We start from the raw sequence: 71,426 nt of genomic DNA on the forward strand, positions 1-71,426 counted from the left end.
GTGGCCAAAACTTCCAAAACTATGTTGAATAGTAATGGTGAAAGTGGGCACCCTTGTCTTGTTCCTGACTTTAGAGGAAATGCTTTCAATTTTTCACCACTGAGGATAATGTTTGCTGTGGGTTTGAAATATATTGTTTTATTATATTGAGGTATGTTCCTTCTATTCCTAATTTCTGGAGAGTTTTTTTTTTAACATAAATGGGTATTGAATTTTGTCAAAGGCTTTCTCTGCATCTATTGAGATAATCATATGGTTTTTATTTTTCAATTTGTTAATGTGGTGTATTACGTTGATTGATTTATGGATATTGAAGAATCCTTGCATCCCTGGGATAAAGCCCACTTGGTCATGGTGTATGATCTTTTTAATGTGTTGTTGGATTCTGATTGCTAAAATTTTGTTAAGGATTTTTGCATCTATGTTCATCAGTGATATTGGCCTGTCGTTTTCTTTTTTTGTGGCATCTTTGTCAGGTTTTGGTATTAGGGTGATGGTGGCCTCATAGAATGAGTTTGGAAGTTTACCTTCCTCTGCAATTTTCTGGAAGAGTTTGAGTAGGATAGGTGTTAGCTCTTCTCTAAATTTTTGGTAGAATTTAGCTGTGAAGCCGTCTGGACCTGGGCTTTTGTTTGCTGGAAGATTTCTGATTACAGTTTCAATTTCCGTGCTTGTGATAGGTTTGTTAAGATTTTCTATTTCTTCCTGGTCCAGTTTTGGAAAGTTGTACTTTTCTAAGAATTTGTCCATTTCTTCCACGTTGTCCATTTTATTGGCATATAATTGCTGATAGTAGTCTGTTATGATCCTTTGTATTTCTGTGTTGTCTGTTGTGATCTCTCCATTTCCATTTCTAATTTTATTGATTTGATTTTTCTCCCTATGTTTCTTGATGAGTCTGGCTAATGATTTGTCAATTTTATTTATCCTTTCAAAGAACCAGCTTTTGGCTTTGTTGATTTTTGCTATGGTCTCTTTTGTTTCTTTTGCATTTATTTCTGCCCTAATTTTTAAGATTTCTTTCTTTCTACTAACCCTGGGGTTCTTCATTTCTTCCTTTTCTAGTTGCTTTAGGTATAGAGTTAGGTTATTTATTTGACTTTTTTCTTGTTTCTTGAGGTATGCCTGTATTGCTATGAACTTTCCCCTTAGGACTGCTTTTACAGTGCCCCACAGGTTTTGGGTTATTGTGTTTTCATTTTCATTCGTTTCAATGAAAATTTTGATTTCTTTTTTGATTTCTTCTGTGATTTGTTGGTTATTCAGCAGCGTGTTTTTCAGCCTCCATAAGTTGGAATTTTTAATCGTTTTCCTCCTGGAATTGAGATCTAATCTTACTGCATTGTGGTCAGAAAAGATGCTTGGAATGATTTCAATTTTTTTGAATTTACCACGGCTAGATTTATGGCCCAGGATGTGATCTATACTGGAGAAGGTTCCGTGTGTGCTTGAGAAAAAGGTGAAATTCATTGTTTTGGGATGAAATGTCCTATAGATATCAATTAAGTCTAACTGGTCTATTGTATCATTTACAGTTTGTGTTCCCTTCTTAATTTTCTGTTTAGTTGATCTATCCATAGGTGTGAGTGGGGTATTAAAGTCTCCCACTATTATTGTGTTATTGTTAATTTCTCTCTTCATACATGTTAGCATTTGTCTAACATATTGCCGTGCTCCTATGTTGGGTGCATATATATTTATAATTGTTATATCTTCTTCTTGGATTGATCCTTTGATCATTATGTAGTGACCTTCTTTGTCTCTTTTCAAAGCCTTTGTTTTAAAGTCTATTTTATCTTATATGAGTATTGCTACTCCTGCTTTCTTTTGGTCTCTATTTGCATGGAAAATCTTTTTCCAGCCCTTCACTTTCAGTCTGTATGTGTCCCCTGTTTTGAGGTGGGTCTCTTGTAGACAGCATATGTAGGGGTCTTGTTTTTGTATCCATTCAGCCAGTCTTTGTCTTTTGGTTGGGGCATTCAACCCATTTGCATTTAAGGTAAATACTTTTAAGTATGATCCCCTTGCAATTTACTTTATTGTTTTGGGTTCAAATTCATACACCGTTTTTGTGTTTCCTGTCTAGAGAATATCCTTTAGTATTTGTTGGAGAGCTGGTTTGGTGGTGCTGAATTCTCTCAGCTTTTGCTTGTCTGCAAAGCTTTTGATTTCTCCTTCATATTTGAATGAGATCCTTGCTGGGTAGAATAATCTGGGCTGTAGGATATTTTGTTTCATCACTTTAAATATGTCTTGCCATCCCCTCCTGGCTTGAAGAGTTTCTATGGAAAGATCAGCTGTTATCCTTATGGGAATTCCCTTGTGTGTTATTTGTTGTTTTTCCCTTGCTGCTTTTAATATTCATTCTTTGTGTTTGATCTTTGTTAATTTGATTAATATGTGTCTTAGGGTGTTTCACCTTGGGTTTATCCTGTTTGGGACTCTCTGGGTTTCTTGGACTTGGGTGATTATTTCCTTCCCCATTTTAGGGAAGTTTTCAACTATTATCTCCTCAAGTATTTTCTCATGGTCTTTCTTTTTGTCTTCTTCTTCTGGGACTCCTATGATTCGAATGTTGGGGTGTTTAACACTGTCCTGGACGTCTCTGAGATTGTCCTCATTTCTTTTAATTCGTTTTTCTTTTTTCCTCTCTGATTCATTTATTTCTCTCATTCTCTCTTCTAATTCACTAATCCTATCTTCTGCCTCTGTTATTCTACTATTTGTTGCCTCCAGAGTGTTTTTTTTAATCTCATTTATTGCATTATTCATTATATATTGACTCTTTTATTTCTTCTAGGTCCTTGTTAAACCTTTCTTGCATCTTCTCAATCCTTTTCTCCAGGCTATTTATCTGTGATTCCATTTTGATTTCAAGATTTTGGATCATTTTCACTATCATTATTCGGAATTCTTTATCAGGTAGACTCCCTATCTCTTCCTCTTTTGTTTGGTTTGGTGGGCATTTATCCTGTTCCTTTACCTGCTGGGTATTCCTCGGTCTCTTCATCTTGTTTATATTGGTGAGTTTGGGGTGTCCTTTCTGTATTCTGGCAGTTTGTGGAGTTCTCTTTATTGTGGAGTTTCCTCACTGTGGGTGGGGTTGTACAGGTGGCTTGTCAAGGTTTCTTAGTTAGGGAAGCTTATGTTGGTGTTCTGGTGGGTGGAGCTGGATTTCTTCTCTCCGGAGTGCAATGAAGGGTCCAGTAATGAGTTATGAGATGTCAATGGTTTTGGAGTAACTTTGGACAGCCTCTGTATTGGAGCTCAGGGCTGTGTTCCTGTGTTGCTTGAGAATTTGCATGATATGTCTTGCTCTGGAACTTGTTGGCCCTTGGGTCATGCTTGGTTTCAGTGTAACTGTGGAGGCATTTGATGAGCTCCTGTCAATTAGTGTTCTCTGGAGTCAGGAGTTCTCTGGTGTTCTCAGGGTTGGACTTAAGCCTCCTGCTTCTGGTTTTCAGTCTTATGTTTACAGTAGTCTCAAGACATCTCCTTCTATACAGCACCGTTGATAAGACACCTAGGTTAAAGATGAAAAGTTTCTCCACAGTGAGGGACACCCAGAGAGGTTCACAGATTTACATGGAGAAGAGAAGAGGGAGGAGGGAGTTAGAGGTGACCCAAATGATATGAGGTGGAATCAGTAGAGGAGACAGCAAGCTAGCCAGTAATCACTTCCTTATGTGCACTCCACAACTGGACCACTCAGAGATGTTCACAGAGTTATACAGAGAAGAGAACAGTGGGGAAAGAGACAGAGGTGGCCAGAAGGATAAAAGGGGGGGAATCAAAAGGAGAGAGACATATCCAGCCAGTAATCTATTCCCTAAGTGTTCTCCACCGTCTGGAACACACAGCAATTCACAGAGTCGGATAGAGAAGAGAGGGGATAGGGAGGAGACACAGGCGACCTGGTGAGGAAAAAGGAGAGTGCAAAGGGGGAGAGAGCAGTTAAGCCAGTAATCTTGCTCCCAAGTAAAAATGGGTACTGAAGATTGGGTTCTTAAAGGTACAAAATTGATAACAAATGCCAAAAAGCAAAGATTAAAAATCTAGAGTAGTGTTTGGAATTTCAAAAATACAATATTAAAGTAAAGAAGAAAAAAAGAGAGGAAAAAAACAAAAAAAGAGCCACAAAAAGTATTATATATATATATATATATATATATATATATATATAAAGTTTGCTTTTAAAAAATAGGGTCTTTTTTTTTTTTTGCAAAGTAATAGTAGGTTATAAAAGTGAAAATTAAAGGAGTAATAGAGGACTAAAAAATTTTTTAAATGATCATAAAAATAGTAAAAATATATCTAGGACTTTGTCTGGTGTTGTGGGTTTTGTAGGGTCAGTTCATTTTTGGATAGTTCCTTGAGCCGGCTTATATTTCTTAAGATCTATAGGCCCCTTCCTATGTAGTCGGTACTAACGACAGGGTTTTAATCTATTGCACCTGTCACTTCCAAGGTGGGTCCCTCTGTTTTATCTTCTTCTGTTTGCTGGTCTCTTCATTGTCTGATTTCCACCCTGACACAAAGGGGGCGGTGGTGGACACTTTTTTAGGCTCACTTATTCAGTCACGCTGTGGGGGAGGGAGGGACACTGGAAACAAATAACACTGGCGTGTGCTCACAGTGCCTCAGCCCTCACTCACGGTGCAGGTACCCTCCCTGCCCACATTGCTCAGGTTCTAGGTTGCTCCACCTGGAACCGTCCGAGGCTGGCCCTGGGGTGCATGCACCTCCCAGGTCTAAGCTGCTCAGGTTCAGGCACTTGGGTAGTCCTCAGAGGCGCAGACTCCGTTGGGCCTACGTTTTGTGCCCTTCCCAGATCTGAGTAGCTCAGGTGATGAGGTGTTTGGAGAGCACGGGCACTGCGACTTATCGCCTCCCCTGTCCCTGCCACTCGGTTTTCTGTGTGATAACCAGTGCACCTTCTCAGGTGGATGTTGACCTTCCAGAACCTCAAGAAATCTTAGTTAGCAAAGAAGCCTGCTTACAGTTTGGTAGATAATGTCTCTCTGGGGCTGCGATTGCCCCATTCCGGCTCTGGCTGCCTGTCACAAGAGGGGGGTGGTCTGCAGCCAGCTATCTCTGTTCAGTCCTTTGTTCTGTGCTCGGGCCTGGTGGTGTCTTAGGTTAGGGCTGGCTTTTCACGTGGTAGTTATCCCACAGTTTGATTTGCTAACCCAAGTTAGTTCGCTTAGATTGCGCTCGGAGCATTCAGGCCAGATCCTTACTCTAAGCAATGCAGCCCATGCCTCCGTGCCCAGCCCCCGCTTGCTAGTGGCAGGTGCAGGCGTCTGCACTGCTTCTCCACTGGGGGACTTACCATTGGGCTCGTAATCTGTGGGTTTTAATTATTTATTTAGATTTTCTCCCTGTTATGTTGCCCTCTATGCTTCCAAGGCTCGCCACAGACTTGGCAGTGACAGTGTTTCCTGGTGTTTGGAAACTTCTCTCTTTTTAAGACTCCCTTCCTGGGATGGAGCTCTGTCCCTACCTCTTTTGTCTATTTTTTTGTCTTTTTAATTTTTTCCTACCTCCTTTTGAAGAGAATGGTCTGCTTTTCTGGGTGCCTGATGTCCTCTGCCAGCATTCAGAAGTTGTTTTGTGGACTTTACTCAACGTTTAAAAGTTCTTTTGATGAATTTGTGGGGGAGAAAGTGGTATCCCCGTCCCATTCCTCTGCTATCTTAGGACCACCCATGAAGATCATCTTAACACTATTTTGAATCAAGATAGATCTTGTAATGGAGGGGAAAGAGGAACATGGGAAGACTGTATGAAAACCACAGAATCAGGGCCTCCCAGATCCCCAGGGCCACTTATGAATGTTAACAATGCCCCCATGTCAGTCCCCTGCTTGGAGAATGTGGTCAGCCTGTGCACTGCCTACATCCACAGGAAGCCCCAGAATCAGCTCAGCCCTCATCCTCAGGTGCCCTGCATACAGCTCTTCCTCCAGAACCCTGGGAGTCCAGACAGCAGGCTTCAGAGTATCTCAGCAGGGGGCTACAGGCAAGTGTCAGGGACTGTTGTTCCTGGACCAACAGGGGCCAGCAGAGCCCACCACGAGTGGTTTGAGAACTGACCATAAAACTGACCAGCACCAAAAATTAGGTTTTTCTTTTACCGTCCTGTGGACCTCTTTTACTGCCACCCTCTGACACCCGCTGCTCTATTCTGTGAATGTGTATTTATTATTGTGTCATTTGCTGTCTCTTAATAATGTTTTGTACTTATTCCCTCTATTTCTTTGTATTTAGTGTTCCATATATGAGTGAATTTATAAGGTATTTCTCTTTTTGGAAAGTGTCTGCAATATGTTGTTAGATCAAAGGTGATACTTAACCTTGATTGGATTAATACAACCTCGTCAAGGTCAGGTGATGTGGGAGCAGACTCAAAGGCAGCAGGAAAGGGAAATGACCCCTCTGACCCTCCTTAGCTATTTTCAAAGGTGCACAGAGTGTCCATCACCGACATTCTGAGCATTTACTGACAGGAAAGGTGTATGCGGCTGGGATTAAGGGTGATTTAAATTTGGTAGTGTGTGTCCATCAGAGCAATGGGACAGTAGACAAAAGAGGTACCGATGTGGTCTAGGCAATGGGGTATGGATACTTTGTTGTTTACAGTTCATGATTTTTATAGGGTGATTTTCTTGAAGAGATGTCTAGTCTTCCCCATTCTGTTGTTTTCCTCTCTTTCTTTGCATTGATTCCTGAGGAAGACTTTCTTATCTCTCCTTGCTATTCTCTGGAACTCTGCATTCAGATGCTTATATCTTTCCTTTTCTCCTTTGCTTTTGGCTTCTCTTCTTTTCACAGCTATTTGGAAGGCCTCCTCTGACAGCCATTTTGCTTTTTTTGCATTTCTTTTCCATGGGGATGGTCTTGATCCCTGTCTCCTGTACAATGTCAGGAACCTCCATCCATAGTTCCCCAGGCATTCTGTCAGATCTAGTCCCTTAAATCTAATTCTCCCTTCCACTGTATAATCATAAGGGATTTGATTGAGGTCATACCTGAATGATCTACTGGTTTTCCCCACTTTCTTCACCTTAAGTCTGAATTTGGCAATAAGAAGTTCATGATCTGAGTCACAGTCAGCTCCCAGTCTTATTTGTGACTGTAAAGAGCGTCTCCATCTTTGGCTGCAAAGAATACAATCAATCTGATTTCGGTGTTGACCATCTGGTGATGTCCATGTGTAGAGTCTTCTCTTGTGTTGTTGGAAGAGGGTGTTTGCTATGACCAGTGCATTTTCTTGGCAGAACTCTATTAGCGTTTGCCCTGCTTCATTCTGTACTCCAAGGTCAAATTTGCCTGTTACTCCAGGTGTTTCTTAACATCTTACTTTTGCATTCCAGTCCCCTATAATGAAAAGGACATGTTTTTGTGGTATTAGTTCTAAAAGGTCTTGTAGGTCTTCATAGAACCTTCAACTGCAGGTACCTCAGCATTACTGGTTGGGGCATAGTCTTGGATTACCATGATATTGAATGGTTTGCCCTGGAAATGAACAGAGATCATTCTGTCGTTTTTGAGATTGCATCCAAGTACTGCGTTTTGGACTCTTTTGTTGACCATGATGGCTACTCCATTTCTTCTAAGGGATTCCTGCCCACAGGAGTAGATATAATGGTCATCTGAGTTAAATTCACCCATTCCAGTGCATTTTAGTTTGCTGATTCCTAGAATGTCGACGTTCACTCTTGCCATTTCCTGTTTGACCACATTCAATTCGCCTTGATTCATGGACCTGACATTCCAGGTCCTATGCAATATTGCTCTTTACATAATCGGACCTTGTTTCTATTCCCAGTCACATCCACAACTGGGTATTATTTTTCCTTTGGCTCCATCCCTTCATTCTTTCTGGAGTAATTTCTCCATGGATCTCCAGTAGCATATTGGGCACCTACCGACTGGGGAGTTCCCCTTTCAGTATCCTATCATTTTGTCTTTTCATACTGTTCATGTGGTTCTCAAGGCAAGAATACTGACGTGGTTTTCCATTCCCTTCTCCTGTGGACAACATTCTGTCAGACCTCTCCACCATGACCCTCTGGTCTTAGGCGGCCCAACATGGCATGGCTTAGTTTCATTGAGGCAGACAAGGCTGTGGTCCATGTGATCAGATTGGCTAGTTTTTTGTGATTATGGTTTCTGTCTGCCCTCTGACACCGTCTTGCAACACCTACCATCTGCCTTGGATTTCTCTTACCTTAGACGAGGGATATATCTCCATGGCAGCTCCAGAAAGTGCAGCCACTGCTCCTTACCTTGGACGAGGGCTATCTCCTCATGGCTTCCCCTCCTGACCTTGAAGGTGGAGTAGCTCCTCTCGGCCCTCCTGTGCCCATGCAGCCACTGCTCCTTCTACGTGGGGCTGCTCCTCTCGGCCGCCTCCCCTGACTTTGGGCATGTGGTAGCTCCTCTCAGCCACAGATGGTGTGATCACTCACCTAGAGCCAGACATCCTGGAATGTGAAGTCAAGTGGGCCTTAGAAAGCATCACAACAAAAAAAAAGCTAGGGGAAGTGATGGAATTCCACTTGAGCTATTTGAAATCCTGAAAGATGATGCTGTGAAAGTGCTGCACTCAATATGCCAACAAATGTGGAAAACTCAGCAGTGACCATGGGACTGGAAAAGGTCAGTTTTCATTCCAATCCCAAAGAAAGGCAATGCCCTGTGGTCTTAGAAGACAGTCAAAATCCAACAACTGAAGAAAATATGAGAAGTTAAAGTAAATATAAGGACCTCAAAAGGAGGAGTTTATTAGGCAATTGGTTATAGCAGTGGTAGGAGAGCTGAGAAATCAAATAAATGTATGGTGAGTCACCTCATAATTTGCAACAGCAGGGAAATCTCTGGTGGTCCAGGGCTTCGGACTCTGAGCTCTCACTTCCCCAGGCTTGGGTTCAATACCTGATTCAGGATCTAATATCCCACAAGCCACATGGTTCGGCCAGAAAAGCTTTTTGCAATAGCATAAAGACACTGCTATCCCTGGGACCAGAGGGACAGAGGGAGGAAGGAGGTAACCTTCTCAGAGCCTGGGACAGGGAGCACGCCACAGAAGCTGGGGTCATGGCGAACCTGCCTGAGGAAAGCCAGGCCGTTGGATGAAGCAGCATTCTGGCCAAAACTGGAAGTGCAGAGGAGATGCCTTCAGAAGCTCAGGAAGACGATTACCTTGGCTTCTTACCAGTTCCTGCCTTCTCATTTTCTACCAGTGTCTCCTTTTGGCAAATCTACATGGTGCCTGGAGGCAGGAGTGTGTGGGAAATGCATGTCGTTCCCTACAACACTGCCATTAACTAGCTGGGTGGCCCAGGGAAAGTCACTCAACCTCTCTGAACCTCAGTTTCTTCATCTGCAAAACTGGGCTAATGCTTATCTTTGCTGATAAACCTTAAATAGCAGTGGTCATGACAAATTTTAAACAGCTGCAGAGGAGAGTGGCTGAGTCCCACTTACACTGTATTAAGATAAAGAAGGGAAGTCCTAGCTCCCATATGAGGAGCCCATGCCACAGTCTTTAAGCTGTCTTGCTATTGCTCACCAGCCCTCACTTGTCATTCCTCCCCAGGGCCTCATGGGTGATAAATGGGCCATGTGGTAATTTGCAGTTTACAGGTCAACTTCATATCATTAACTCATAGGGCTTTCCTTGTGGACTAAATAGGACATTTATTAGTCTCTGTATTTTATTGTTGAGGTACAGATGGTCAAAGAGTTTATGAAACTTATTCAAGTAAATCCAGATAATAAACGATAGCATTGAGAATTACATGGTATGGCCTTTGGGCCCCAATTTTTTTTAAATTAAACTGTTTAATTTTGTATTGGAATACAGTCGATTAACCATGTTGTCATAATTTCAGGTGGACAGCACTCAGCCATACGTACAAAGGTATCCATTCTCCTCCAAACTCCCCTCCCATCCATATGTTATGTTATGCTATGTAACATACAGCAGAGTTCCTGTGATATACAGTAGAACCTTCTTGGTTATCCATTTTATATAGAGTAGTGTGTACATGTCCATCCCAACTCCCCCACCATCCCTCCCCCATCCTCCCCCTGGCAACCATATCTTTGTTCTCTAAGTCTGTGAGTCTGTTTCTGTTGAGCCAAAAACTTTGATCAACCAAAACTCTGCTCCAGATTTTAAAAACAGAGTTCAAAACAAAACAGGATTAGAGGAGATTAGAAGTCTGACCTGAGAGAAAATAAGTCTATCCTCTCTCAACCTAATCAACGTCAAATTAAAAAAAAAAAAAAATGCTGGCTCAGAGTTACCAGGGAAACACCCAGCTGGTCCTGCAGGAGGGTTGGGAGGGTCTGTATCTCTGAGCCCAGTGACTCAAGCCCCTGGGCCTGGGGCATGGCCTCAGTTCTTGTCAATGTCAGACTCATAGGTATGTATTAATTATTCAACAGTAAATGTGCACCTATTAATTGAGAGGCCAGAAGTATTTGTGACACGTAAAATGGTACAATAAGACAAAAAGGAGGCAAACCAGAGTTAGCAGTGGTTCCCCAGGCTAGAGAAGTGAAGAACAGTCTCACTCTTCTGCTGTGTGAATTTTCACCACAGAAAGTTTCACCCAACTTTTATAAACATCTTAATATACTGAAATGTTCCCCACAATTCATTCTGTGAGTGGGGCAGGTACCACAGCCATAGCCCACTCCCCAGCACCCAGCTTCCAAATTAGCTGACAAGAACAGGTGCCTTCCACTCTCAGAGAACCTCTGATTAAACAGTCGTGTTGCTGTAGAAAGGCCTCCTGTCTGAAGGGACAGGTTAGACTCAGGGTTCACGTGGAGGTCTGGTCTCCAAGAAAAGTACGTCATTGCAGGTAAGCAGAGCTCCAGTGATGCCAGCCCTGAGCCTGGGCCGAGCGCTGGTTCTAACTCTCTACAGCACCCCAGCCACCTTCTCTTTTATCTCATGTGAGACCAGGTATGAGAGCCCGCCGGCCCCACACTTACCTCCTTCCGTATTTAAACGTGTCTGCACTTGGGACTGCAAACTGGTGCAGCCACCATGGAAAATGGGATGGAGGTTTCTCAAAAAACTAGAAACAGAAATGCCATATGACCCATCCGGTGTATATTCAAAAATCTAAAAACACTATTTGAGAAGATACATGCACCCAGTGTCTGTTATAGCATTATTTACAATAGCCAAGACGTGGAAGCAACCTAAGCATCCATGAACAGACAAGGGAGATGTGGCATTTGTATATAGTGGAATGCTACTCAGTTATAAATAATAATGGAGCTTTGCCTTTTGCAACAATATGAATGGGCTGGAAGATATTATGCTCAGTGAAATAAGCCCGACAGAGAAAGACAAATGATGTATGAAATTGGGTAAACATGGAATCTAAAAACTGTAACAAACTAGTAAACATAACCAAAAAAAAAAAAAAAAAGAAGACTCACAGATATAAGGAACAAACTTGTGGCTACCATTGTAGTGAGGAAGGAGCAGAGGCCAACATAGGGCTAGGGGAGTAAGAGCTGCGAACTATTATGTATAAAATAAGCTACAAAGAAATATTGTACAACATGGGGATTATAGCCAATATGTTATTGTTTAAAAGCATGAATCTCAATATTGTACACCTGTAATATATAATATTGTACATCAACTATAGTTCAATTAATTAATTAAAATAAAAATGTCTACTTTGTCTCATATTCTGAACTGAGGAGGAAAGTTAGGTTTTAAAGATATGAAGTGTCTATAACTCCAAATTCTTCTTAAACCTTTGATTCAAACTTGCCTTTCTGTATGAATTACATTTCTTCTGCATTTCCATAGCCCTGTGCTTGAACCCTTATTATGGCCCTTTGTCAAAATCCACTCTCTATGGTTGACTTGGCTCTGTGTCAGTCTACATGGGAGTTCCCTGAGAGAAAGAGGCAGAACTGGCCCCTCTGTATTTCACCTTTCTATCCCCTCACCTACCCCAAGCCCATGGTACTTTATCTGTGGTAGGAGTTCAGAGTTTGCTTACAGAATCCAATAGGTACAACAGGAGTCTGAACCTACAGTCCTAGACCCTGGGGTTCACCCCAGAACTCTGGTGGATCAGTTACAATTGCTTTCACACAAAGTAATAGCCAACCACCTCCATGGGGACTTCAGCTTCCAAGAAAATGACCTCTTGAGTATAACCCCCTTGTTAGATTCCATAACATTTAATTAAGCCTAATAATTTTTTGTAAAGGCAGTTGGCTTCCTAAACATTGAATCTGTATCTAGTGGAAATCCCGAATCCTCGACTTCCTTGTATGTCACAAGCCAGCTGTAACTGGGTGTCGTAAATATATCTTCCGAAGCCCCTCTTTTGTAGAGAGAGTGACACTATCAGTGAGGAAACACCTGCCTATAAATTACATCATGCATCTGTCTCTGATGAGGGAAAATGAGACACCTTCCTGACTCACGAATTTGGTGGTTTTTCAGAACGCAGCAAAGTGTAAGCTGTGTTTGACCTGAGATGTCACACTCCATCACAGCCCAAGGACACAGGGCAGGGTCTCTGGAATGCAGCCAATTTTCCCTCCCTTCCCAAACTACTTAAAAGCTGATCCCATTTTGGGCATATCCGTGCAGGCTCAGGGCATGACCCAGCCCCAGTTTACACCTAGATTCTGAATACACCAGCCTTGGACTGGACTGATGGGGTTCAGGCTCTCTCAGGACTTTAGAAAGAAGGCAAAAGCTTAGAAGGACCACAGTGGGCACAGGTGAGCTCCCAGCTACACGCTCGAGGACTGCATCCAGGAGTGGGCAGGTCTTTCCCATCTCAGACAGCCAGACATGAGCCAGCCCTACAGGAGCACCCAGAGCTCAGAGGCATCAGAATAGCCCTGTGTTCGCATCAAGCTCTGAATCTCCCTTAGGTTTTTAATTAAGTCCTGGGGGGGATGGGCGTGGTCTGCTTTGTAAGGAACCTTGGCATGAAGCATCAGGAAATACGTCATATTGTCATCACTATAATATTATAGGAATTGCAGCTGCTGAATGTTTCTCCCTATGGTTGCAGACCTGGAGCCTTTATAAAGTGAGCGACCACACCGTCCTGTCCAGTCTCAGCTGGGAAGCCAGAGAGCCATAAGGCTCTACTACCTTCTCTTTGCATTGCTCTTCTTGTTCTTGCTGCCTGTTCCAGGTAAAATGTGCTGGGAAATGAGAGGGCTGAATGGATTGAGAATTTGTCATGCAGAGTCAGCCCTCTCCATTCGTTTGGGAATTTTAGATAAAGTAAATTTATTGTCTGGGAACTAGACATTACCAGTTTTTGTTTTTCTTGACAAAGATCATCAAGAACCTCAAAGCAGGGTCTCCATCCCTTCTGATTCACTCTTAAGAGACTAATCAGCTCACAAACCATCCCTCCATGGGAGAATTGTTATACCTGTTCATGAGACAGGAAGAAAGTGATGTAAATCTTTCATACCAACAGGAAAAATGAACTTAATCTGAGGACAGAAGCACAGATTCCCTTTTCTTAGCTTAGTGGTTGGAGGTACAGTCTTTTGGCCTCTTAAGGGCCCAGGGGACCATCACAGCCCCTGCCTCCCAGGGGTCAGTTCACAAGGGGGCTGCTATGGTCACGCCACTTTCTCAGCTGAGCCAAACCCACAGACACATTGTTAGTAGCTAGCCCCACCTTCTTCTTTACTCCAGATGGTAAAGAAAAAGGAAAAAGACATTAAAGAATAAAAAATGGCACCAGATAACTTATTAGAGGGATTCCAAAAGCCTTGGACTTGTACCACGGCCTTCCTAAAACCTTCCCGTGTGCTTCGTTTCTTTCCTGCACGCAATGGCAGCATCATAAGCGGGTTACAAAAGTATTATTGTAAAATAAGAAGCAGCCAGTGTGCTCTGATTGGCTGCCATCCAAAGGAGGAACAGATAGGCCGCTGTTCCCTGAGGGGCCGAAAATGCTGCCAGAAGAAGAAATGAAAAATCCAGAAATACAAGGAGAATGTCACAAAGCGTGAAAATGCTTCCTCCAGAAGCCAATCAAATTAAAGACTTTTTGCAAAAAATTAGAAGCTTGATTATTATCATTATTATTTTTTAACATTCTGTTTATTGTGCTAGTTGTTACCAAACAGGCAACTTAGAAAGTGTTAATGACTCACCTTTAATTCAAATAAAGTATAATCCATAGTGAGAGGGTCCAAACTGATGTTCCAAAGATTGTCAGATTTTATTCCTCTTTCACAGTTTTCACCACCCCTTCCCTCACCAGTGACACTGGACCACTTGTTCTTTCTAAAACACTTCCTTTGCCTTCTGTCACCCATCTGAGCTTTTCAGTCTGTCTATCTGTCATAGCATTTCCCCATCAAATCCATCTCTGAAACTTCAGGGCACCCCTGAGGGTCTTCCCAGTTCCTTCTGTGCACTTTACAGCTCAGTGACACGGGGAACCTGGCTCCTCCTCGACCCTGCCCTCAGCTTTCCTCTCACTCTTGCCTCTGTTCTGACTGACCTCAGGCCTGGATGAAACCTCTTCTCCAGCTATGTCTCCAAACCCATCTCTCAGGGGCACCTCCAATTCTACCTCCTTTTTAAAAATACAGCTGCTTTCCCCAACAAATATGATCTTTCCTTTTAAAAGGGTTCTGATATGAGTGCTCCATCTACGAGTCCCGCTAGATTTTTACATTCACTACATTTGCATATTTCCAATCTCCATATTTGGTTGCAGGATTTTGAAGGGCACTTCATTGCTTAATCACCCCTGGCCCAAGTGTTTTGACACAAAAGCTGCTCAACAAGTGTTTATCGTGACCCAATGGACTGGGGCCCACCAGGCTCCTCTGTCCATAGGATTCTTCAGGCAAGAAGACATGGAGTGGGTTGCCATGCCCTTTTAGTGAGTTGAAGTACATTCCAAGGCCTTGGAGGCGTCGTGTTGTAACTCTTTAGTGGTCTCTGGAGGTTGATACAGAACGATTCCAGCAAATGTGGTGGCAGGCCCATCACCCCCACCCTGAGCCCCCAGTCAAGGAACTGAGTTTTCAGGAAGAAAAGGCATACCCTCAAAGACAAGAGCTTGGACCCCACAATTCAGCATTTAAAAAAAAAAAAAAAAAAAGGACTGTGATGGGACTGTATGCTGCCTTCCTACACTACACAACTACGGAACCAGGCAAAACCTGTGAAACTACTGATTCAGACTCTGGCACAAGCAGTACAGGACCATAATTGAGGAGAGAAGAAAACAAGTGAGGTGAGGGACTTCCCTTGCAGTCTGGTGGCTGGGATTCTGTGCTCCCAATGCAGGGGGCCTGGGTGCACCCCTGGTCAGGGAACTAGATCCCACATGCCGCAACTAAGATCCTGCCTGCCATGATTAAGGTCCAAGGCAGCCAAATTAATGAATTCGCTAATTAAATGTTATGTGCTTAACCATTTTTTAAAAAAGAAAAGAAACAGATGAAGTGAGACTTATGACATCTCCAGCCTCTACAGATTTCCAGGCCTAAAGCTCAGGCAACAAGAACCCAAACAGACCGTCAATTCTTCTGAGTGGAAGAGAATGGGGTCAAAGTTCAGAGAGTGCAGGTATCTTCACTTCTGGACAGAAAACCAGCAGTGGGAGTCAGGATCAGGGGTGTGTGCCTGTGTGCTAAGGCACTGCAGTTGTGTCCGACTCGGTTACTCTGTGGACTGTGGAGGTGCTGACACTTTGTGGACTGTAGCCTGCCTGTGTAGCCTGCCTAAAAACTCTGTGCTTTTCATTCAATTCTAAAACTGCTCTGAAAAACGAAGTCTATGATACTAGATGGAATTTTGGTTCAGCTTGATGTGATAAAGTGTGATGCTAAGATTCTAGACCCTATCTTAAGGAGAGAGATGGTCCTTTCAGTAAAAAAAAAAAAAAAAAAAATCAGATATAAATTAACTATAAAAAACCCACTTGAGATATCAAATATAAAGGCAAATGGATTTAAAATGAAAGGATGGAAACAGATCTGCTGTTGTCATTGTTTAGACCCTCAGTCGTGTCCAACACTCTTGAGACCCCCATGGAATCATCCAGTCAAGATTACTGAAGTGTGTTGCCATGCCCTCCTCCAGGGAATCTCCCTGACCCAGGGATCAAAACCATGTCCCTGCATCTCCTGCACCTCAGGCAGATTCTTTACTGTTGAGCCGACAGATTTGCTATGGAAACATTAAAGAAAACATGGTAGGCTATATTGGTTAATTGACAGGCTTCCTGGTAGCTCAGATGGTAAAGAATCTACCTCCAATGTGGGAGACCTTATTTGATCCCTGGTTTGGGAAGATGCCCTGGAGGAGGGCATGGCAACCCACTCCAGTATTCTTGCCTGGAGAATCCCCATGGACAGAGGAGCCTGTCAGGCTACAGTCTATGGAGTCACAAAGGGTCAGACACAACTGAGTGACTAAGCACAGCACAGTCAACTAACTTTTAGGACAAGGACCAGATATGGAGAGGAGTATTTATCCTAATGACAAAATGTTTAATTCGTCAAGAATACATATGAATACTGAATCAGAATGTACTTAGCAAAGGAATTTTAAAATTCTTAAAGAAAACTTACAGGAATAATCGGAGAGACAGACAAATTAGCAGTTACAATTGGAATTTCCCTGACCATCCATTGGTTAAGACTCCAAGTTTTCAATGCAGGGGGCACAGGTTCCATTCCTGGTTGAGCAAGTAAGATCTCTTATACCATACACAAAATTCAACGCAAGATAGATTAAAGGTTTACAAAAACCACAAAACTTCTGAAACCACAAAACTCCTAAAAGAAAGCATAGGAGAAAATTTCTTTGACATGGGTCTTCACAAGGATGGTTTTGAGCTTGACACTCAAGCCACAAAAACAAAGCTAAACAGTAGGATCCATCAAACTGAAAAGCTTCTGCACAACAAAGGAAACAATGGACAAACTAAAAAGACAGTGAACTTTTAACGCTCCAGTGATCTCTGAGGCTGGAGGAGATGGTAGCAGTGTTGCAGGAAAGAGAGTGGGGTGAGAAAAGATGGTCGCATCTCAGGTCACGTCCGAGTCCCTGGGATGGCTGCCGAATGCGGGTACTTGGCTTGGCACAGGCAGGGACTCAAGAGCGAGTCATGGTGAAGGAAGGTCAATCCAGGGAGGAAACACGCTACACGGAGAGTGTGGGCCATCTTGGAAAGCAAGCCCAGCACCAGGGTATGGGGCTGTCGGTGTTTATAGGGGTGGGTTATATCATAGGCTAATGAGTGGGAGGAGTATTCCAGCTATTTTGCGGAAAGTGTGGGGATTTCCAGGAACTGGGTCAGCACCTACATTTTGAACTTTATGGTCAGCCTTGGAATTGTCACGGCGCCTCTGGGTGTGTCACCTAGCTGCCGTGTTACAAAGGGATTTAAAAAAAATATTTACTTCAGGTCTTAGTTGCGGTATGCAGGATATTCATCTCAGCACACTGGCTTAGTCCCCTTACGGCATGTGGAGAAGGAAATAGCAACCCACTGCAGTATTCTTGCCTGGATAATTCCATGGACAGAGGAGCATGGTGGGCCAAATCCATGGGGTCGCAAAGATTCGGACAGGACTGAGCGACTTCACTTTCTTTCCTTCATGTGGAATCCTAGTGCCCAGGCCAGGGACTGAATCCACATCCCCTGCGCTGCAAGGCAGATTCTTAACCACTGGACCACCAGGGATGTCCCCGTCATTCTTTTAAAGGTTGTGCTCCAATTACAAAGCCACAGTTATCAAGACAGTATGGTCCTGGCACAAAGACAGAAATATTGATCAATGGAATAAAATAGAAAGCCCAGAGATAAATCCACGCACATATAGACACCTTATCTTTGACAAAGGAGGCAAGAATATACAATGGATTAAAGACAATCTCTTCAACAAGTGGTGCTGGGAAAACTGGTCAACCACTTGCAAAAGAATGAAACTAGACCACTTTCTAACACCTTACACAAAAATAAACTCAAAATGGATTAAAGATCTAAACCTAAGACCAGAAACTATAAAACTCCTAGAGGAGAACATAGGCAAAACACTCTCCGACATACATCACAGCAGGATCCTCTATGACCCACCTCCCAGAATATTGGAAATAAAAACAAAAATAAACAAATGGGACCTAATTAAACTTAAAAGCTTCTGCACAACAAAGGAAACTATAAGCAAGGTGAAAAGACAGCCTTCAGAATGGGAGAAAATAATAGCAAATGAAGCAACCGACAAACAACTAATCTCAAAAATATACAAGCAACTCCTACAGCTCAACTCCAGAAAAATAAATGACCCAATCAAAAAATGGGCCAAAGAACTAAATAGACATTTCTCCAAAGAAGACATACAGGTGGCTAACAAACACATGAAAAGATGCTCAACATCACTCATTATCAGAGAAATGCAAATCAAAACCACTATGAGGTACCATTTCATACCAGTCAGAATGGCTGCGATCCAAAAGTCTACAAGCAATAAATGCTGGAGAGGGTGTGGAGAAAAGGGAACCCTCTTACACTGTTGGTGGGAATGCAAACTAATACAGCCACTATGGAGAACAGTGTGGAGGTTCCTTAAAAAACTGGAAATAGAACTGCCTTATGATCCAGCAATCCCACTGCTGGGCATACACACTGAGGAAACCAGAAGGAAAAGAGACATGTGTACCCCAATGTTCATCGCAGCACTGTTTATAATAGCCAGGACATGGAAGCAACCTAGATGCCCATCAGCAGATGAATGGATAAGAAAGCTGTGGTACATGTACACAATGGAGTATTACTCAGCCATTAAAAAGAATACATTTGAATTAGTTCTAATGAGATGGATGAAATTGGAACCTATTATACAGAGTGAAGTAAGCCAGAAAGAAAAACACCAATACAGTATACTAACACATATATATGGAATTTAGAAAGATGGTAACAATAACCCTGTGAATGAGACAGCAAAAGAGACACTGATGTATAGATCAGTCTTATGGACTCTGGGGAGGAGGGAGAGGTGGGATGATTTAGGAGAATAGCATTGAAACATGTATAATAGTATGTATGAAACGAGTCACCAGTCCAGGTTCGATGCACGGTACTGGATGCTTGGGACTGGTGCACTGGGATGACCCAGAAGGAGGGTAGGGGAGGGAGGAGGGAGGAGGGAGGACGGTTCACGATGGGGAACGTGGGTATACCTGTGGCGGATTCATTTCGATATTTGGCAAAACTAATACAATATTGTAAAGTTTAAAAATAAAATAAAATTAAAAAAAATAATAAAAAAAGGCTGTGCTCCGCCCAATTCTGGTCTCATTAGCACCATTTAGCTGGCATTTGACAAAGCTATTCAAGCTTTCAAGTTATAGGAGAATGTCCTGATAAAGCTCTCAGGACACTGTGGTGACTGCAGGAGGCAGGCAGGAACATTGGAAGAGAGGTCGATTTGCTCCAAGTTACCTCACTGCCACTTAGTAGACTGCGGCCTTGGATACATCTTTTTGTTGGATTTGTAGCCAATTTTAATCGACTTTTAAGTCAGTTTTGCCTGTGGCCTCAGACATGGCTTTCTAGTCCTCGAGACCATTTTGTATAAACCTTGGGTCTTACCCACCTGGCAGGTTTGTTTAGGGGAATTCAAAGAGATAATGTGAATAAAAGTGGCCAGCTACTGAGCAAGGCTCATTGCAAAATATAACTGTGGGACAAGTTCAAAGAAGAAAGTAGTAAAAGTGTCAGTGGGAGAGCACAGCATTAGACCCAGCCTTGGTCCCCTTTTGAGGGCAGGTCCCCACGTGACTGTCAGAAGCCATGGCACCCGCCCTGTCCATAGGACAAGGGAACTGGGGACAATGGCCTCTGCCCATTAACACCCAGGGCTCCGTGCTGAGATCACCTGTTTGTGGACTCATAGATGTGAAGGGCTTTGCTCTTCAAAACCTTATCTGTAGGACTCAGACACCCCTTCTTGCCTGAAGAACTGAGGCGCTTTCCTGGAAAGAGCCTGCCTCAATTTCCTACTCACAGGTTAAGAGTTTGGGGACACAGCATTTATCTTCCCTTTCAAGAATGAAACCATGAGTTACCTCTCAGCCCAGGCATGAAGCAACCACAATCCACATGGCCTTGTTTCGCTTTGAACCTGGGAAAACTGACAATTCATGTAGACTTGACCTAAAATTAACCCTTCCCTCTATCCTATATGAACTCATCTCTGGTTTCTGGTGAGCCACCCCATGGTATCTTGGGTGTGTGACCTCCTTGCTGAGGCAACAGGACCCTTCCCTGATGGACAGAGATGCCCCTGGGCATTATCTGCAGGATTAACATAGCTGCAAAGGAGTCATCTTTAGACCTTGCCAAGGAAAAATAAGCCACGGCAATTGTGCAATTCCTGACAAGGGCTGTGTCCCACTGGTGAGGACCCTGGCAAGAAACTCCATTGAAACTCACCATGGCACCCTGACCCCTTTTGGAAACACCCTTCTATGAAAAGTCATGCCTGGTTTTGCACATAAAACTGCATCATCAGCTTCCTTAAAAGAAAAAAAATCTGCTGTGCTGAAAACCATAGATGACTAAAACACACCAATTTTTGTTTTGTTTATTTATTTAGGCTATATTAGATTGTAGAAAATTCTGAAAGAGATGGGAATACCAGACCACATGACCCGCCTCTTGAGAAACCTATATGCAGATCAAGAAGCAACAGTTAGAACTGGACATGGAACAACAGACTGGTTCCAAATAGGAAAAGGAGTATGTCAAGGCTGTATATTGTCACCCTGCTTATTTAACTTATATGCAGAGTATATCATGAGAAATGCTGGGCTGGAAGAAGCACAAGCTGGAATCAAGATTGCCAGGAAAAATATCAATAACCTCAGATATGCAGATGACACCACCCTTATGGCAGAAAGTGAAGAGGAACTAAAAAGCCTCTTGATGAAGGTGAAAGAAGAAAGTGAAAAAATTGGCTTAAAGCTCAACATTCAGAAAACTAAGATCATGGTATCTGGTCCCATCACTTCATGGGAAATAGATGGGGAAATAGTGGAAACAGTGTCAGACTTTATTTTTGGGAGCTCCAAAATCATGGAAGATGGTGATTCCAGCCATGAAATTAAAAGACGCTTATGAAATGCACTACTTGGATGCAATCTCAAAAACCACAGAATGATCTCTGTTTCCAAGGGAAACCATTGAATATCACAGTAATCCAAGTCTATGCCCCAACCAGTAACGCTGAAAAAGCTGAAGTTGAACCGTTCTATGAAGACCTACAAGACCTTTTGGAATGAACACACAAAAAAGATGTCCTTTTCATTATATGGGACTGGAATGCAAAAGTAGGAAGTCAAGAAACACCTGGAGTAACAGGCAAATTTGGCCTTGGAATATGGAATGGAGCAGGGCAAAGACTAATAGAGTTTTGCCAAGAAAATGCACTGGTCATAACAAACACCCTCTTCCAACAACACAAGTGAACACTCTATAGATGGACATCACCAGATGGTCAACACCGAAATCAGATTGATTACATTCTTTTCAGCCAAAGATGGAGAAGCTCTATACAGTCAGCAAAAACAAGACCAGGAGCTGACTGTGGCTCAGACCATGAACTCCTTATTGCCAAATTCAGACTTAAATTGAAGAAAGTAGGGAAAACACTAGACCATTCAGGTATGACCTAAATCAAATCCCTTATAATTATACAGTGGAAGTGAGAAATAGATTTAAGGACCTAGATCTGATAGATAGAGTGCCTGATGAACTATGGAATGAGGTTTGTGACATTGTACAGGAGACAGGGATCAAGATGATCCCCATGGAAAAGAAATGCAAAAAAGCAAAATGGCTGTCTGGGGAGGCCTTACAAATAGCTGTGAAAAGAAGAGAAGTGAAAAGCAAAGGAGAAAAGGAAAGATATAAACATCTGAATGCAGAGTTTGCAAGAAGAGATAAGAAAGCCTTCTTCAGCAATCAATGCAGAGAAAGAGAGGGAAACAGCAGAATGGGAAAGACTAGAGATCTCTTCAAGAAAATCAGAGATACCAAAGGAACATTTCATGCAAAGATGGGCTCGATAAAGGACAGAAATGGTATGGACCTAACAGAAGCAGAAGATATTAAGAAGAGATGGCAAGAATACACAGAAGAACTGTACAAAAAAAATCTTCACGACTCAGATAATCACCATGGTGTGATCACTGACCTAGAGCCAGACATCCTGGAATGTGCAGTCAAGTGGGCCTTAGAAAGCCTCACTATGAACAAAGCTAGTGGAGGTGATGGAATTCCAGTTGAACTATTCCAAATCCTGAAAGATGATGCTGTGAAAGTGCTGCACTCAATATGCCAGCAAATTTGGAAAACTCAGCAGTGGCCACAGGACTGGAAAAGGTCAGTTTTCATTCCATTCCCAAAGAAAGGCAATGCCAAAGAATGCTCAGACTACCACACAATTGCACTCATCTCACACGCTAGTAAAGTAATGCTGAAAATTCTCCAAGCCAGGCTTCAGCAATATGTGAACCGTGAACTTCCTGATGTTCAAGCCGGTTTTAGAAAAGGCAGAGGAACCAGAGATCAAATTGCCAACATCCGCTGGATCATGGAAAAAGCAAGAGAGTTCCAGAAAAACATCTATTTCTGCTTTCTTGACTATGCCAAAGCCTTTGACTGTGTGGATCACAATAAACTGTGGGAAATTCTGAAAGAGATGGGAATACCAGACCACCTGATCGGCCTCTTGAGAAATTTGTATGCAGGTCAGGAAGCAACAGTTAGAACTAGACATGGAACAACAGACTGGTTCCAAATAGGAAAAGGAGTACGTCAAGGCTGTATATTGTCACCCTGTTTATTTAACTTCTATGCAGAGTACATCATGAGAAACGCTGGACTGGAAGAAGCACAAGCTGGAATCAAGATTGCCGGGAGAAATATTAATGACCTCAGATATGCAGAGGACACCACCCTTATGGCAGGAAGTGAAGAGGAACTCAAAAGCCTCTTGATGACAGTGAAAGTGCAGAGTGAAAAAGTTGGCTTAAAGCTAAACATTCAGAAAATGAAGATCATGGCATAAGGTCCTACCACTTCATGGGAAATAGATGGGGAAACAGTGGAAACAGTGTTAGACTTTATTTTTCTGGGCTCCAAATTCACTGCAGATGGTGACCGCAGCCATGAAATTAAAAGACACTTACTCCTTGGAAGGAAAGTTATGACCAACCTAGATAGCATATTAAAGAGCAGAGATATTACTTTGCCAACAAAGGTCCATCTAGTCAAGTTTATGGTTTTTCCAGTGGTCATGTATGGATGTGAGAGTTGGACTGTGAAGAAAGCTGAGCCCCAAAGAATTGATGCTTTTGAACTATGGTGTTGGAGAAGACTCTTGAGAGTCCCTTGGACTGCAAGGAGATCCAACCAGTCCATTCTAAAGGAGATCAGTCCTGTGTGTTCTTTGGAAGGAATGATGCTAAAGCTGAAACTCCAGTACTTTGGCCACCTCATGTGAAGAGTTGACTCATTGGAAAAGACTCTGATGCTGGGAGGGATTGGGGGCAGGAGGAGAAGGGGACAACAGAGGATGAGATGACTGGATGGCATCACGGACTCATTGGATGTGAGTCTCAGTGAACTCCGGGTGTTGGTGATGGACAGAGAGGCCTGGTGTGCTGCAGTTCATGGGGTTGCAAAGAGTCGGACATGACTGAGCAACTGAACTGAACTGAACTGAGGTCGTAGTTGTGGCATGTGGGATCTAGTTCCCTGACCTGCTATGCTTGGGAGTATAGAGTCTTACCCACTGGAACATCAAGGAAGTCCTGTAAATCAGCATTTTTAAAAATTACTTTTTTAAAAAAAAATTTGAATTGGAGTATCAGATCAGATCAGATCAGTCGCTGGTTTAGGATTCACTTCTCTTCAGATGCTGAGAGGTGTCTGAGATCTATTGTAGCATGTCACTTGGCTCAGTTTGTACAGAAGACGGTCCCCCTGCATCTGACAATGGGCTTTATCTGTGCTCTAGGAATGACCCTGCTGATTCAGGGCCCTGTCCAGGCCATGGTGATATCTAGTGACTGATAAAGCCTCATGATCTTGACTCTTGCGCTATAAAACACAGCATAGTTCCAGGGTAAGTGAAAGTCGAAGGGCTTTGCTCCTTAGCCAAAGCCTGAATCAAAACAAGTTTGGGACAGGGGCTTAGTGTCCCTGATGAAGGACAGAAGGAATGAAAACAGCTCACCAGACTGAGATGGCATCTTGAGACCAAAAAATGAGGAGGCCGCTGGGTATAATCAATAAGTCCGTTTTTTTTTTTTTTTTTTTTTGAGTTGTGAACACACTTTATTTTTTTTTAATTTTATTTTATTTTTAAACTTTACATAATTGTATTAGTTTTGCCAAATATAAAAATGAATCCGCCACAGGTATTCATGTGTTCCCCATTCCCATCCCCCTCCTCCCTCCCCATACCATTCCTCTGTGTCGTCCCAGTGCACTAGCCCCAAGCATCCAGTATCGTGCATCGAACCTGGACTGGCAACTCGTTTCTTACATGATATTTTACATGTTTCAATGTCATTCTCCCAAATCTTCCCACCCTCTCTCTCTCCCACAGAATCCATAAGACTGTTCTATACATCAGTGTCTCTTTTGCTGTCTCGTTCACCGGGTTATTGTTACCATCTTTCTAAGTTCCATATATATGCGTTAGTATACTGTATTGATGTTTTTCCTTCTGGCTTACTTCACTCTGTATAATAGGCTCCAGTTTCATCCACCTCATTAGAACTGATTCAAATGTATTCTTTTTAATGGCTGAGTAATACTCCATTGTGTATATGTACCATAGCTTTCTTATCCATTCATCTGCTGATGGACATCTAGGTTGCTTCCGTGTCCTGGCTATTATAAACAGTGCTGTGATGAACATTGGGGTACACGTGTCTCTTTCCCTTCTGGTTTCCTCAGTGTGTATGCCTAGCAGTGGGATTGCTGGATCATAAGGCAGTTCTATTTTCAGTTTTTTAAGGAATCTCCACACTGTTCTCCATAGTGGCTGTACTAGTTTGCATTTTTTTACCAAGGTGGGGGGAACACCTTACTTACTCACAGAGCATGACTCCAAGGCTCCCTCTTAGGAGCCCCTGGGGCTATTTTGTTGCTAACATGGTGTATGCAGGTGGGGGCTTGGAAATAGGAATCTGTTTTCCTAAGATTTGTGAAAGGGTAACTAGTCACATGGGAATACATCAGGGAAAGTTTTCCTCATTGATTGGGGACTAACAGAGCATAGAGACTGCCTGGTCCTAATGGTTATTAAGCAATATCTATTAACTACAAGACCCTGACGACAGAGACGTGATTCACCACACAAGCCAGTTCCAGGCAGGGTCAGCAGAAGGACGGCGGGAGCTGCACGAGCCCAAGATGGCATCAGTGATGCTAACAGATATCCAGCACCCTCCTCCTGGTTTTCCTTAACCTGCTTTTTCTCTCCTTTGTCTCTGGGCTTTGGCTGAGCCGTCCCTAACTTAAGTCTCAGCCATCCCTAACTTAAGTCTCAGCAGCTGGGGGTGATATTTCAGGTTGTTCTCACCCAGAAAATCTTGGGCTTCTCATAAGAAATGATCCCCCTTATTCTGAATGAAGCATTTTTCTCTAACAAATGTCTTCAGAGTGACTGACTCAATAATTCTTGTATTTTTCTCTTATCTCAAGATAATGGCTGATTACTCATCCTATATTTATGCAATTAATCAGAACCCACCAAGTGAAGCATATTGAAGGTGATTATGATGGCCTTCCTACAACCAGAAGTAAACTAGTCTTACATTATACCAATACTAATATCATCCCTAATGGTATCCATGGGGAAAAAATAATACTAGAGATATTCAGTGTGGCGTTCGAGTTTGTATGTGGTGAAATTAAAGTGGGAATCAGGAAGCTGACTCTAGGTACTGAATTCTTTATTACTGCAGGATGTTTTACTGGTCTCCTTCCTCAAGGATTAAGTATTAGAATCAAGTGAAAATTATTATACATTTTATTATTTTTTCTTTTTTTCTTTTTAATTTAATTTTATTTTTAAACTTTACAATATTGTATTAGTTTTGCCAAATATCGAAATGAATCCGCCACAGGTATACCCGCGTTCCCCATCCTGAACCCTCCTCCCTCCTCCCTCCTCTACCCTCCCTCTGGGTCATCCCAGTGCACCAGCCCCAAGTATCCAGTACCGTGCATCGAACCTGGACTGGCGACTCGTTTCATACATGATATTATACATTTTAAAAGAATGATAAATTGGCTCACGACTTTCCATACACTAGTGATAATCTAGAAATTAAGATTTAAAAATATTTTTATATTGACCAAGTTGATTTTAAAATACCCTTTAAAGGGAAAACTTGCAAGAATAAGCAGGATAATTTTTATAAAGAACAAAGCAGTGGCTTTCATTACCAGTTATTATAATTTACGATGGTGCTGAGGCTTGATATATGTGACTTTGGCTGAGGAATTAAAAAAAATAAAACCTGAGGCAAAACAAAGAAGCCAGAAACAGTACACTGGTTGTTCATCTGCTAACCTGTTCTGAATTTTCTTTAATTATTCATGATTGAAAGTCAAGTGTAAGTGTTAGTTGCTCAGTGGTGTCTTACTCTTCCCAACCCCATGAACTGTATCCCACCAGGCTCCTCTGTCCATGGGATTTCCTAGGCAAGAATACCAGAGTGGATTACTGTCTACTCCTCCAGGGGTTTTGTCCAACCCAGAAATCTGCATAGCAGGCCGATTCTTTACCATCTGAGCCACCAAGGAACCCCACTCATCACTGATTGGGACCCAGTTATAGAACAGGTCCTCGTCACATCACTGCAATGCCAGTCACACTCTCTTTCCTGTGAGAGTGTTCAGGTTTTGAAAGAATGCTCATGTCTCTTGTCCTTCCTCTTTGTCCCCCGCTTCCTGGGCACCTTGCATCCTGTCTCCATCCTCCCACCCTAAACCTGCTCTGTAAACTGAAGAAAGCTGTGGTCCTGTCAAGGCCTGTTCCCTCCCCAGAGGGAGGAGAGTGACACCTGTATGGAGAGGCGGCCTACTCAGCAAACTACAGATGGGGCCACGCCTTGGACAAGACACGTGAACAAGGAAGACACCGCATGATCGCACCTCTCTCAGGACTCCAGCCTCTGGCCGAAGTGGCTTAAGAGTCACATTTGCTCTGTGAATGAAAACACTGTTGCAACATTTGTGTTCAGTCACTCAGTCTTGCTGAAGTCTTTGCAACCCCATGGACTGTAGCCTGTCAGGTTCCTCTGTCCATGGAATTTTCCAGGCAAGATTTTAAAGCATAATAACTGTCTCCCTCCCACTACCTACCCTGCCATGGAAAACAACATCGGTCCTAATGATAAAACATTCAATTGTGTAGATGTGAGAACTGTCTGCTTTTATTTGCACAAGAGGAGACTTGCTCTGGGTCTCTCGCCGGGTTCCTCAGCTAGGCTGCCTCCATCAGCTCGGCTTTATTTTGCAGCAAACAGTGAATGCCCAGCAGGGTCCTCTGAAGGGCTCATAGCTCGGCGTCCATTGCTTCAGGCAGATTCCACCCGGAAGACGGGAGGGTCTTTCAAAATTTAGCACCCTAGTGCTGTCTGGGAATGGAAAAGACATTTTGTTTTTCTTTCTAATTTTATTATATTTTTAAACTTTACATAATTGTATTAGTTTTGCCAAATATAAAAATGAATCCGCCACAGGTATACATGTGTTCTCCATCCCGAACCCTCCTCCCTCCTCCCTCCCCATACCATCCCTCTGGGCCATCCCAGTGCACCAGCCCCAAGCATCCAGCATCGTGCATCGAACCTGGACTGGCAACTCGTTTCCTACATGATATTTTACATGTTTCATTGCCATTCTCCCAAATCTTCCCGCCCTCTCTCTCTCCCACAGAATCCATAAGACTGTTCTATACATCAGTGTCTCTTTTGCTGTCTCGTACACCGGGTTATTGTTACCATCTTTCTAAATTCCATATATATGTGTTAGTATACTGTATTTATGTTTTTCCTTCTGGCTTACTTCACTCTGTATAATAGGCTCCAGTTTCATCCACCTCATTAGAACTGATTCAAATGTATTCTTTTTAATGGCTGAGTAATACTCCATTGTGTATATGTACCATAGCTTTCTTATCCATTCATCTGCTGATGGACATCTAGGTTGCTTCCATGTCTTGGCTATTATAAACAGTGCTGCAATGAACATTGGGGTACACGTGTCTCTTTCCCTTCTGGTTTCCTCAGTGTGTATGCCCAGCAGTGGGATTGCTGGATCATAAGGCAGTTCTATTTCCAGTTTTTTAAGGAATCGCCACACTGTTCTCCATAGTGGCTGTACTAGTTTGCATTTCCACCAACAGTGTAAGAGGGTTCCCTTTTCTCCACACCCTCTCCAGCATTTATTATTTGTAGACTTTTGGATCGCAGCCATTCTGACTGGTATGAAATGGTACCTCATAGTGGTTTTGATTTGCATTTCTCTGATAATGAGTGATGTTGAGCATCTTTTCATGTGTTTGTTAGCCATCTGTATGTCTTCTTTGGAGAAATGTCTTTTTAGTTTTTTGGCCCATTTTTTGATTGGGTCATTTATTTTTCTGGAGTTGAGCTGTAGGAGTTGCTTGTATATTTTTGAGATTAGTTGTTTGTCAGTTGCTTCATTTGCTATTATTTTCTCCCATTCTGAAGGCTGTCTTTTCACCTTGCTTATAGTTTCCTTTGATGTGCAGAAGCTTTTAAGGTTAATTAGGTCCCATTTGTTTATTTTTGCTTTTATTTCCAATATTCTGGGAGGTGGGTCATAGAGGATCCTGCTGTGATGTATGTAGGAGTGTGTTTTGCCTATGTTCTCCTCTAGGAGTTTTATAGTTTCTGGTCTTACGTTTAGATCTTTAATCCATTTTGAGTTTATTTTTGTGTATGGTGTTAGAAAGTGGTCTAGTTTCATTCTTTTACAAGTGGTTGACCAGATTTCCCAGCACCACTTGTTAGAGAGATTGTCTTTAATCCATTGTATATTCTTGCCTCCTTTGTCAAAGATAAGGTGTCCATATGTGCGTGGATTTATCTCTGGGCTTTCTATTTTATTCCATTGATCGATATTTCTGTCTTTGTGCCAGTACCATACTGTCTTGATAACTGTGGCTTTGTAGTAGAGCCTGAAGTCAGGTAGGTTTATTCCTCCAGTTCCATTCTTCTTTCTCAAGATCGCTTTGGCTATTCGAGGTTTTTTGTATTTCCATACAAATTGTGAAATTATTTGTTCTAGCCCTGTGAAGAATACTGTTGGTAGCTTGATAGGGATTGCGTTGAATCTATAAATTGCTTTGGGTAGTATACTCATTTTCACTATATTGATTCTTCCAATCCATGAACATGGTATATTTCTCCATCTATTAGTGTCCTCTTTGATTTCTTTCACCAGTGTTTTATAGTTTTCTATATATAGGTCTTTAGTTTCTTTAGGTAGATATATTCCTAAGTAATTTATTCTTTCCGTTGCAATGGTGAATGGAATTGTTTCCTTAATTTCTCTTTCTGTTTTCTCATTATTAGTGTATAGGAATGCAAGGGATTTCTGTGTGTTGATTTTATATCCTGCAACTTTACTATAGTCATTAATTAGTTCTAGTAATTTTCTGGTGGAGTCTTCAGGGTTTTCTATGTAGAGGATCATGTCATCTGCAAACAGTGAGAGTTTTACTTCTTTTCCAATTTGGATTCCTTTTACTTCTTTTTCTGCTCTGATTGCTGTGGCCAAAACTTCCAAAACTATGTTGAATAGTAATGGTGAAAGTGGGCACCCTTGTCTTGTTCCTGACTTTAAAGGAAATGCTTTCAATTTTTCACCATTGAGGATAATGTTTGCTGTGGGTTTGTCATATATAGCTTTTATTATGTTGAGGTATGTTCCTTCTATTCCTGCTTTCTGGAGAGTTTTTATCATAAATGGATGTTGAAATTTGTCAAAGGCTTTCTCTGCATCTATTGAGATAATCATATGGTTTTTATTTTTCAATTTGTTAATGTGGTGTATTACATTGATTGATTTGTGGATATTGAAGAATCCTTGCATCCCTGGGATAAAGCCCACTTGATCATGGTGTATGATCTTTTTAATGTGTTGTTGGATTCTGATTGCTAGAATTTTGTTAAGGACTTTTGCATCTATGTTCATCAGTGATATTGGCCTGTAGTTTTCTTTTTTTGTGGGATCTTTGTGAGGTTTTGGTATTAGGGTGATGGTGGCCTCATAGAATGAGTTTGAAAGTTTACCTTCCTATGCAATTTTCTGGAAGAGTTTGAGCAGGATAGGTGTTAGTTCTTCTCTAAATTTTTGGTAGAATTCAGCTGTGAAGCCGTCTGGACCTGGGCTTTTGTTTGCTGGAAGATTTTTGATTACAGTTTCAATTTCCGTGCTTGTGATGGGTCTGTTAAGATTTTCTATTTCTTCCTGGTCCAGTTTTGGAAAGTTGTACTTTTCTAAGAATTTGTCCATTTCTTCCACGTTGCCCATTTTATTGGCATATAGTTGTTGATAGTAGTCTCTTATGATCCTTTGTATTTCTGTGTTGCCTGTTGTGATCTCTCCATTTTCTTTTCTAATTTTGTTGATTTGATTTTTCTCCCTTTGTTTCTTGATGAGTCTGGCTAATGGTTTGTCAATTTTATTTATCCTTTCAAAGAACCAGCTTTTGGTTTTGTTGATTTTTGCTATGGTCTCTTTTTTTTCTTTTGCATTTATTTCTGCCCTAATTTTTAAGATTTCTTTCCTTCTACTAACCCTGGGGTTCTTCATTTCTTCCTTTTCTAGTTGCTTTAGGTGTAGAGTTAGGTTATTTATTTGACTTTTTTCTTGTTTCTTGAGGTGTGCCTGTATTGCTATGAACTTTCCCCTTAGGACTGCTTTTACCGTGTCCCACAGGTTTTGGGTTGTTGTGTTTTCATTTTCATTCGTTTCTATGCAAATTTTGATTTCTTTTTTGATTTCTTCTGTGATTAGTTGGTTATTCAGCAGCGTGTTGTTCAGCCTCCATATGTTGGAATTTTTAATAGTTTTTCTCCTGGAATTGAGATCTAATCTTACTGCATTGTGGTCAGAAAAAATGCTTGGAATGATTGCTATTTTTTTGAATTTACCAAGGCTAGCTTTATGGCCCAGGATGTGATCTATCCTGGAGAAGGTTCCATGTGCGCTTGAGAAAAAGGTGAAATTCATTGTTTGGGGATGAAATGTCCTATAGATATCAATTAGGTCTAACTGGTCTATTGTATCATTTAAAGTTTGTGTTTCCTTGTTAATTTTCTGTTTAGTTGATCTATCCATAGGTGTGAGTGGGGTATTAAAGTCTCCCACTATTATTGTGTTATTGTTAATTTCTCCTTTCATACTTGTTAGCATTTGTCTTACGTACTGTGGTGCTCCTGTGTTGGGTGCATATATATTTATAATCGTTATATCTTCTTCTTGGATTGATCCTTTGATCATTATGTAGTGACCTTCTTTGTCTCTTTTCACAGCCTTTGTTTTAAAGTCTATTTTATCTGATATGAGTATTGCTACTCCTGCTTTCTTTTGGTCCCTATTTGCATGGAAAATCTTTTTCCAGCCCTTCACTTTCAGTCTGTATGTGTCCCCTGTTTTGAGGTGGGTCTCTTGTAGACAACATATGTAGGGGTCTTGTTTTTGTATCCATTCAGCCAGTCTTTGTCTTTTGGTTGGGGCATTCAACCCTTTTACGTTTAAGGTAATTACTGATAAGTATGATCCCGTTGCCATTTACTTTATTGTTTTGGTTTCGAGTTTATACACCATTTTTGTGTTTCCTGTCTAGAGAATATCCTTTAGTATTTGTTGGAGAGCTGGTTTGGTGGTTCCGAATTCTCTCAGCTTTTGCTTGTCTGAAAAGCTTTTGATTTCTCCTTCATACTTGAATGAGATCCTTGCTGGGTACAATAATCTGGGCTGTAGGATATTTTCTTTCATCATTTTAAGTATGTCTTGCCATTCCCTCCTGGCTTGAAGAGTTTCTATTGAAAGATCAGCTGTTATACTTATGGGAATTCCCTTGTGTGTTATTTGTTGTTTTTCCCTTGCTGCTTTTAATATTTGTTCTTTGTGTTTGATCTTTGTTAATTTGATTAATATGTGTCTTGGGGTGTTTCTCCTTGGGTTTATCCTGTTTGGGACTCTCTGGGTTTCTTGGACTTGGGTGATTATTTCCTTCCCCATTTTAGGGAAGTTTTCCACTATTATCTCCTCAAGTATTTTCTCATGGTCTTTCTTTTTGTCTTCTTCTTCTGGAACCCCTATGATTCGAATGTTGTAGCGTTTAATATTGTCCTGGAGGTCTCTGAGATTGTCCTCATTTCTTTTAATTCGTTTTTCTTTTATCCTCTCTGATTCATTTATTTCTACCATTCTATCTTCTAATTCACTAATCCTGTCTTCTGCCTCTGTTTTTCTACTATTTGTTGCCTCCAGAGTGTTTTTAATTTCATTTATTGCATTATTCATTATATATTGACTCTTTTTTATTTCTTCTAGGTCCTTGTTAAACCTTTCTTGCATCTTCTCAATCCTTGTCTCCAGGCTATTTATCTGTGATTCCATTTTAGTTTCAAGATTTTGGATCAATTTCACTATCATTATTCGGAATTCTTTATCAGGTAGATTCCCTATCTCTTCCTCTTTTGTTTGGTTTGGTGGGCATTTATCCTGTTCCTTTATCTGCTGAGTATTCCTCTGTCTCTTCATCTTGTTTAAATTGCTGAGTTTGGGGTGTCCTTTCTGTATTCTGGCAGTTTGTGGAGTTCTCTTTATTGTGGCATTTCCTCACTGTGTGTGGGTTTGTACAGGTGGCTTGTCAAGTTTCTTAGTTGGGGAAGCTTGTGTCGGTGTTCTGGTGGGTGGAGCTGTATTTCTTCTCTCTGGAGTGCAATGAAATGTCCAGTAATGAGTTATGAGATGTCTATAGTTTTGGGGTGACTTTGGGCAGCCTGTATCTTGAAGCTGAGGGCTGTGTTCCTTTGTTGCTGGAGAATTTGCTTGGTATGTCTTGCCCTGGAACTTATTGGCCCTTGTGTGGTGCTTGGTTTCAGTGTCGGTATGGAGGCATTTGATGAGCTCCTGTCAATTAATGTTCCTTGGAGTCAGGAGTTCCCTGGAGTCAGGGTTTGGACTTAAGTCTCCTGCTTCCGGTTATCGGTCTTATTTTTACAGTAGTTTCAAAACTTCTCCTTCTATACAGCACCATTGATAAAACATCTACATTAAAATTGAAAAGTTTCTCTACGATGAGGGTCACTCAGAGAGGTTCACAGGGTTACATGGAGAAGAGAAGAGGGAGGAGGGAGTTAGAGGTGACCCAAATGAGATGAGTTGAATCAATAGTGGAGAGAGTGGGCTAGCCAGTAGTCACTTCCTTATGTGCACTCCACAACTGGACCACTCAGAGATGTTCACGGGGTTATACAGAGAAGAGAAGAAGGAGGAAGGTAACAGATGTGGCCAGAAGGATAAAAGGGGGGAATGAAAAGGAGGGAGACAGATCCAGCCAGTAATCAGTTCCCTAAGTGTTCTCCACCGTCTGGAACACACCGAAATTCACAGAGTTGGGTAGAGTAGAGAGGGGTTAGGGAGGAGACACAGGCGACCTGGTGGAGAAAAAGGAGAGTCCAAAGGGAGAGAGAGCAGTCAAGCCAGTAATCTCGCTCCCTAGTGAAAAATGGGTCCTGAAGATTGGGTTCTTAAAGGTACAAAATTGGTAACAAATACATAAAAGCAAAAATTAAAAATCTAGAGTAGAGTTTGGGATTTCAAAAATACGATGTTAAAGAAAAGAAGAAGGAAAAGAAAGAGAGAAAAAACGAACAAACAAAAACAAACAAGGTCGTGAAAATTATAAAGAAAGTACAGGTACAAAATTGATAACTAATATCAGAAAGCAAAAATTTTAAATCTAGAGTAGAGTTTGGAATTTCAAAAATACGATGTTGAAGAAAAGAAGAAGGAAAAGAAAGAGAGAAAAAACGAACAAACAAAAACAAACAAGGTCGTGAAAATTATAAAGAAAGTACAGGTACAAAATTGATAACTAATACCAGAAAGCAAAAATTAAAAATCTAGAGTAGAGTTTGGAATTTCAAAAATACAATGTTAAAAAAAAAAGAAGAAGAAGAAGAAAAATAAAGAGAGAAAAAAAACAAACAAATACAAACAATGTCACAAAAATTATAAAGAAAATACAGGTACAAAATTGATATCAAATACCAAAAAGCCTAAATTAAAAATCTAGAGTAAAGTTTGGAATTTCAGATATACAATGTTATATAAAAGAAGAAGAGAAAGAAACAGAGAAGAAGAAGAAAAAAAAAAGTCACAGAAACTATATAAAAAAAAACTATAGGTACAAAATTGATAACATATACCAAAAAGTGAAAATTAAAAATCTAGAGTAGAGTTTGGAATTTCAAGAATACAATGTTAAAGAAAAGAAGAAAAAAACAAAAACAAAACAAAAAAAACAAACAAAAAAAACAAGGTCAAAAAATTATAAAATATATATATATGAAGTTTGCTGAAGAAGAAAAAATGGGGTCTTTTTTTTTTTTTTTTTTTGCAAAGTAATAGGTTATAAAAGTGAAAATTAAAGGAACAATAGAGGACTTAAATTTTTTTTTAATTAAAAAAAAAAGAAAGAATGATCGTAAAAATAATAAAAATATATCTAGGACTTTTTTTTTTTTTTTTTGTGGGTGTTGTGGGTTCAGTTCATTTTTGGCTAGTTCCTTGATCAGATTTATATTTCTCAAGATCTATAGGCCCCTTCCTATGTAGTACGTAGTAACCACAGGGTTTTGATCTATTGCCTGTAGCTTCCAAGGCGTTTCCCTCTGTTATATCTTCTTCTGTTTGCTAGTCTCTTCAGTATCTGGTTTCCGCCCTGATACAAAGGGCACGGTGGAGGACACTTTTTTTTTTTTTTTTTTAGGCTTACTTGTTCAGTCGCACTGTGGGGAGGGAGGGAGGGATGCTGCAAACAAATAACACTGGCGTGGGCTCGCAGTGCCTCAGCCACCCTGGGTCTGCCCCCGCTCACGGCGCGTGTAGCCTCCCTGTCCACACTGCTCGGACTCTAGGTTGTTCCACTGGGGACAATCCGAGGCTGGCCCTGGGCTGCATGCACCTCCCAGGTCCAAGCCGCTCAGGTTCAGGCACTCGAGTAGTCCTCAGAGGCGCAGACTCAGTTGGGCCTGCGTTTTGTGCTCTTCCCAGGTCCGAGCAGCTCAGGTGATGAGGTGTTTGGCGAGCACCAATGCTGCGACTTATCGCCTCCCCGCCACTCGGTTATCTGGGTGTAAAACCGGTGCACCTTCTCAGGCAGATGTTGACCGTCCAGACCCCCAAGAAGTTTTAGTTAGCAAAGAAGCCTGCTTACAGTTTGGTATATAATGTCTCTCTGGGGCTGCGATTGCCCCCTTCCGGCTCTGGCTGCCTGTCACCGGAGGGGGAAGATCGGCAGCTGGCTATCTCTGTTCAGTCCTTTGTTCTGTGCGCAGGCCTGGCGGTCTTAGGTTAGGGCTGGCTTTTCGCGTGGTAGATATCCCACAGTCTGGTTTGCTAGCCCAAATTATTTCGCTCAGATAACGCTCAGGGTATTCAGGCCAGATTCTTACTCTCAGCGATGCAGCCCACGCCGTGCCTCCCTGCCCAGCCCCCGCTTGCTAATGGCGGATGCAGTCGTCTGCGCTGCTTCTCCACTGGGGGAGTTACCGTAGGGCTCGCAATCTGCGAGTTTTAATTGTTTATTTATTCTTTCTCCCTGTTATGTTGCCCTCTGTGCTTCCAAAGCTCGGCACAGATTTGGCAGTGAGAAGGTTTCCTGGTGTTTGGAAACTTCTCTCTTTTTAAGATTCCCTTCCCGGGACGGAACTCCGTCCCTCCCTCTTTTGTCTCTTTTTTTTTTGTCTTTAATATTTTTTCCTACCTCCTTTCGAAGAGTTGGGTTGCTTTTCTGGGTGCCTGATGTCCTCTGCCAGCATTCAGAAGTTGTTCTGTGGAATTTACTCGACTTTTAAATGCTCTTTTGATGAATTTGTGGGGGAGAAAGTGTTCTCCCCGTCCTACTCCTCCGCCATCTTGGCTCCTCCCCCTCTGGAAAAGACATTTATATGAAGCCTCGTGGAAGTCCCATGAGGAAATCTGGGGGGGGGGTCTCACCATCTGACTGGGATCCCCTTCTTTCCCAGCTAAACACCAATAGCAAACGTACCCCTCGTATCCCTCATTCTCTGTTCTGATGTAAGATGTCACTGTTGCTGATGAATCTGGTTCGAGAAGATCCCACGTGTGGGATCAACTAAGCCCCTGAGACACCACCATAAGCCTGTGCCCCGGAGCCTGGGATCCACAGTGAGAAGCCCCTGCAATGAGAAACATGTGCCCTGCAACTGGAGATCAGCCTGTGCTCTCCAGAACTAGAGAAAGGCCTGTGCAGCCATGAAGAGATCCTCAAAGCCAACTTCCTTATTTCACAGAAGAGGAAATTGTGGCCAAATAAGGTCCAAATCATGTCTAGGGGTTATCCTCTGGTAAATGTCTTTTATGCTGCAAACTATTTCTCAGTTATGACAATGCAAAAATTAACTTGTTTTTATCCATTTCCCCTATTTTCCTGTTTCTTTTATCCCTTCTTTCTCCTGTCAAAGATCAACTTCCTCAATCTCCAAAAATGAAACAAGGTTTTTCAAAAACAGTTTTTAAAGACAGTTGCTGTGTTTTAAATAGATGCTTCCACCTTTTTTTCTTTAAGTGTAATTTCTTCTGTAAAAACCTTTGATTTTTCTTCCAGGGCTTGATGAAGAATTTCAACTCATGCATGAAGCACAAGTTGTAGTTTCAGCCAAGATGTCCTTGGGTGGTCAGAAATGACTGTGTCTAGTGAAGAAATGGAGGGAATTCTAAAGACAACACCAACACCCAGTGCTTCTGCCACCCTGGGATTAAGTCTACCACTCTTGCAGGGTCAAAATGGAGATGACTGAGTTCATGTCAAGATTTCTGTTTGAAAAGTTAGAGTGAGATAAAAATCCACATTGGGTCTAGTAATGTGGGCCAATTCTGATTATGGGCTCTGAGTGAAATCTCTGGAGGATGTATGGGCTGTGAGAAAATTGTTCAAGGCAAGCTGGTTGCTACTTCAAAGGAGAGAAAATAGAAATGGAGGGAAGAAGGGAGGGAGAGAGAGCAGTCACAGAATATCATAAAGTTCTTCTTCAGTTTTGGAGCCATAAAAGGCCCCAGTCTGCTCCCCACGTGCTCCTCCAGCAGAGCAGGCCAGGGAGCATGTGGCCCTGGGTTAGCACATCTCTTCTCTGTCAGGTCCTGGCAGCTCTGTTCCCACCCGGCTCTGCTCTGAGGAGCTTACTGACTCCACTCTGACAGGACAGGCCTCACTCTGAGCCCTCATTATCTCCCTAGAGAAACAGAATGAGGTCCTTGAGTCATGAACGAGTTGGGAGTCCTGTTACCCGTCGACCTTGTTTCACCTACAAGACTCCGAGGTCTTGAAAACCCAAGACTGAGACTCCTCAGCATTGAGCCCTTAGGTGTGAACCAGACGGAGAATAACTCGAGCCAGGAAACAGGAAGCACCTTTTACAGAACCATAGGAACGTGGGGTTTTTCTCCTTCGTCTGTGCCCAGACTTCTCACATTCGAGCCTGGGGTCCCACGCCTTCCACGCTGGACCCTGAGTGGGCTCACTCATGGCTCCTGAATCAGGGGTTCAGGAACCCGGACTCCCGGCCTGCCCGCCTCTGCACACACTCCAGTCTCGGGGTCATGCTTCCAGTGAGAACAAGAAGGGGGCCTTCAAGCCCCTGACACTCTGCCTCCGGTCGGTTTGGGGGAGGCACCACCCCACGTGTGCACAGGGCGGCTTTGGGTCTTGGGCCGCGGTCAGCTGCCATGAGCATCCGTTGCCCCCGGAAGTGTATCGGGCGTCGGGTGGCACCACCCCGGCTTTTAGCAGAGTGCCCCAGGACCTCTCAGTGCAGAGCGCCCCAGGACCCTCCTGGGATCCTCCCTGCAGCCTCCGGAGGGCGACTTCGAGCACCTGTTCCCTCCGCGGGGAGCAGGACCACACGGAGGTCAGGTGGACTGAGCCCCAGGTGGATGCAGAGCCGGGCCCCGCCACCACGCGTGTCCCGTCCCGCAGCCCCCTCGTTCCCTCAGAAGCAGCCTCAGACACCTCTGGGATGTTGTGTGGAAAGATGACGCTGGACTGAGTCTTTGGACCCGGACTCTGGTCTCGGCTCCGCCTTTGACTACAGGTCATGTCCCAACGGTGCCTGCGCACCCTCGTCGGCGAGATGCCAGAGCTGGGTGAGCTGACCCCCAGGGCCCCTTGGTTCTGAGGCACGTGGCTCCAGGCACTCTGGAGAGGCGCGTGGGCCAGACGCAGAGTGGGCACAGCGGAAGGACGGCCGCTCGCCTGTTCCTTGGGCTCCTGCCTGAGGTCCCCCAAGCCAAGACCCGTCTGCCTGGGCCCTCGGCTTCCCTCACTCACCTCCTCTCCCTCCTGTGGGCAGCAGGGCCTGAGGAGACTCTCCTTCATCCTCCAGGGCCTGTTCCTGGAGGTGCCCTGACGCCCGCTGTGTTCCCATCACCGGGCCCTAGTGAACCAGAGAAATCACTGAGTGGGCACCTGCAGACCCACGGCGCCTCTTGGCAGGGACCCAAGGGCCAGCGCCGGGCACCGGGGCCTCTGTTCCCAGGCCTGGCTCATCGGCAGAGACTAGAGGGGACGCGAGGCTGCAAAATGCGGGGGGCTCGTCACTGCCCATCCCACTCAGCAAGCTCAAGGAGCCAGTCATCGCAGACCCCCGAGAGCTGAGCTGCTGGGCGAGTGGAGGGTGTGGGAGGGTCCGAGCACTGCTGCAGCGCCAGGAACACTAAGGAAGGGAGGAGATAGAAGGAGGAGAACAGCTCTTTGTGACACCGTGGCATGGCCTTAGGGCTCAGATGGTCAGATACCCCTGCAGAAAGGAGGAAATCAAGAGGAAATAGGGCGGCATGTCAGCAAGAAAAAGAGAGAAAACCTGTCTGGGGAGACAATGTAGTAAATCATACCTAGACGTGCGCTTGAACCATCGCATCAGCTGGAAAGTAGGGGGCAGGGGCGGGGAAGCAACGAACTCAGCTCAGAAAAAGTGAAGAGTCTTGAGGTGCTTCATCAGGTGCATTTGAAATAGGGAGACAAAAAAATGGTTTAGGTTGAAAATGACAAAAATACTTTGGCAATAAAAAGTGTCCATAAAAGGAAATAGCACAACATTGCTTAATGTCACATTTTTAATCTTCTTTTATTTTCTGATTTCTCTTCTGATTATTATTCAGAACTCTAGACATTTCCTCCATGAAAGAGTGTCATTACTGAGTCTTAGGATTAACTGAGAAAACACCAATTTTAGAGTCAGGAAACCAGGGCTGTGGCTCCAGAGATGCCACTTGCCTCTGGACCCCTGGGAAATAAGTAGCCTCTCTTTTCTGGACCTTAGTTTTCTCATCTGGAAAATGCAATGATCACTTAGGTCCCTCCAACTCTGAGATGCTACAGCATCTGAGCCCATGGCTCCCACCTGCTGACACTAGGCTCTGAAGAATGGTTTCTTAGCAAAAAGATACTTCCTGCACTAAGTAAAAGCCAAATTATCTGCCTCTGGGGAAAATATGTTTGTCCCTCGTGCTTAATAAAAGGAAGTAAGTTACTCAGAATGTAGGCTTATCTTCCTGCTTCATGTTACACGAGTATAGTAATCTAACATCCTTGAAGTTTCTGGGCAAAGCACTCAAGTGAGAGAAATTACACCAAGATAGGAAACAGTCAGATGGGTCCCTTTGGGCATCACCTGGTTCTAAGTTTCTAGTACTCTCCTGGCCCCCTTTCCAGGCACAGGGCAGCTTGGCTCAGCACCATTCTTCCTGAGACCCATTTCCTCTGCTCCCACGATTTCCAGTTCCTAGGCAGAATCAGGTACAAAATGAACAAAATGTGGACCCAGAATGCCAGGGGCTTTCAGCTGGATCAAACAGATCCACACTGTAACAGTTCATCACTATTTACTGCAATGAGGAGGAGGGGTCTTAAAGGAAGGAAGGGCTGTTCCTGTTCCTATGGTGTGGGGGTGGGAGCAGGGGGAGAGGTTGGTAAAACTTTGCTGTGAGGTCAGTTTTTGATTTATGGTCTAAGGGATGAGTCAGTATTTATGAGGCAGACACACACACAGTGGTGAAGCCAGTCCTGGAAAAAGGAAGATCACAGGCAAAGATAGAAAGGTGTAGATTGCAATGTGAATTTGGGAAGTCATGTGTCCTTTGGCTAAAGAAAAAGGAAACACTGTAGGATATGTAGACTCAGGTTTGGATATTTGAATTTGTCTTGTAAGCAAAGAGAAGAAACTGAAGGACTTTAAATGAGAAAATAACACTGTCAAGTTTGTAATCTGGAAAAAACTCGGTAGCTATATATAGACTGGATTCAGGAAGTGAAGGTAAAAGACTGTTATAAACCCATAATATATAAAACAGCTAGCTATTGGGAAGCTGCTGTATAGCACAGGAAGCTCAGCTTCAGGAAGGAGAAGAGATGTGCTGACTTGACCATCACATGAGGGAACCACACTGGTAGGAAGCAGTCTGCTTAGGAGGCAGCAGTTGTGAATCTGGTTCTGAGAATGGGGATGGTCCATTTGTGTTATTCTCATTGGTTACCCATTGAAAGAAGGTATTCATAGTAACAATCATTCATCATAGGAAGAAATCCCTGTAGCCTGGAACCCAATTCTGTCTATCCCCCTACAAAACCTCTTTAAAGTAGATTGTACAGGGACAGCCCTGGTGGTCCAGTGGTTAAGACTCTGAGCTCCCAATGCTGGGGCACAGGTACAATCCCTGGTCAGGGAATTAGATCCCACATGCCACAACTAAGAGTTCACGTGTCGCAACTAAAGATTGTGCATGCAACAGCTAAGAGCCGGCACAAATTAAAAAACAAACAAACAAAAAAATAGAATCAGTATAAAGCAAGCAGTTAAATACAATAAATTAAAAAAATAGCACAGGAATATTTCACCTGGACAAAGAGGAGTCATCATCAAACAGAAACCATTCAGAATCTCTCCAAAGATGGTAAAATAAAAAGGAGATGGTGGGGACCTTGGAAGAGGGGCAGGGAGAAGAGACAGGAAAGTGTGCAGGGAGCTTGGAGAGAATCACATGCCACTCGTGGGCTCAGACGTAGACACACCTGGAGGCCACAATTGCGCAAATTCACTTCTGGTTACTTTGATTTCTTTGAAAACCTGGCATAACCTCTCTCAGCTGAGAGTGGGCATGGGGAGATGACAGGAGCTTTGGAGGAGAAGGTGCCACGTGAAGCAGTCGTGGGGAGTGAAGGCAAGCAGAGGGGAAGGAGACGTCCAAGCAGGACCAGTGGGAGACAGGACCCGCTGTGCATGAGGCGTCCTGAAAACAAGCTGAAACCTGGGGCATTTGAACGGGCTTAGCAGCATCAGGTCAAGGATTCTAGGTTCTTCAATTACAAAGGATTGAGCCAGAAAGACAGGAGGTGGAAGTCGAGAGTGGTTGCTTAAAACTGAGATTACAGAGGGTTCGCAGGTCCTGGCTGAGAGGGTTTTGTTTGTGTGTTTTCCCTTCTTGACACTAACTGTGTGTCCAGGGCTTCAGCTCAGTTTTGACACTAACCACCCCAGAAGGAGGGGCAGCCTCACAGGTATGATCCCAGTTCTACAAGACTGTCCCCAACCCTTGGGTCCCCATCCTCCACACACTTCTGCCCAACTTGGCTACAAACTAAGGAATCCCAGTACCTCCCCCTTCAAGTTGTATGATTTGCTAGACTGACTCACAGAACTCCAGAAAACGCCAGAGGAAGGGCCAGGCCACGGCCCCCTCCCCAGGCTCCTTTGTTTTAGAAACCTTGGTTGATTTCTGTAACTGACCATTTGGGTCACTTGTTTGTTGGTTTCTCTTCCTACACTTTAAATTCTCCATCATATGTTTAAAATTCACCAATAGAGCATCCTTGAATGGAGAAGGCACTGGCAACTCACTGTAGTATTCTTGCCTGGAAAGTCCCAGGGATGGGGGAGCCTTCTCTGGGGGTCGCACAGAGTCAGACATGATTGATGCGACTTAGCAGCAGCAGCAGCAGCATCCTTGAAAACTCAGACCTCCAACCCTATACCTGAACAAAAGCAAAAGCCTAGGCCCCCCATGCATTCTCTCCCTACCTGACACCATGGTAGGGAGAGTGTGCTGTGTAAGTTTTAGGTCTCCTAAGCAAAAAGCCTCTATTTTTTTTCTTTTCTTCAAAGCTTCCTGAGTGCATCAGACCCACAGGGGGCAGTCTGACCACAACACTGGTGATTCACAGGCTGAGAATAGCAGAAAATAATGCAGGACACCCTGGGCTCCCTTTGCCACCCCAGTGGTGCCTCCAGCTCCCTGTTGCAGAGGCCACATGCATAATCTGAGCCCAGTAAATGACCAAGCCCTCCTTGGTTCTCAGTGTTCGCTCCACAGTCACTGAGGCAACAGACTTTATGGAGTACCTGTCAGGAGCCAAACACAGACAACTTTGTGGTCCCTTCCCCCTCCCAGAGGTCACTGTTGTTGTTCTTGTTATTGTTCAGTTGCTTTCCCAGTCATGTCTAACTGTGTGACCCCACGGATTGCAGCACTCCAGGTTGCTCTGTCCTTCACTATCTCCTGGGGTTTGCTCAAATTCGTGTCCATGAGACTGTGATGCCATCCAACCATCTCATCCTCTGCCACCTCCTTCTCGTGCCCTCAATCTATCCAAGAATCACGGTGTTTTCCAATGAGTTGGCTCTTTGCATCAGGTGGCCAAAGCATCGAGGCTTCAGTATTAGGCTTCCAATGAATATTCTAGGTTGATTTCCCTTAGGAATGACTGGTTTGATCTCCTTGTAGTCCAAGGGACTAACACCCACCATTCAGTGAAGATGAGGGTAAATGTTTTTTAAAGGTAAACTACAATGAAAAGCCATGTGAGTTGAGAACTACTGGCATTAAACTATGTGAGCTTATCAGAACTACTGGAATAAAAAGCCGGAGGTCCTTGCACTGCTTAGAACGTGTCCTGACCCCACCAGCCAGATTCCACAGATTTCTGCAGGCAGGATGAGCAGGATAGGGTCGGAGAGGAGGAGGGGAGGGGGTCAAGGTCACTTGGGGCTGGATGGGGCCATCCCATAGTTTGACAGGGATGCGGGTTCCAGCTGGACACTCAGGATCTGTGTTGCTCAATCTATGCAAGCTCTGCTTCAGTTGAAGATTGGCAAAGACAAAATGCAGGGTTTGTAATAAAAAGAGCCCTTTAGGTCTCATTTTAGAATGGATAAATGGGCCGGACAGGAGGGACGGAGGACCACTCCCATGTGTCCTCTCATCTCTAAGGGACCACAAATGCTGTCCATCTCAAAGCTTCTAATGTCTGGAAACCCACACTGTAATGAAAAGGGGTGACAAGACAGAGAAGAGCGAACCTGAGAACCTCCCTGTGGTGCCTCATCTCACGTACGGATGCGGCTGGGCCTTGCTGCCCGGATATTTGGCCAAACATCATTCTGGGTGTTCCTGTGAGGATGTTTGGAAATGAGACCTACATTTGAATCAGTGGACTTTGGTAAAGCAGGTTATTATTACCCCTGAGTGACATGGGTGGGCCTCATCCAATCAGTTGAAGGCCTTAACAAAGACTGATTTCCCCCAAAGGGAAGGAATTCTGCCAGCAGCCAGCCTTCAGATTTTAACTCCAGCATCAGCTCCTCCCTGAGTCCTGCTGGTCTACCACACTGGCACTGGATCTGTTTGTTTGTTTGGGGACTTACTTTCATAATGGTGTGAGATGATTCCTTAAAGAAATGGGTTATTTCTGTGGAGAACCCTGACTGGCTCACAACCAGATCTGGACAAGTGAAGAGGAAAAAGATGGGAGGCACCCCCTGAAAGCCCCACAGGGATGGGCTGTGAGTGTCTACACTCTGAAGTAACTTTTCCTGGGTTGCAGAACCTTTTGAGAACACCCCGCCGCCCCCCCCCTCTTCCCCCCCCCCCCCCACACACACAGACACAAGAGAGTCTTGAAAATTTCAAAGTTTCTTCACCAAAACTTGGCCACAGACTGCAGCTGAGGTTGCATTAGCATGATGTGGACCACTTGTTTTTGCAACCCTGCAATAACTGACACACAGAGACACAGCTGGTGAGAGAAATGAACAGAAGCTAAGAAACACAGAGCAAGAAGGGCGGCCCCAAATGCCAGGGCCAGGAAGCTGGGAGTGGGGGTTGAGGGTGGGCAGAGACCGGGGAGTCCGGGGAAGCTCAGGAGGCAGCCACTCCTGGGGAGCGCAGGGCTCAGGGAAGAGCTTCCGCAGAGACCCTGGGTGATGATGGCGGGTTTCTGGGAAGCCCTGCTGACCAGCAGCCACGTGGTTTCCATTGCTTCCTTCGTCCCATGGTCCATCAGAAGAGACCTCCACCCCCAAGCCCCTCTGAGCAGAGTGGACAGGGCTCCTGTTTCTAAGGTCTTACCTCCCGCCTGAAGATACTGGGTAAAGTAAATGAGGTGGTACAGGTAGCTCACTGGAACCACTGTCTACACAAGCTTGGATCTGGGTTACCTCTCCCTTAGCAGTCTCCCCTCCACAAGATGAGACAGGCTGAAGATATAGAAAGAGGGTGAGAAAGAGGAGGGGAGGGAAAGGGAGGGAAGCAAAAGGAGCCAGAGCAACAGAAACCTGCTCATAGAACCTGCATCACTGCCCCTGAAAAGTGCAGGAAAATAACAGGAAAGCTCAAAGGGACTGGGATCTTCAGCAGGAACTAAAGCAATGGGTATCATTCCGGAACATGCAGCTTCAGGAGAGAACAGGAATCTTGACAAGGTGAGGGGAGTTGTTTACCTGAGTATATTCAGGGTTACAATATTATCTCAGGAAGAAAGGGCACACCCTCAAAGACAGGAGCTTGGACCCCACAATTCAGCATTTAAAAAAATTAAATGGAGTGTGATGGGACTGTATACTGCACTCCTACAGTACACAACTAAGGAACCAGGCAAAACCCGTGAAACTACTGATTCAGACTCTGGCACAAGCAGTCCAGGACCCTAATTGAGTAGAGAAGAAAACAAGTGAGGTGAGGGACATCCCTGGTGGTCTGGTGGTTGGGATTCTGTGCTCCCAATGCAGGAGGCCTGGGTGCACCCCTGGTCAGGGAACTAGATCCCACATGCCGCAACTAAGATCCTGCCTGCCATGATTAAGGTCCAAGGCAGCCAAATTAATGAATTAGCTAATAAAATGTTATGTGCTTAACCATTTGTAAAAAAAGAAAAAAAGTGAAATGAGACTTATGACATCTCCAGCCTCTACAGATTTCCAGGCCTAAAGCTCTGGCAACAAGAACCCAAACAGACCAACAATTCTTCTGAGTTGAAGCGAGTGGGGTCAAAGTTTAGAGGGTGCAGGCATCTTCACTTCTGGACAGAAAACCAGCAATGGGTGTCAGGATCAGGGGTGTGTGCCTGTGTGCTAAGTCACTGCATTGTGCCCGACTCTGCTACCGTGTGGACTGTGGAGGCGCTGACCCTTTTTGGACTGTAGCTTGCCTGTGTAGCCCGCCTAAAAACTCTGTGCTTTTCATTCAATTCTAAAACTGCTCTGAAAAATGAAGTCTATGATACTAGATGGAATTTTGGTTCAGCTTGATGGGATTAAGTGTGATGATAAGATTCTAGACACTATCTTAAGGAGACAGATGGTCATTTGAGTAAAAAAACAAAACAACAAAACAAAACAAAAAAAAAAAACAAGAATCAGATATAAACTAACTATAAAAAACCCACTTGAGACATCAAATATAAAGGCAAGTGGATTTAAAATGAAAGGATGGAAACAGATCTGCTGTGGTCATTGTTTAGACCCTCAGTCATGTCCAACACTCTTGAGACCCCCATGGAATCATCCAGTCAAGATTACTACAGTTTGTTGCCATGCCCTCCTCCAGGGAATCTCCCTGACCCAAGGATCAAAACCATGTCTCTGCATCTCCTGCATCTCAAGCAGATTCTTTGCTGTTGAGCTGACAGATATGTTATGGAAACATTAATTTAAAGAAAACATGGTAGGCTGTATTGGTTAATTGACAGGCTTCCTGGTGGCTCAGATGGTAAAGAATCTACCTCCAGTGCGGGAGACCTGGTTTGATCCTTGGTTTGGGAAGATGCCCTGGAGGAGGCATCAATACAACCCACTCCAGTATTCTTGCCTGGAGAATCCCCATGGACAGAGGAGCCAGGAAGGCAACAGTCTATGGAGTCACAAAGGGTCAGACATGCCTGAGTGACTAAGCACAGCACAATCAAGTAACTTTTAGGACAAGGACCAGATATAGAGAGGGGTATTTATCCTAATGAAAAAATGTTTAATTCATCAAGAATACATATGAATACTGAATTGGAATGTACTTAGCAAAGGAATTTTAAAATTCTTAGAGAAAACTTACAGGAATCATCGGAGAGACAGACAAATTAGCAGTTACAATTGGAATTTCCCTGACAACCCAGTGGTTAAGATTCCAAGTTTTCAATGCATGGGGCACAGGTTCCATCAATGGTTGAGCAAGTAAGATCTCTTATACCCTACACAAAACTCAACGCAAGATAGATTAAAGATTTACAAAACCCACAAAACTAAAAGAAAGCACAGGAGAACAGTTCTTTGGCATGGATCTCCACAAGGATGGTTTTGAGCTTGACACCAAAAGCACAAGCCACAAAAACAAAGCCAAATGGTAGGATCCATCAAACTGAAAAGCTTCTGCACAGCAAAGAAAACAATGAACAAACTGAAAAGATGATGCTCTTTTAACGCTCCAGTGATCTCTGAGGCTGGAGGAGATGGCAGCAGTGTTGTGGGAAAGAGAGTGGGTTGAGAGAGGATGGTCGCATCCCAGGTCACGTCCGAGTCCCTGGGATGGCCGCCGAATGTGGGGACTTGGCTTCGCACAGGCAGGGACTCAAGAGCGAGTAACGGTGAAGGAAGGTCAATCCAGGGAGGAAACATGCTACACGGAGAGTGTGGGCCATCTTGGAAGGCAAGCCCAGCATCAGGATATGGGGCTGTAGGTGTTTATAGGGGTGGGTCATTTCATAGGCTGATGAGTGGGAGGAGTATTCCAGCTATTTTGTGGAAAGGGTGGGGATTTCCAGGAATTGGGTCAGCACCTCCATTTTGATGTTTATGGTCAGCTTTGGAATTGTCACAGCGCCTCTGGGTGTGTCACCAGCTGCTGTGTTACAAAGGGATTTAAAAAAGTATATTTACTTCAGGTCTTAGTTGTGGTATGCAGGATATTCATCTCAGCACACTGGCTTAGTTGCCTCACGGCATTTGGAGAAGGAAATGGCAACCTACTACAGTATTCTTGCCTGGAAAATTCCATGGACAGAGGAGCATGGTGGTTCAAGGTCCATGGGGTCGCCAAGAGTCAGACACAACTCAGTGACTTCACATTCTTTCTTTCATGTGGAATCCTAGTGCTCAAGCGAAAGACTGAATCCACATCCCCTGTGCTGCAAGGCAGATTCTTAACCACTGGACCACCAGGGAAGTCCCTGTCATTCTTTTAAAGGTTGTGCCCCGCCCAATCCCAGTCTCATTAGCACCAGATAGCTGGCATTTGACAGCACTATTCGAGCTTTCGAGTTATAGGAGACTGTTCTGGTAAAGCTCTCAGGACACTGTGATGACTGCAGGAGGCAGGCAGGAACATTGGAAGAGAGGTCGATTTTGCTCCAAGTTACATCACTGCCACTTAGTAGACTCTGGCCTTGGACACAACTTTTTGTTAGATTTGCAGCCAATTTTAATCGACTGTTTAAGTCAGTTTTGCCTGTGGCCTCAGACATGGCTTTCTAGTCCTCAGGACCATCTTGTATAAACCTTGGGGCATACCTACCTGGCAGGTTTGTTTAGGGGAATTCAAAGAGATAATTTGAATAAAAGTGGCCAGCTACTGAGTAAGGCTCATTGCAAAATATAATTGTGGGACAAGTTCAAAGAAGAAACTAGTAAAAGTGTCAGCGGTGGAGCACAGCATTAGACCCAGCCCTGGTCCCCTTCTGAGGGCAGGTCCCCATGTGACTGTCAGAATCCATGGCACCCACCCTTTCCATAGGATAAGGGAACTTGGGACAACGGCCTCTGCCCATTAACACCCAGGGCTCCGTGCTGAGAACACCTGTTTGTAGAGTAGTAGATGTAAAGGGCTTTGCTCTTGAAAACGTTATCTGTAGGACTGGGCCACCCCTTCTTACCTGAGGAACTGAGGCGCTTTGCTGGAAAGAGCCTGCCTTAATTTCCTACTCACAGGTTAAGGTTTTGGGACAGAGCATTTATCTTCCCTTTAAAGAACGAAACCATGAGTTACCTCTCAGCCCAGGCATGAAGCAACCACGATCAACATGGCCTTGTTTGGCTTTGAACCTGGGAAAATTAACAATTCATGTAGACTTGACCTAAAATTAACCCTTCCCTCTATCCTATATGAACTCATCTCTGGTTTCTGGTGAGCCACCCCATGCTTTCTTGGGTGTGTGACCTCCTTGCTGAGGCAACAGGACCCTTCCCTGATGGACAGAGATGTCCCTGGGTGCTATCTCCAGGATTAACATAGCTGCAATGGAGTCATCTTTAGACCTTGCCAAGGAAAAATAAGCCATTGCAACTGTGCAATTCCTGACAAGGGCCGTTTTCCAACTGGTGAGGAACCATGGCAAGAAACTCCCTTGAAACTCACCATGGCACCCTGACCCCTTTTGGAAACACTCTTCTATGAAAAGTTATGCCTGGTCTTGCAAATAAAACTGCATCATCAGCTTCCTTAAAAGCAAAAAAAAAAAAAAAAAAATCTGCTGTGCTGCAAACCATAGATCACTAAAACACACCAATTTTTGTTTTGTTTATTTATTTAGGCTGTACTAGTTTGTAGAAAATCCTGAAAGAGATGGGAAAACCCAACTACATGACCTGCCTCTTGAGAAACCTATATGTAGATCAGGAAGCAACAGTTAGAACTGGACATGGAACAACAGACTGGTTCCAAATAGGAAAAGGAGTACGTCAAGGCTGTATATTGTCACCCTGCTCATTTAACTTATATGCAGAGTACGTCATGAGAAATGCTGGGCTGGAAGAAGCACAAGCTGGAATCAAGATTGCCAGGAGAAATATCAATAACCTCAGATATGCAGATGACACCACCCTTATGGCAGAAAGTGAAGAGGAACTAAAAAGCCTCTTGATGAAGGTGAAAGAGGAGAGTGAAAAAGTTGGCTTAAAGCTCAACATTCAGAAAACTAAGATCATGGCATCTGGTTCCATCACTTCGTGGAAAATAAATGGGGAAACACTGGAAACAGTATCAGACTTTATTTTTTTTTGGCTCCCAAATCACTGCAGATGGTGGCTGCAGCCATGAAATTAAAAGACGCTTACTCCTTGGAAGGAAAGTTATGACCAACCTAGATAGCATATTCAAAACAGAGACATTACTTTGCCAACAAAGGTCCGTCTAGTCAAGGCTATGGTTTTCCAGTGGTCATGTATGGATGTGAGAGTTGGACTGTGAAGAAGGCTGAGTGCCGAAGAATTGGTGCTTTTGGACTGTGGTGTTGGAGAAGACTCTTGAGAGTCCCTTGGACTGTAAGGAGATCCACCAGTCCATCCCAAAGGAGATCAGTCCTGTGTTTTCATTGGAAGGACTGGTGCTGAAGCTGAAGCTCAAATACTTTGGCCACCTCATGCAAAGAGCTGACTCATTGGAATAGACCTTGATGATGGGAGGGATTGGGGGCAGGAGGAGAAGGGGATGACAAAGGATGAGATGGTGAATGGCATCACCGACTCGATGGACATGACTTTGAGTGAACTCTGGGAGTTAGTGATGGACAAGGAGGGCTGGCATGCTGAGATTCATGGGCTCACAAAAAGTCAGACAGGACTGAGTGCTTGAACTGAAGTGAACTGAACTTCCTCTTTAACTAAAACAATGAAACTTTTAATGCCTTATCCCAAATATATTCCTCATAGCAATATTTATGGGGTAGGCCATTTTACAAGATGGGATGAAGAAATGAAGTAATTTGTTCAAAGGAGTGCAGATTGAATGTAGGGAGCACTTTAACTCAAGCCCAAGTGGGTTTGACTCCAAAGACCTTGTTTTATTAAATACTCAACAATCCATGAAAACTAATGTACTTGCTGAATTACATAAAATCAACCAATCCTTTAGCTCAAGTGTGATCTGTGCATCACTCGGGACATACTTCTCCTACAAGGTTACGTCTTGCTCACCTGCAATCCAAGCTAAACTGTGTGTCCTGCATTTTCCCTGTAGCCCTCCTCAGTTTACAGCATGCTCCAGGCTGTGCTGTGGTGACAGCACCTCCAGATTAGCATCTTCGAAGAGCCAAAGGTAATTCTTGCTCAAATGATGCCAACCCAGGAAGTCCCGCATGCTCTGATCAGACCCCCTACCCCTGAGGAGCAGCCACCACCGTGGGTGCTGCTGGTCCTGTGTCTGAGCAAAGTGCTCTCAGGACTCTCGTGCTGGCAATTAAGGGCCCCCACCCTGAAGGGATATGTCAGTTCCTCTCAGAATTCATTAACCAAGCAGGTCCAGTTGTTTAGTCACTGGGTTGTGGTCGACTCTTTGTGACCCCATGGACTGTCTCCCACCAGGCTCCTCTGTCCATGGGATACTCCAGGCAAGGATACCGGAGTGTGTTGCCATTCCCTTCTCCAAGGACTCTTTCTGATCCAGGGACCAAATCTGCATCTCCTTGTCTCCTCAATTGGTGGGCCGATTCTTTACCAGCTTAGCCATCAGGGAAGCCTGAGGGAAGCCCCATGCTGCTTCTGCTGCTAAGTCGCTTCAGTCGTGTCCTACTCTGTGCGACCCCATAGACGGAAGCCCACCAGGACCCCCTGTCCCTGGGATTCTCCAGGCAAGAGCACTGGAGTGGGTTGCCATTTCTTCTCCAATGCATGAAAGTGAAAAGTGAAAGTGAATTCGCTCAGTCATGTCCGACTCTTAGCGACCCCATGGACTACAGCCTACCAGGCTCCTCCATCCATGGGATTTTCCAGGCAAGAGTACTGGAGTGGGGTGCCATTGCCTTCTCTGGAGAGAAGCCCCATAGACGCTGTTTAAATCAATGACCATGATCACCTTCCTAGAGAACAATCCAGAGGTCAGGAAGCAACAGTTAGAACTGGACATGGAACAACAGACTGGTTCCAAATAGGAAAAGGAGTTCAAGGCTGTATATTGTCACCCTGTTTATTTAACTTATATGCAGAGTACATCATGAGAAACGCTGGACTGGAAGAAACACAAGCTGGAATCAAGATTGCCGGGAGAAATATCAATAACCTCACATATGTAGATGACACCACCCTTATGGCAGAAAGTGAAGAGGAACTAAAAAGCTTCTTGATGAAAGTGAAAGTGGAGAGTGAAAAAGTTGGCTTAAAGCTCAACATTCAGAAAATGAAGATCATGGCATCTGGTTCCACCACTTCATGGGAAATAGATGGGGAAACAGTGGAAACAGTGTCAGACTTTATTATTCTGGGCTCCAAAATCACTACAAATGGTGACTGTAGCCATGAAATTAAAAGACTCTTACTCCTTGGAAGGAAAGTTATGACCAACCTATATAACCTATTCAAAAGCAGACACATTACTTTGCGAACAAAGGTCCGGCTAGTCCAAGTTATGGTTTTTCCTGTGGTCATGCATGGATGTGAGAGTTGGACTGTGAAGAAGGCTGAGTGCCGAAGAATTGGTGATTTAGAACTGTGGTGTTGGAGAAGATGCTTGGGAGTCCCTTGGACTGCAAGGAGATCCAACCAGTCCATCCTGAAGGAGACCAGTCCTGGGTGTTCTTTGGAAGGAATGATGATAAAGCTGAAAATCCAGTACTTTGGCCACCTCATGTGAAGAGTTGACTTACTGGAAAAGACTCTGATGCTGGGAGGGATTGGGGGCAGGAGGAGAAGGGGATGACAGAGGATGAGATGGCTGGATGGCATCACTGACTCGATGGGCGTGAGTCTGGGTGAACTCTGGGAGTTGGTGATGGATAGGGAGGCCTGGCGTGTTGTGATTCATGGGGTCGCAAAAAGTCAGACATGACTGAGCGACTGATCTAATCTGATCTCAGTTCTTACTATAATTTTAAAAAAATGTGGGAAAACATTCTAAGCTTGGAAGTCACACCAAACCAAGGAGAGTGCCAGTTGTGTCCCTGTGGACTGTAATTTGGAGTTCATTGCGTATAATATGAATTCTGGTAGCTTTAGTTATACATGTCTTATTTATTTGTTTCTTTTTCACCTCCCCTTTCTTTATAGGAGAAAGAAAAATGAAAAACCTTGAACGTGAGAAAATGGGTGGTGCCTGCAAGTATCAGAACACCCACGATTGCATCATCCTGCCTGGAGAATGCAAGAGTTGGAAGAAACACTGCTGCAGAGTGTAATTTCAGCATCGGAGCACCCTCAGCAACACAAGACACTCCCCACAGCTGAGTCCTGTTTACAAAGAGACACTGCTCATTCGGGTCCTGTGGGGTCTTTCTAACTGCATGAGGTCATGAACTGGATGGGAAGATTTCAGTTGGAAGTCTGGTCACACTACTCGTTAGCTGATTAACTCTGGACAGGCCTTGCCTTTCCTAGGTCCCAGCCTCTGCTTCTGTGACTGTTGAAATGGATGTTCTCCACAACCTCATTTGTTGGTGGTGGGGTTTACTTGCTAAATCATGTCTGATTCTTCTGTGACCCCATGGACTCAGTCTGTGCTATTTTCCAGGCAAGGATACTGGAGTGGGCTGTCCTTTCCTTTTCAGATCTTTCTGACCCAGGGATCAAGCCCACATCTCCTGTGTCTCCTGCGTTGGCAGGCAGAGTATTTAGCACTGAGCCTCAGGAAAGACAACCGTTTCATATATGTCTACAAATGTATGGACTGGGAGAAAGAGCTTTGAGTGTGTGTGTGTGTGTGTGTGTGTGTGTGTGGTATAGTATGAAAAGTCACTGAGGTTTTGTGTCCCTTTGTGGAAGGATGTCTGTGTTTCCATTGGCATATGGGTTTCCACATGGTCAACATGTGCTTAACTTCACAAGAGACAGCAAACTGCTTTCTGAAGCAGCTGTGGTTGCTGCTGATAATCTCAGTGACCTCTGAATTCCCAGTCTCTCCATGTTCCCATCCCTCATCAGACCTCCATGTAAAATTTTCAGTGTTTCTCTGTTAAAAGGATGAAGGACAAATTCTCTAGTGTCTCAGGTCCTTCACCTGTTCACCATAGTTTCTCGAGTTTCATCAGCCTGGTTCTCAAACTAGCCCCTGACACAGTGTCAGTCGTCACACTGAAACACACTTAAGCTACTTGTCCTCTGAGTTTCCCTGCCTGATTTGTACTCGCTGTTTATAGTCTCAGCTCACACATGGCCTTCACTGGGAAGACATCCTTCATTCACCCAACTTGAGTAAGAGAAGAGACTTTGGTTCCATGGCCTCAGCTACCAGTACAGTTTCTAGCACACAGTAGGTGTTCAACAGATGTTGACAGAATAGTCGATGAATAAAGAAAACGATAGAATGAGGCTTCAGCTTTCCAATGTAATTCAGGGATGATCCATTAAATGTGAATTCCTCAGTTTACTTAATTTAGAAAGTTCCATCAAACATGAGTCCATCATACAGCGGAAGTGTTTACCATGTGACGAAGACAATTTATTTTCTTCCCAGGCACACACTTGTGTGAGAGTCACACAAATTAAGCATTCTACAACCTAAAGAAAGAACAACAAATGTCTGGTTTTGGAAGAAAGTCTTGAGATCACGACCCGGGGGAAGAAAAAATTCAGTTCAACCAGGAATCCCCAAAATACACTGCCAGGAAAGTATTCTGTCTTATGCACCTCTTTTCCCTCACTTTGTCCCTTCTATTATACTTTCTTGTTCAGTAGGAGAAAGGCTGAATTTCAAATTTGTTGTGAATAGAAATTTTATGCTGTAATTTGGAAACTAGGATCAGAGACTATAAACATCTCTCTTGGGATGACATTTACAGCCTGTTATTGTGCCCTCTGAAATGCACCATTGTGGGGTTACCAGATGTCTTTTGGAAACAGCACATTAAAATTTTGTTAGTTTGTGTTTTCATCTTCTTGGCAAGGCATCCCACTGAAGATAAGATGGTACCACAGACCTCAGATTCTTACTAAAATCTGTGAACATACTCACACATATGCCCCACGTAGTTGAAGAGTGTCAGCAATACTCTGAAGGTCACTCACCATTCCCAGGCTAAGAACATACGCCTGCTTTCAGGGTTTCTCAGATAAGTCTTACAATTAAGATTAAAGATCTAAACATTAAGACCCTGAAGCCAAGGACCTAGAATGATCAAGGCACCAGCTGAGGGGAGAGAGGTTTCTAAAAGAGAAAAGGAATAGCCCGCCTGGCTCCAAACCAGGACTAAGGTTGTTTTGGGACTTCTCTGGTGGTCCAGTGGCTGGGAGTCCACCTGCAAGTGCAGGGGACACAGGTTTCATCCCTGGTCCTGGAAGATCCCACATGCCTCGGGGCACCTAATCACATGTGCCAAATGGCTGAGCCTGTGATGTAGAATCCAGGACCCGCAACAAGGAAAGCCACCACAATGAGAAGCCTGAGGACCACAACCAGAGAGGAGCCCCCAGTCACTGCAACTAGAGAAAGCTCGGGCTCAGGAGCAAAGACACAGTGCAACCAAAAAGTAAAAAAAAAGGAAAAAATTTGCTTTTCCTGCCTCTTAGGAGGTGGGGGAGATAAGCAAGGGCCCCCCCCCCAAGGACCGTCTAAGTCCAGCCTGTCCACTCTGGGGCATTAGTAGAGGTCACCAGCTTTGGAGCCCAGGTTGAGTGGTCAGAGGGCTGGCTCTCATTGGCTTTGGCCTGGGGGGTCAACGCCCTTTGGGGTCAATGCCAGGGCTGGCAGCAGGGTCACACTCTCCGCTCTGCCCACTCAGGGACGTCAACCTTGTTTCCACTTTCTTGAACTGCTCATTCTACCCACAGGATGGTGGAATGTGCTAGAACTTAGCTTCCAGCAGAGAGCTTGCTCATCATGGTTCCTTGCACCTGCAGCTACGTGCCACATCGTGGAGGCTGTCCTTATGCCTACCCATGCCATGCTGGGCTTCATCATGGCAGCTGTGACCCAGGAGCTCTGACCTCTGGACTGCCCATCGCTGGGACCCACAGATGCCCTAGCGCTGTGCCGAGAATCTCACATGAGGAGTTCGGCGGCTCTGTCTTCATTCTTACCCAGGACATCCCCTTAGAGCCCAGTGGAGGAAGGGAATCTACACCCCCTTCTCTCTGATTGAAAGTTAGCCCACTGAGGAAACTGACTTGGAGTCACTCATCTGAGTGAGGCCACAGAATCGATGACTGTACCCAGTGTGCCCACAGCAGAGATCGGCTTGTTGACCAGAAGCAGACAGAGGTCGGGTTCTGGGGGTGGGCATCGGGGGAGCTACTGCATCCAGCCAGCCCGTGCTCACTTAGCTCATTATCTGTCAGGTTTTGTGAGCTAACACCCTGGGAAGCACAAGGAGCCCTGGGCAGTGAGACTTAGGAAAGGAATGATTGGTCAGATGAGTGTATTTACATTAGGTGGCTCAGGTGGTCCAGAATCTGCCTGCAATGTGGGAGATCTGGGATAGATCCCTGCATCACGAAGATCCCATGGAGGAGGGCATAGCTACCCACTCCATTATTCTTGCCTGGAGAACCCCATGGACAGAGGAGCCTGACCAGACCATGGGGTCACAAAGACTTGGACACGACTGATCGACCACATGGTGTGATGTGATTATGGGAGGAAGTGAGTGAGGGGAGACAGAGGACGAAGGGTGCTGGGCACCAAGCTCAACATGGCGGCAAAAGACAAGACTCCCTGCAGGAGGCGAGGCGCCGGCTCTCAGGGACCCTCCAGCCCCTCTCAGCCACACCAGCCACTCTCCTCCCACACATCCAAGTGATCTTACTGCCCTCTGAGCTGCCTCGTGACAGTCAGCACTTCTGTGATGCGAGGAGCAATCACACAGGGGCTAAGACCCCCGCCTCTTCTTCTTTTCTCATCCCTGCCACCACTTGCTCAATATATAGGGCAGAATATACATCTGTGTTTTTTCCCAAAATGCCGTGGTTCTACCTATATGAATTATCTCCTAAAGAATACCTCTAAGCTTCCTCTTTTTTCATGCTCTGCAGCCAGGAACAAAATGCCTCTGGAATGAGGAAAATGGTAAACTTTAGATACTGCTATCAGTCAGACATACGTCAGTGGGTGGAAGGTTTAAAAAAGGAGACTATGTATTTTATGACTATGTCATCATATTAGACTTTAAAGAAAGCAGATAATGGTTTGTTTTCATTCTTTCCCATTGAATCAGGGTTTCTTCTCTATGCCTCCAGGCCAGATGGCCTTTGGAAAACCCAGCGGGGAAACTTCCCTTTCCTTCTCTTCCCAGATTTGCATCCCTGAGCTGCTTTGGGGACACCAGGGTATCTCTCTGAAAGTGGAGCAGGTTGGAGAAATGAAATTGAACTCAGACATGACAGGGAAATGCCAGAGACCATTTACCTGGTATCACTTGAGAGAAGAAGACAACAAAGATGAGGAGGCAAGACAGCTTCAAGGCTGGTTCAGAAGAGACTCCTTGCAAGTTCCTGGAAAGGAGAAAACAAACAGCACTTCAGTGGGTTGAATAAAAAGCGACCCAAAGCTTCTTTTATAGGTCCAATCAGGGCGACTGCATGTGGAAGACAGTGTTGAGTTCTGATCTGAGTACTAACTAAAATATTTGCTGGACTTCGAAAAGCCCATGACATAAACAGGAGCAATGATTAACAATGTTCCTGGCAAAGCTGGAGGGGTTTCTTTTGTTAGCTCTTAATGGGTGCAGAACCTGAAGAGAACAACAATGATGATGACAGTAAAAATAAGAATGAATAGATGGGAAAAAAAGAAAAGAATGAATAGATGGGATGTCCCTGGCAGTCCAGTGGTTAAGATTTGGCCTTCCAGTGCAGGTGATGTGGGTTCCAACCTTGACTGGGGAACCAAGATCCCACATGCCTTGTGGTCAGAAAGACAAAACATAAGGCAGAAGTAATAGGGTAACAAATTCAATAAAGATTTGAAAACGGTCCACATCAAAAAAATAAAAATCTAAAAGAATGATTAAAACTGATGGAGCACTTACTCTATGGGAACCTGTGAATAGTGTAGATGATGTTTTTTCCATTTGCTTTCATGGAGTTAGGACCATCCACTACTTCAACTCAGGCACAAGTACAGTCAAGATACAATCTTTCATTTTTCTGATAGTCACTCTTGCACTTAACCAAATGGGACTTCGAGAAGGAAAACTATCACAGGGTTTAGGATTCACTTCTCTTCAGATGCTGAGAGGTGTCTGCGATCTATTGTAGCATGTCACTTGGCTCAGTTTGTACAGAAGACGGTCCCCCTGCATCTGACAATGGGCTTTATCTGTGCTCTAGGAATGACCCTGCTGATTCAGGGCCCTGTCCAGGCCATGGTGATGTCTAATGACTGATAAAGCCTCATGATCTTGACTCTTATGCTATAAAACACAGCATAGTTCCAGGGTAAGTGAAAGTCGAACGGCTTTGCTCCTTAGCCAAAGCCTGAATCAAAACAAGTTTGGGACAGGGGCTTAGTGTCCCTGATGAAGGACAGAAGGAATGAAAACAGCTCACCAACCTGAGATGGCATCTTGAGACCAAAAAATGAGGAGGCCGCTGGGTATAATCAATCAGTCCGTTTTTCACCAAGGTTGGGGGAGCACCTTACTTACTCACAGAGCAAGACTCCAAGGCTCCCTCTGAGGAGCCCCTGGGACTATTTTGTTGCTAACCTGGTGTATGTAGGTGGGGGCTTGGAAATAGGAATCTTTTTGCCTAAGATTTGTGTAAGGGTAACTAGTCACATGGGAATACATCAGGAAAGGTTATCCTCATTGTTTGGGGACTAACAGAGCATAGAGGCTGCCTGGTTCTAATGGTTATTAAACAATATCTATTAACTACAAGACCCTGATGACAGAGATGAGATTCACTGCACAGGCCAGTTCCGGGCAGGGTCAGCAGAAGGATGGTGGGAGCTGCACAAGCCCAAGATGGCATCAGTGATGCTAACAGACATCCAGGCACCCTCCTCCTGGTTTTCCTTAACCTGCTGTTTCTCTCCTCTGTCTCTGGGCTTTGGCTGAGCCATCCCTAACTTAGAGTCTCAGAGGTTGAGTGTTGGATTTCATTTCCTTTCTCACCCAGAAAATCTTGGGCTTCTCATAAGAAATGATCCCCCTTATGCTGAATGAAGCATTTTTCTCTAACAAATGTCTTCAGAGTGACTGACTCAAGAATTCTTGTATTTTCCATCTCATCTCAAGATGATGGCTGATTACTAATCCTACATTTAGGCAATTAATCAGAACCCACCAAGTGAAGCATATTGAAGGTGATTATGATGGCCTTCCTACAACCAGAAGTAAACTAGTCTTACATTATACCAATACTAATATCATCCCTAATGGTATCCATGGGGAAAAAATAAGACTAGAGATATTCAATGTGGTGTTCGAGTTTGTATGTGGTGAAATTAAACTTGATATCAGGAATCTGACACTAGATACTGAATTATTTATTACTGCAGGATGTTTTACTGGTCTCCTTCCTCAAGGATTAAGTATTAGAATCAAGTGAAAATTATTATATTTTTAAAAGAATGATAAATTGGCTCACGACTTTCCATACACTAGTAATAATCTAGAAATTAGGATTTAAAAATATTTTTATATTGACCAAGTTGATTTTAAAATACCCTGTAAAGGAAAAACTTTCAAGAATAAGCAGGATAATTTTTATAAAGAAGAACACAGTGACTTTCATTACCAGTTATAATTTATGATGGTGCTGAGATTTGAAATATGTGACTTCGGCTGAGGAATTAAAAAAAATGAAACCTGAGGCAAGACAAAGAAGCCCGAAAGAGTACACTGATTGTTCATCTGCTAACCTGTTCTGAATTTTCTTTAATTATTCATGATTGAAAGTCAAGTGAAAGTGTTAGTTGCTCAGTTGTGTCTCACTCTTCCTGACCCCATGAACTGTAGCCCACCAAGCTCCTCTGTCCATGGGATTTCCTAGGCAGGAATACTAGAGTGGATTGCTGTCTCCTCCTCCAGGGGTTCTGTCTAACCCAGACATCTGCATAGCAGGCTGATTCTTTACCATCTGAGCCACCAGGGAAGCCCACTCATCACTGATTGGGACCCAGCTATAGAACTGGTCCTTGTCACATCTCCGCAATGCCAGTTACACTCTTTCTTTCCCATGAGATTGTTCAGGTTTTGGAAGAATGTTCATGTCTCTTCTCCTTCCTCTTTGTCCCCCGCTTCCTGGGCACCTTGCATCCTGTCTCCGTCCTCCTACTCTAAACCTGCTCTGTAAACTGCAGAGAGCTGTGATCCTGTCAAGGCCTGCTCCCTCCCCAGAGAGAGGAGAGTGACACCTGTATGGAGAGGCGGCCTACTCAGTAAGCTACAGACGGGGCCACGCCTTGAACAAGACAAGTGAACAAGGAAGACACCGCATGATCGCACCTCTCTCAGGACTCCAGCCTCAGGCCAAAGTGGCTTAAGGGTCACATTTGCTCTGTGAATGAAAACACTGTTGCAACATTTGTGTTCAGTTGCTCAGTCCTGCCGAACTCTTTGCAACCCCATGGACTGTAGCCTGTCAGGTTCCTCTGTCCATGGAATTTTCAGGCAAGAATTTTTTTTTTTTTTTTTTTTTTGGCCACTGCTTCCGCCGCTGCTGCTGCACTGCTCACACCAGGCTCCGCGGGAAGGCACAGCCGCGCACGCCGGGACCTCCGGGACCCCAGCCTCAGACCTCCAGGCAAGAATTTAAAGCATAATAACTGTCTCCCTCCCACTACCTACCCTGCCATGGAAAACAACATCAGTCCTAATGATAAAACATTCGATTGTGTAGATTTGAGAAGTGTATGCTTTTATTTGCCCAAGAGGAGATTTGCTCAGTGTCTCTCGCCGGGTTCCTCAACTGGGCTGCCTCCATCAGCTCGGCTTTATTTTGCAGCAAACGGTGAATGCCCGGCAGGGTCCTCTGAAGGGCTCACAGCTCGGCGTCCCTTGCTTCAGGCAGATTCCACCCCGAAGACGGCAGGGTCTTTCAAAATTGAGCGCCCTAGTGCTGTCTGGGAATGGAAAAGACATTTATATGAAGCCTCGTGGAAGTCCCATATGGAAATCTGGGGGGTCTCACCATCTGACTGGGATCCCCTTCTTTCCCAGCTAAACTCCAATAAAAAATGTCCCCCTCGTATCCCTCACTCTCTGTTCTGATGTAAGATGTCAGTGTTGCTGATGAACCTGGTTCAAGAAGATCCCACATGTGGGAGCAACTACGCCCCTGAGACACCACCATGAGCCTGTGCCCCGGAGCCTGGGCTCCACAGTGAGAAGCCCCTGCAATGAGAAACATGTGCCTGCAACTGGAGAGTAGCCTAGGTCTGCAAAACTAGAGAAAAGCCCACACAGCAATGAAGACCCAGCACAGCCAAAAGAAAGAAAGAAAGAAAGAAAAAAAAAAATATATATATATATACACCCTTCGTGCCACAGGAACACCTGGGTGTTAACCGCAGGGTCTGTAACCACTGCCCTGTGTGCCTCACCAGTCACCCCACCTCCTCATCATGCAAAACCCACCCAGCTCTCACAGGCTTGTCAGATGGAAGCCTTGTCCTGCAGAACTCAAGGTCACACCGTGACATGTGGCAAGAGGTCTCCGGTCCAGGCCTGAATAAAGGAAGTTTGTCTCATACTGGGTTATACTAGCCAAGTGATTCAACTGATTTAGTTCACAAATCATCCAGCTCATTCCAGGGAAAGGAGAGGAGGGTGAAAGTTACCACCAATAAGACATTTAGGGTGTCTTTGGACCAATAACATGCTTTGGAAAGAATTCTCTAATCACTCAATGCCTAATTTGGGTGTGGAAGTGACCTACTGGTAGCTCTGTCATGCTTTACTTTCTGATGATGGTTAACTTAGGGAAGGAAAAACCAAGTAATGATAAGAAAGGGCATCATGGCTGGTATTTACCAGGCAGTACCTGGAAGAGGATCAAGAGAGCGGTGAGGAAGACATGGAGGAGCCTCATTGTCCTGGAATCGAGGTCCCAGAAGGCCTGGTGGGAAGGATCAAGGACACAGTCAGAAGTCCGAGGAGCTCAGGGCCTCCAGGACCAGAGCAGACACGACCTCCTACCCCAGGGCCCTGCGCCTGCATCAGCAGGAGGAGTGTGATTGCTCCGTCCTTTCTTGCTCTCTGAGCCCCAGCTGTCACTCGCCTTGGGTTTGCTTAGACCTGGGGTTTCAGATCTGGGGTTGAGGCCCTCCTGTGCCCACATCTATGGAGGTGGCGTCCCCGTGAGGCAGAGGCTGGAGCATCCAAAGCCAGGGGTAGGGCGGGAGTCTGGCTGTTACAAAAGGAGGGTAAAGCCAGCCCCTTGTGGGTGAGGAGGTTCATTAGAAAAGATTTAGGGCCCAGTTGATTGGATCTTCAGGGCTACTTGAAAGGAAGATGCAGAATCGTGGTGGGTTATAATCTTCCTAGAGAATCCACATAAAGGAAGAAAGAGTTTGTACTGGTTAAAAATTAGTAGAGAAATATACCAAATTATTTCTAGGATTTTAATTTTAATGTTTCCTTTCATTTAAATCTATCACAGTTTTTCTGAGTATAAAAAATAATACACATCAGGAAGTTTCAACTAAAAACACCCAAAATTTCAGGTCATAAGTAAATGCAAAAATGAAAGATTTTTTAAAAACCCATAGGCCCACTCTGCAGTTATAACTACTACCTACAATTCAGAATATTTCAGCTCTTTTCCTTTGCAAATGAAATTGTGTAAATATTTATTTTTAATTTAAAACATAGAATCTTACTTCACACTCAATGCCAATGTGTTTTTACCACTTAAATATTATCTTGTAAAAATTTTACATCTGTTCAAATGAATTTGCCTCATAAATCTATGACTATATATATATATCTTGAGAAATTTATTTAACACTTACTTTTGTATAAATTCCTACAAGTGGAATCTCTCTCTATATATATATATATATATATATATATATGCATTTTTCAAGTTTTAATGGGTTTTTCCCAATTGCCTATGCTAGAAACTGTTGTACCACTTTATCCTTTTACTGACAATGTTAAAAAGTATATTTGACAGCCAATATTCTCATTAATAGTGGTTTTAAGAATTTTTTCAATTTTTCCAAATTGAATGAGGGAATAATATTTTCTTTTTTGTTTTAATATATTTTAAAAAATTGTTTCTGAGGTTGAACATTTTGAAAATGTTTTTGGTTATTTTTATCTCCTACACTTTACCCATTTTTCTATTCATCTTTCCTTACTGACTTCTCAGAATCCCATGTATATTTAAGGTCACTAATCCTATATTATATGTATTGCAAAAATTGTTTCTGGCTTGCTTTTAGCTGTGTGCTTGCTCATCTAATAGATGAAATTTATACCTACCCTTAGAGATTACATTTGGTTTTCTTCAAAGATATTTATTAGTATGTTTATCTACTTCGGTCTGTATTCCTGGTTAGTTTCATCCTTAATTCTTTCAGCCCTGGAATGGAGGCTCTTCTGAAAACCTATGACAGACAAGTTCCCAGCAGTGACCTGAGAACTGTTGCTTGCACCATCCAGCACTATGAATTTCCTGAGCCCACAGACATGCCCTCACTCCCACATGTCTCATATGGAAGGCTGATGTCTGAGTTCCCATCTCTGTCCTCTTAGGAAACCTAGTCTTGCATGGAAGAGAAACAAGCTCATACATGATTGGAAGAATTGAAAATGATCAGGGCCTCCCGGGTGATCCAAGTACAGCAGGCCATCCAGGGGAGGATGGGGGGACACATTTTGTACACCCATCAGAGCACCTAAACCACACAGCCTGCTTGGCACCTACCTAGTTCTGGTCAGAGACAGTTCTCTTCCTTCTGCTCTTCTGTTTGTCTCTGCTGGAGGCAGCACTAAGTGATCTGAGCTATTAATAACACAGCTCCTCAAGTTCAAGATAATCAAATCTCCCTCTTTAGTCTCTTTCAGAGGGCATGGCTACACTCACTGGTTCTCCATTACCAAATAACATTTAAATTATTCCATCAAGTTAAACACAATGTGATTGCTTCATTGAAATTACAGGTTTTACTAAAGAAAAAAAAATGATATGTGGGTGATTGAGTCTAAGAACTAGATTTCCCTTTAGATGTTTTTGCCTCCTCTTAGTACAACATTTTGTACTAAGAAACTTACCTTCAGTAAGTTTCTTTCTGGGTCCTTCAGAGTGTTTTTGTAAATTGACTCCTAGATATTTCATGGTTTTTCTTTCTGAGCCACATTCTTCTTTCATTACATTTTATAACTGCTACTGTCTGCATTTAAAAAAGCTGTAGATCTGGGATAATAATGCATTACTAGCCCACAAGTTGAACTCTTATTGATTTTGATTTTCTGTGGTTACTTCTCAGTGGTTTTGCAGTTCTAACATTATAGGTCTGTAAGAATTATCATTAACCTCCTGGGTTCTGAAGTGTAGGATTCTTCCTTTCTGCTCTCAATGAAAGACATTGACTCACAATGCCTGAAACTGTCAGAGATCCTCAAAGCCAACGTCCTTACTTCACAGAAGAAGAAATTGTGGCCAAACAAGGTCCAAATCATGTCTAGGGGTTATCCTCTGGTAAATGTCTTTTATGCTGCAAACTCTTCTCAGTTATGACAATGCAAACATTAACTTGTTTCTATCCATTTCCCCTGTTTACCTGTTTCTTTATCCCTTCTTTCTCCTGTCAAAGATCAACTTCCTCAATCTCCAAAAATGAAACAAGGTTTTTCAAAAACAGTTTTTAAAGACAGTTGCTGTGTTTTAAATAGATGCTTCCACCTTTTTTTCTTTATGTGTAATTTCTTCTGTAAAAACCTTTGATTTTTCTTCCAGGGCTTGATGAAGAATTTCAACTCATGCATGAAGCACAAGTTGTAGTTTCAGCCAAGATGTCCTTGGGTGGTCAGAAATGACTGTGTCCAGTGAAGAAATGGAGGGAATCTTAATGACAACACCAACACCCAGTGCTTCTGCGACCCTGGGATTAAGTCTACCACTCTTGCAGGGTCAAAATGGAGATGACTGAGTTCATGTCAAGATTTCTGTTTGAAAAGTTAGAGCGAGATAAAAATTCACCTTGGGTCTAGTAATGTGGGCTAATTCTGATTATGGACCCTGAGTGAAATCTCTGGAGGATGTATGGGCTGTGAGAAAATTGTCCAAAGCAAGGATGGTTGCTACTTCAAAGGAAAGAAAATAGAAATGGAGGGAAGAAGGGAGGGAGACAGAGCAGTCACAGAATATCATAAAGTTCTTCTTCAGTTTTGGGGCCATAAAAGGCCCCAGTCTGCTCCCCACGTGCTCCTCCAGCAGAGCAGGCCAGGGAGCATGTGGCCCTGGGTAAGCACGTCTTTTCTCTGTCGGGTCCTGGCAGCTCTGTTCCCACCCGGCTCTGCTCTGAGGAGCTTACTGACTCCACTCTGACAGGACAGGCCTCACTCTGAGCCCACGTTCTCTCACTCGAGAAACAGAATGATGACCTTGAGTCATGAACGAGTTGGGAGTCCTGTTACTTGTCGACCTTGTTTCACCTACAAGACTCCGAGGTCTTGAAAACCCAAGACTGAGTCTCCTCAGCATTGAGCCCTTAGGTGTGAACCAGACGGAGAGTAACTCGAGCCTGAAAACAGGAAGCACCTTTGACAGAACCATAGGAACATGGGATTCTTCTCCTTCTTCGTCTGTGCCCAGACTTCTCCCATCTGAGCCCAGGGTCCCACGCCTTCCACGCTGGACCCCGAGGGGGCTCACTCATCGCTCCTGTCTCAGGGGCTCAGGACCCCCGACCCCGGCCTGCACGCCTCTACACACACTCCAGTCTCAGGGTCGTGCTTCCAGTGAGAACAAGAAGGGGCCCTTCAAGCCCCTGACGCTCTGCCTCCGGTTGGTCTGGGGGAGGCACCATCCTACGTGCGCACGGGTGGCTTTGGGTCTTGGGCCGAGGTCAGCAGCCAAGAGCCTCGGTTGCGCCCGGAAGTGTATTGGGTGTGGGCCGCACCGTGCAGGATTCCGGCAGAGCGCCCCGGACCCTCTCCGCGCGGAGCGCTCTGTGACCCTCCCCGGGACCCTCCCTGCAGCCACCGGAGGGCGACCTCGAGCGGCAGTTCCCTCCGCAGGGAGCAGGACCACATGGAGGTCAGGAGGACTGAGCCCCGGGTGGACGCACAGCCGGCCCCGCCAGCGCACGTGTCCTGTCCTGCAGCCCCCTCGCTCCCTCAGAAGCAGCCTCAGACACCTCTGGGATGTCATGTGGAAAGATGACGCTGGACTTAGGCTTCGGACCCGCGCTCCAGTCCGGCTCTGCCTCAGAATACAGGTCACGGCCCTTCGCGGCGCCTCCAGGCCCTCATCAGGGAGATGCCAGAGCTGGGTGAGCTGACCCGCAGGGCCCCCCGGTTCTGAGGCGCGTGGCTCCAGGCGCTTCCGAGAGGCACGCGTGCCCGACGCAGAGCGGGGAACCGGGGGAGGATGGCCGCTGGCCTAGTTTTTGGGCTCCCGCCTGGGGTCCCCCGAGCCGAGACACTGTCCACCTGGGTCCTCGGCTTCGCTCCCTCACCTCCTCTACCTCCTGTGGGCAGCGGGGCCTGAGGAACCTCTCCTTCGTCCTCCAGGGCCTGATCCTGGAGGCACCCTGACGGCCCGCCGTGTTCCCATCACTGGGTGCTAGTGAACCAGAGAAATCACTGAGTGGGCACCTGAGGACGCGCGGCGCCTCCTGGCAGGGACCCAAGGGCAAGCGCCTGGCGTCCGGGGCCTCTGTGCCTGGGCCTGGCTCATCGGCAGAGACTGCAGGGGACGCGAGGCTGCAAAATGTAGGGGGCTCGTCACCGCCCATCCCTCTCAGCAAGCTCAGGGAGCCAGTCACCCGGACACCCGAGAGCTGAGCTGCTGGACCAGTGGAGGGTGTAGGAGGGTCTGAGCACTGCTGCAGTGCCAGGAACACTGAGGACACGAGGAGATAGAAGGTGGAGAACAGTTCTCTGTGACACGGTGGCACGGCCTTAGGGCTAAGATGGTCAGATCCCCCTGCAGAAGGGAGGAAATCAAGAGGAAATAGGGCAGCATGCCAGCAAGAAAAAGAGAGAAAACAGGTCTGAGGAGACAACGCAGTAAATCATACCTAGACGTGCGCTTGAACCATCACATCAGCGGGGAAGTAGTGGGCAGGGGCAGGGAAGCAAGGACTGAGCTGAGAAGAAGTGAAGAGTCTTGGGGTTTTCAGTACCTTGGTCTGTGGAGGGTGCTTCATCAGGTGCATTTGAAATAGGGAGACAAAAAAATGGTTTAGGTTGAAAATGACAAAAATACTTTGGCAATAAAAAGTGCCCATAAAAGGAAATAGCACAACATTGCTTAATTTCACCTTTTTAATCTTCTTTTATTTTCTGATTTCTCTTCTGATTATTATTCAGAACTCTAGACATTTCCTCCATGAAAGAGTGTCATTACTGAGTCTTAGGATTAACTGAGAAAACACCAATTTTAGAGTCAGGAAACCAGGGCTGTGGCTCCAGAGATGCCCCTGGCCTCTGGACCCTGGGAAATAAGTAGCCTCTCTTTTCTGGACCTTAGTTTTCTCATCTGGAAAATGCAATGATCACTTAGGTCCCTCCAACTCTGAGATGCTACAGTATCGGATCCCATGGCTCGCACCTGCTGACACTAGGCTCCGATGAATGGTTTCTTAGCAAAAAGATACTTCCTGCACTAAGTAAAAGCCAAATCATCTGCCTCTGGAGAAAATATGTTTGTCCCTCGTGCTTAATAAAAGGAAGTCAGTTACTCAGAATGTAGGCTTATCTTCCTGCTTCATGTTACACGAGTATAGTAATCTAACATCCTTGAAGTTTCTGGGCAAAGCACCCAAGTGAGAGAAATTACACCAAGATAGGAAACAGTCAGATGGGTCCCTTTGGGCATCACCTGGTTCTCAGTTTCTAGCACTCTCCTGGCCCCCTTTCCAGGCACAGGGCAGCTTGGCTCAGCACCATTCTTCCTGAGACCCATTTCCTCTGCTCCCACGATTTCCAGTTCCTAGGCAGAATCGGGTACAAAATGAACAAAATGTGCTCCCAGAATGCAGGGTCTTTCAGCTGGATCAAACAGATCCACACTGTAACAGTTCATCACTATTCACTGCAGTGAGGAGGAGGGGTCTTAAAGGAAGGAACAGCTGTTCCTGCTCCTATGGTGTGGGGGTGGGATTAGGGGTAGGGGTTGAGAAAACATTGCTGTGAGGTCAGTTTTTGATTTATGGTCTAAGGGATGAGTCAGTATTTATGAGGAAGACAGACACACAGTGGTGAAGCCAGTCCTGGAAAAAGGAAGATCATAGGCAAAGATAGAAAGGTGTAGATTTCAATGTGAATTTGGGGAGTCATGTGTCCTTTGGCTAAAGAAAAAGGAAACACTGTAGGATATGTAGACTCAGGTTTGGATATTTGAATTTGTCTTGTAAGCAAAGAGAAGAAACTGAAGGACTTTAAATGAGAAAATAACACTGTCAAGTTTGTAATCTGGAAATAACTCGGTAGCTATACTGGATTCAGGAAGTGAAGGTAAACGACTGTTATAAACCCATAATATATAAAACAGCTAGCTAGTGGGAAGCTGCTGTATAACACAGGAAGCTCAGCTTCAGGAAGGAGAAGAGATGTGCTGACTTGACCATCACATAAGGGAACCACATTGGTAGGAAGCAGTCTGCTTAGGAGGCAGCAGTTGTGAATCTGGTTATGAGAATGTGAATGGTCCATTTGTGTTATTCTCATTGGTTACCCATTGAAAATAGTAACAATCATTCATCATAGGAAGAAATCCCTGTAGCCTGGAACCCAATTCTGTCTACCCCCCTACAAAACCTCTTTAAAATAGATTGTACAGGGACAGCCCTGGTGGTCCAGTGGTTAAGACTCTGAGCTTCCAATGCTGGGGCATGGGTTCGATCCCTGGTCAGGGAACTAGATCCCACGTGCCACAACTAAGAGTTCACGTATCACAACTAAAGATTCTGCATGCAACAGCTAAGAGCTGGCACAAATTAAAAAAGAAACAGACAAAAAAAATAGAATCAGTGTAAAGCAAGCAGTGAAATACAATAAATTAAAAAAATAGCACAGGAATATTTCACCTGGACAAAGATGAGTCATCATCAAACAGAAACCACTCAGAATCTCTCCAAAGATGCTGAAAGAAAAAGGAGGTGGTGGGGACCGGGGACTGGGGGCAGGGAGAAGAGACAGGAAAGTGTGCAGGGAGCTTGGAGAGAATCACACGCCACATGTGGGCACAGACGTAGACACACTTGGGGGCCACAACTGGGGAAATTCACTTCTGGTTGCTTTGATTTTCTTTGAAAACCTGGCATGACGTCTCGCAGCTGAGAGTGGGCGTGGTGAGCTGACAGGAGCTTTGGAGGAGAAGGTGCCAAGTGAAGCAGTCGTGGGGAGTGAAGGCAAGCAGAGGGGAAGGGAAGGAGGCATCCAAGCAGGGCCAGTGGGGAGACAGGACCCACTGTGCATGAGGCGTCCTGAAAACAGGCTGAATCTGGGGCGTGGGAAGGGGCTTAGCAGCATCAGGTCAAGATTCTAGGTTATTCATCTACAAAGGGTTGAGCCAGAAAGACAGGAGGTGGAAGTCGAGAGCAGTTGCTTAAAACTGAGATTACAGACGGTTTGCAGGTCCTGGCTGAGAGGGTTTTGTTTCTGTGTTTTCCCTTCTTGACACCAACTGTGTGCCCTGGGCTCACTTTGCCACCCCGGTGGTGCCTCCAGCTCCCTGCTGCAGAGGCCACATGCATAATCTAAGCCCAGTAAACGACTAAGCCCTCCTCGGTTCTCAGTGTTGGCTCCATAGTCACTGAGGAAACAGACTTTATGGAGTACCTGTCAGGAGCCAAACACAGACAAGTTCGTGGTCCCTTCCCCCTCCCAGAGTTCACTGTTGTTGTTCTTGTTATTGTTCAGTTGCTTTCCCAGTCATGTCTAACTGTGTGTCCCCACGGATTGCAGCACTCCAGGTTCCTCTGTCCTTCACTATCTCCCGGAGTTTGCTCAAATTCATGTCCATGAGACTGTGATGCCATCCAACCATCTCATCCTCTGCCACCTCCTTTTCATGCCCTCAATCTTTCCAAGCATCAAGGTCTTTTCCAATGAGTTGGCTCTTTGCATCAGGTGGCCAAAGCATCAGAGCTCCAGTGTTAGGCTTCCAATGAATATTCTGGGTTGATTTCCCTTAGGATTGACTGGTTTGATCTCCTTGTAGTCCAAGGGACTAATGCACACATTCAGTGAAGATAAGGGTAAATGTTATTTAAAGGTCAACTACAATGAAAAACCATGTAAGTTGAGAACTACTGGCATTAAACTATGGGAACTCATCAGAACTACTGGAATACAAAGCTGGAGGTCCATGCACTGCTAAGGATATGTCCTGACCCCACTACCCAGATTCCACAGAGTTCTGTAGGCGGGATGAGCAGGAGAGGGTCGGAGAGGAGGAGGGGAGGGGGTCAAGGTCACTTGGGGCTGGATGGGGCCATCTCATAGTTTGACAGGGATGTGGGTTCCAGCTGGACAATCAGGATCTATGCTCCTCACTCTACGCAAGCTCTGCTTCAATTGAAAATTGTCAAAGACAAAATGCAGGGTTTGTAATCAAAAGAGCCCTTTAGGTCTCATTTTAAATGGGTAAATGGGCCGGACAGGAGGGACGGAGGACCACTCCCATGTGTCCCCTCACCTCTAAGGGAACACAAATGCTGTCCATCTCAAAGATTCTAATGGCTGGAAACCCACACTGTAATGAAAAGGGGAGACAAGACAGAGAAGAGCGAACCTGAGAACCTCCCTGTGCTGCTTCATTTCACGTATGGACACGGCTGGGCCTTGCTGCCCAGATATTTGGCCAAACGTCATTCTTGGTGTTCCTGTGAGGATGTTTGGAAATGAGACGTACATTTAAATCAGTGGACTTTGGTAAAGCAGGTTATTATTAACCCTGCGTGTTATGGGTGGGCCTCATCCAATCAGTTGAAGCTCTGAACAAAGACTTACTTCCCCCCAAAGGGAAGCAATTCTGCCAGCAGCCAGCCTTCAGAATTGAACTCCAGCATCAGCTCCTCCCTGAGTCCTGCTGGTCTACCGCACTGGCACTGGATCTGTTTGTTTGTTTGGGGACTTGCCAGAACGTTTGTTTGTTTTGGGACTTACTTTCGTAATGGTGTGAGATGATTCCTTAAAGAAATGGGTTATTTCTGTGGAGAACCCTGACTGACTCATGACCAAATGTGGACAAGTGAAGAGGAAAAAGATGGGAGGCACCACCCAGAAAGCCCCACAGGGATGGGCTGTGGGTGTCTACACTCTGAAATAACTTTTCCTGGGTTGCAGAACCTTTTGAGAACACCCTGCCCCCGCCCGCCCCCCCCTCCAACACAGACACAAGACAGTCTTGGAAAGTTTCAAAGTTTCTTCACCAAAACTTGGCCACAGACTTGCAGCTGAGGTTGTGTTAGCATGATGTGGACAGCGTGTTTTTGCAACCCTGCAATAACTGACACAGAGACACAGATGGTGGGCAAAATGAACAGAAGATAAGAAACACAGAGCAAGAAGGGTGGCCCCAAATGCCAGAGCCGGGAAGCCAGGAGTGGGGGTTGGGGGTGGGCAGAGGACCCGGGAGTCTGGGGAGGCTCAGGAGGCAGCCACTCCCGGGGAGCGCAGGGCTCAGGGAAGAGCTTCTGTAGAGACCCTGGGTGATGATGGCGGGTCTCTGGGAAGCCCCACTGACCAGTG

The 71,426-nt window shown here is 44.4% G+C and overlaps 2 protein-coding genes and 1 long non-coding RNA gene across 4 annotated transcripts; 1 reads left to right on the forward strand and 2 right to left on the reverse strand.

Moving 5' to 3' along the window:
* The first annotated feature begins 12,962 nt into the window (after positions 1-12,962).
* LOC109553284 (beta-defensin 103A-like) lies at positions 12,963-14,232 on the forward strand. Its single transcript, XM_070781322.1, has 3 exons — positions 12,963-12,980; positions 13,126-13,207; positions 13,862-14,232. The coding sequence occupies exons 1-3, from the start codon at positions 12,963-12,965 to the stop codon at positions 14,005-14,007; spliced, it is 246 nt and encodes an 81-aa protein (XP_070637423.1). The 3' UTR covers positions 14,008-14,232.
* Positions 14,233-26,241: 12,009 nt separating this feature from the next.
* Positions 26,242-38,756, reverse strand: LOC139180096 (uncharacterized). The gene is made up of 2 exons (XM_070781323.1): positions 36,126-38,756; positions 26,242-27,726 (listed from the first exon to the last, which is right to left on the reverse strand). Exon 1 carries the CDS (start codon positions 38,754-38,756, stop codon positions 37,980-37,982), a length of 777 nt encoding a protein of 258 aa, XP_070637424.1. The 3' UTR covers positions 26,242-27,726; positions 36,126-37,979.
* Positions 38,757-60,380: 21,624 nt separating this feature from the next.
* Positions 60,381-65,716, reverse strand: LOC139180177 (uncharacterized). 2 transcript variants are annotated; one of them, XR_011564480.1, is made up of 3 exons: positions 64,286-65,716; positions 61,540-61,614; positions 60,381-60,619 (listed from the first exon to the last, which is right to left on the reverse strand). It is a non-coding gene; the product is annotated as an uncharacterized lncRNA (long non-coding RNA). The 2 variants fall into 2 exon arrangements; XR_011564481.1 differs by lacking the exon at positions 64,286-65,716 and adding an exon at positions 63,430-64,277.
* Positions 65,717-71,426: the final 5,710 nt, after the last annotated feature.

The sequence above is a fragment of the Bos indicus genome, chromosome 27 (genome assembly GCF_029378745.1).
Source record: "Bos indicus isolate NIAB-ARS_2022 breed Sahiwal x Tharparkar chromosome 27, NIAB-ARS_B.indTharparkar_mat_pri_1.0, whole genome shotgun sequence".
Classification (NCBI taxonomy): domain Eukaryota; kingdom Metazoa; phylum Chordata; class Mammalia; order Artiodactyla; family Bovidae; genus Bos; species Bos indicus.

Excerpts from the sequence above, each read along its gene's own strand:
- LOC109553284 (XM_070781322.1), top strand. Across the intron at positions 13,208-13,861 it reads GTTCTTGCTGCCTGTTCCAG|GCAATGGCAGCATCATAAGC; the intron begins GTAAAATGTGCT and ends TCTTTCCTGCAC.
- LOC139180096 (XM_070781323.1), bottom strand. The coding sequence starts at position 38,756 with ATGAAGGAGAGTCTCCTCAGGCCCTGCTGCCCACAGGAGGGAGAGGAG.